Here is a 69,000-nt window from a genome sequence, read left to right on the forward strand (position 1 = left end):
CATAATCGCAAAAAAATGGGCGAGTTGTCGTCCTCGCGATGGGCTTTTTATCTGTGACGACGCCTGTCCTAGCTCCACACTATGCAGATCCGGCCGCGTGTATCGCCAGCTTTTTCTTACCAAACGCTCTATCGTTTTCTACCAGACGATTTATTTTTTATTGCTGCATTCGGTGAAGATGTAGAGACAAAGAGACAGAGGCGTGGGTCAGGTGGACGGTAGATCAATGCCACGTGCGCCCCCATAGGTGCTCACATTCGTAGGTTATCCGAAGAACGGGTGCTGCCTATGTTCTGTAGGAAGAATAAGTTGCCATTGTTTTTTCTTTGTCCGTGTGGCCGTTTATCACTGATTATCGGTGGCAAATGATTAATTTATTTTGTATTATCACGCTTGTGAGTTATGGATCATCGATCAAGCGCAGGTGGGGGTACGAACTGGGTGCTCTACCCCATGTATGGCAAAACAAGTATTTTGCTCGTAGGCTTTCGCAACCAATGTTACGATTCACGATATATATACTTTTTTGTTTGGGTCGGATCGCGCGAGCGAGCAAAATGTGTGTTGTTACACCGTACTCCACCCGACAGCCAATGAATAAAGTTGTCACGTGATGAACAAACAATTCTGGCAGCTGTCCGATGCTGCTGCTTGTAACCACCAGCGAAATGCCTGTAGCAGTTGTGAAATCTTGACTTAAAGCTTTCGTGATGGCAGGAATTCATATTCTATGGGTCTTTCGGTAAAGTCACGTAGAAAGGATCAAAGAAATAGCAAAAAATAACGAAAAAACTATGACGTTTCGATCACAACGGAAGCGGTCGACCGAAAGACCCATAGAATACAGTTGTGAAATGTTGTGCGGATCACTGTCCAACAACAACACACTGGTGATGTTGCTGAAGCAGAACGTTCATCACGTGACAACTTTATGAATTGGCTGCGGGACGGTGGAGGGTGTAACAACACATTTAATCACCCGGCGATCTGACCTTTAAAAAGTAAATTGTGAATCCTAGAAGTATTCCAACTTGTATGTCAACAGGTGCGTCGATGATTTGTCAAAGCAGCAAACCCGAATTGCGTGACATTGCAAGACCTCTTACCCTAGGTGTGCAGCATGTGGCATTGGCCTACCCCTGGCCCCCCTGTTGAAGCTTCGATACGGAGAGCTCTTTGCAGACAGCGCTGTAGCAGAACCGTCAAGCGTTCTCTGTTATGCCGGTGGATGGTTCTTGCAAGACAGAAGTGTAAACTAAACAGTGGACGGGTTTCCAAAATGTACCTTTGAATGTGAAACGTGGTCCCAGAGAGATCTTCTTAAGGCCACGTACGCTCCTCCAGGAGGCCAAGTAGTCTCCGCCAGTAGACTCATGACTCTCCTCCAGGAGGAAGACAGTTATTATTCTCCTTGGAAGCCGAGTACTTCCTTCCAAAGGATGAAATACTCTCTTCCAGGAAGCGGAGTAATCTTCTTAATGGGAGTGAATACTCTCCTCCAGGAGGCCAAGAACTCTCCTACAGGAGACCCAAATACAGAGAGGTATTTAATGATGCCTGTACAAGCAATGATGGAGATCATTTATAATCCCAAAGTCGTAACAACAAAACATAAAGCGATGTATAAATGTGCAATTAAAACATAACACAGAATGTATTCAAGTTTTGGAAACCCACCACATGTGTGTGTCTCCAGAGACCGTTATGTTCAACGTTATCAGACAAATCATAGGGCATGCTAATATGAGTGACTTTGGTTGTACGGTCTTAACTTTTGAGTAAATATACTCAATTCCTAGGGTGAACATCGAAAGTGAAGTGTTTTTTTTCCTTTGCTGATGAAACGTGATTACTTTGGGAATTTTAAAAATACGATCATATATATGACGTTTAGGAGAAGATGTCAAGGAGCTTTGAGAACTTTGAAAAAGCCTGCAAAGGTTGAAGGCCGCATCATATTTCACGATTTCACAACCTTCTTGGTTTTTTCGGTAAAGTCACGTAGAAGGGAAGTAACAAAATAATAAAAATAAAACATAATAAAATAATTCTCACGACGTTTCGGCTACAACGCAAGCAGCCGTCTTCAGGTGAAGAATGAGACACTGCCAAGTTAGGAGCTCATTCTTCACCTGAAGACGGCTGCTTGCGTTGTAGCCGAAACGTCATGAGAATTATTTTATTATGTTTGATTTTTATTATTTTGTTACTTCCCTTCTACGTGACTTTACCGAAAAAACCAAGAAGTTGAATCCCTGCAGTCACGAAAGCTTTAAATCGAGATTTCACAACCGTTTCACATTCAGTCCTTGGCGTTGCCATCGATACACAGTTACCCCCCCTACCCCCTCCAGAGCAAAAAAGTGGAGTGCATTTGTTAGCTCATGGGTTTGTTCACGGTGGTCACGTCTTGGCCAACGCATAGACGCAGCTGAGAGCCTGGGTTCGACTCCTGGGGTTTGGCATCGAGGTTCTTGTCTGCACTCAGTTCGATTCACAATCAGAATGTGTGTTTCTACTGGAAGAATCCGATAAACTATAAAGCTATTTTTTCACAGATGTCCAGTAGTGGCGGATCAGAAACGTTACAACAACAAACAATTTTTAAACGATAAGAGTGCAAAGTATCGGAAAGGTAAGCAAATCACTTTAAAAAGATATACAAATGAAACTAAACTTTTTTTTTGTTTTACCAGGTAAAACCCGTTGTGCTATGAGGTTATTTTTCAGAAGCGATCTGGCCACAAATGATAGCTAAACGAAGTCGCCAATCTTTTGGAAATGTACACATTGCCTCGGCCTGGTCGCTAATAACGTCATATTAATAGGATGTTTTTTTTTAAATTTGGGGCTTGAGTCAGCTGTGAGAGGACTCATTCAGCAGATACGTGGCAAGGCTGTAAGACAGTCGTGGTGGTGGTAAGGGAGGCCCTTAGGATTCTATTAATGACCTGTCCATGGTGCCTTTCCAGTTGCATTCCATAATGAAATGTAATTTCTCATGCCGAAAATAGACTTAGAAAGAAAAAGCTGGATCTTTGCACCCACACACTGACAGCGGGCGGCTGTTGTGACAAATGTGGTGAACAAAAATGCGAACGACGATAATAATTAAACAGACGAAGAGTAATAATGCTGCAGTAGATGATACCCTCCCAGTCTCCACGGTCATCCTCCCATGGACTCATTCAATTAGTTATCGCATCATCGTCATCATCACCGTCTTCATATCTATAACGTTCACCGCGCCCATTCCATCTGGTCCCATGCCCCACAGTGTGTTTTTGTCCCGTCGTTAATTCACTGTACAGCGCTTTGGTTAACGCGCTTATTTTTCATACTTTCATACTGGCAAAACAATTCTTATGATATAGCTGCTCACCCAGATCTATAAATGCTCTGATACGTGCATGGTCTTCATGCTGTTTGCCTTTTGGCATCCTCTGGTCTGGCACTTTTGAGAGTAGGCCATAAAGAAGACTGTCTCTGGTGTAGGCCAATCAGTTTTAAAAAAACAATGCATATATTAGCGGAGCATGTTCACCACAAGTACGTGTGGTTAATGCGGACTTGATTCCTTGAAAAAGGTATCTGCTTGGTGTTTGAACATCTTAACACCACCTGTTGTATTACCAGAAAGGTTAAAACCTCTTCAACACGTCGGCTTTCGCGAATATAAATGTGGCGTTAAAGCAGCCACCACCAGACACAGCCAATTAGTAAGGTTTGCCACGTAAACAAAACATATCAAATTTCGATTTAAAGCTTTCGTGACTGCAGGGATTCATCTTCTTGGTTTTTTCGGTAAAGTCACGTAGAAGGGAAGTAATAAAATAATAAAAATAAAACATAATAAAATAATTCTCACGACGTTTCGGCTACAACGCAAGCAGCCGTCTTCAGGTGAAGACGTTTCGGCTACAACGCAAGCAGCCGTCTTCAGGTGAAGATGTTTCGGCTACAACGCAAGCAGCCGTCTTCAGGTGAAGACGGCTGCTTGCGTTGTAGCCGAAACGTCGTGAGAATTATTTTATTATGTTTTATTTTTATTATTTTATTACTTCCCTTCTACGTGACTTTACTGAAAAAACCAAGAAGAAAAAAACATATCAATTCGTTACTAGTATAGCACACCGGTGTGTTGGAATGTAAACCCACAACATTTACAATTCGATTACGACGTTTTGCCAGTAATTGCAACTAGCATCATCGGGCGACAGACAGATTTGTGGAGAAATCCTCCTGTTTCGTTCTTAAAATGAGGGATACATATGATGTCGTCACTTGTGATCCAATCTATTCTTAAACCTATTCTTATTTTTCATATGACATGGAGCATTTGGCTGCTATACATTTCTAAGTGACAATAGTTAGCCACTTCGTTGAGCTATCATTTGTGATGGTCTGGTCGCGTCTCAAAAATAGCTACATTGCACAGTCGGCCTTACCTGGTAAAAATTTAAAATGAGTTTTGAATATTACTTGGTTAAAATAGTTTTAAATAGCTACATTGCACAGTCGGCCTGACCTGGTAAAAATAAAAAGTAGTTTTGAATATTACTTGGTTAAAATAGTTTTAAATATTACTTTGTAAAATAAAATAAAAATAAACCTCCAAGACGATCTGCACCAGCATGGAAGGGGGGGATGCTCTAAAGAGCTCCCGCTATAGTCGAGGCCCCTATCGCAAGGCAATGTGGTGTGAGCATTTGCAGGGCTGCGTCTTTACCTTTTTGTTGTTGTTGTTGTCCGAGACGTGGTATGCAAAAGCAGTTCACGTCACATCTGCAGCCAATCAGAAGCGCTATCGATTGACGGCAGCGTTCAAAGGGGATTCTGAAAGAATCGAATCACGATCTCGAATCGATCCTTGTCACAATCAATCGATTATCTATCAGCATCACGATTATCCATAATAAAGGTGTTTTGTGGGTTCGATCGGGTAATTGCCAGATGGTGGTGGTTGTTATCGTCACAGTACTCGGGTTGTAAATGTTGTAGTGGGTTTACTCTCCAACACACAACCGGTGAGTGCTGAACTAGTAACTAAATTGCCACGTTTTGTTTACGTGACAAACCGTAAATTAATTGTCACTGTCGGGTGGTGGCGGGTTTTACGACACATATTTACGCAATCTAACCCCCCCTCCTCCACCAAAACAAACAACCATCTTTATTATGGCTATTACGTGTCTGGTGGTGGTACTTGTGTAGTGACTAACTCGGAGACACGAAGAGTAGGAGGCACTCTATTTATTCAACAGCCTTAGCAGTTCACACTTTAGCAACTTCGGTTCCCGCTTAGGACAGCTGGCAGACTGCCTCACTGGCGACGCCGCCGCGACGGTGAAAGCGGCGACAGCGACGAAGACTCCAGCAGCAGCACAACGGAGATCCCACTCCAAACGACAGCCCCGAGGTCCCCTCCCGGGGCCCCTCCTACACTGTGGGTGTGGCCTGCTGGCTCCGCCCCCAAGGCCACGCCCACTTTCTGGAACCCACGAGCGGTTTCTCGATGTGCCCCTTCCGTGACCTTTCCCCTACATCCCTCTCTCTGGTCTATCACGTGACCTGCTGTCAGTCAGGGCTGCTGTAAGCTGCAGATCCCCCTTCCCTACCAGCAACCAGCGCTGTGCTGCCACGTGACCAATTCTATGTCACTACACTTGTATCAATATATCAGAAAATGTATTGATACAGGAGGAATCCAATCAGCTATAAAGCTATTTTTTTCACACATGTCCAGTCGGGGTGGGTTTCCACAGTTCTCAAAGCTCCTGACCGTATTCTCATGCATGTGTGTGTGTGGACGTGTGCATGTGTGCGTGCGCGCGCGTGTGTATATATATTTGAGGGCAGTGGTAATATTAATGCCTAAGGGTTAATCTGTTATATTTGCTTCATATTTTAAAATATGCATTTCGCTGTCGCATTAAAACACCCTTCTCGTCACGCTTTTTTCAAACATCGCTCCGCCGCGAACGGTGGCCCAACGAGTGACTACCTGCAGTGGTTGTACAAAAGACTCGCCCCCCTCCCCCCGTCATATGAACGTGGACAACCATTGGCTCAGAGCGCTGTAAACATCATGATGAGCACTACCACAACACCTTTTAGCCGTACGGCGCGCCGCTCTTTGTTGTGAGCGTCGCTCCTCCACCCTCCGTTTGGTGTTGGAGGGCGACTGTCTCCAACTGCCCAGTAGCAGTGTCCTTCACGAGCCTCCTCCACAGAGGCCGATCTTGACACCGCTGGTACCGGTCATCAGCAAGCCCACTCAGCTCCACATCCTCCTCTACCGCATCAGCTCCATCTCTTCTCTAGCTTGTGTAAAGCCCGATTACCACTCTCTATTCGGCCAAACAGAAGTTGCTTGGGCATGGAGGCTACATGGCCCATATAAAGACACATCACCAGGATAGATATTTTAGGCTGTTGGGGCAAGTTCTGTTAGCGAACACCGATTAAGGCCGGCACAGCACACGGCCAAGACCACGCCTGATATTTACACCGATGACCAGGTATTGTTATGAGGTTTGGTCGACCTAGGGGAGGCCCAGGACTGGCTCATATACTGCCCACTGATGTTGGCCGTGGCTGGAAAGCGAACTCGGGAAATCGGATTCGCCGGGCAGTGCGCTGGTTACTGCGCCACCACTCCCACGAAAGTAATTAATAATTCATATCGTTTGGATCCCACTAGATACATGTATTTTTACATTAACAGTAAATCGCACGGGGAATTAAAATATTCGTAGATTTATCCCTATTCACAATGGTCTCTCACGCAGTTAAATAGTTAAATAAAGGAGTTGAATCCATACTCATACTGGTAGGAACCTCCTGGTTACAACAGCCCACAGGGGATTATTGTGTCCGTCGTGCAGGGAGGGGCTGGGTGGGGAGGGAGGGGCTGGGTGGGGAAGGGAGGTTGGGGAGGGGCTGGGTGGGGAGGGCCTGGGTGGGGAGGGTGGGGAGGGGCTGGGTGGGGAGGGTGGGGCTGGGTGGGAGGGGTGGGGCTGGGTAGGGAGGGGCTGGTCACCCTGTGGTGCCCTTATAAAACAACGTTTAACCTACTCACGCCGGCTTGTGCCCGCCCTCACAGTCGGCCATATTTGCGGAATACACCACGCCGCCGTTGACTCTGGCCATTGACCGAGCAACCCAACGTTCCTACCAGCTCCCTCCGCAGGAGGAATGTGTTTTAAATCTCCCACCAGGGCCTCCTCCCGTCGCTGAAACCTGCGAATCTCAATGTTCACGATTGGCTCCTCACGCAGCACTGGCAAGTCTCGTCTTGGCGGACGTCTGCACCTTCCGCAAGATGACGCGAGTCGCTCTCTTGGAGTGCTCCACTTGTCTTCCAGATCTTCCAGATCCATCGTCGCCATTCTAATCAGCCGTGATCTAGCAACTGCTGGATGAAGGGCCTCCTCCCCAAGCGAGATGTTAACTACCTCGCCTGGTCTACAGGAGGTCGTGGGTTCGATGCCGACCCTGACGCCTGCTGCTGTATATTTGGAGTTTGCGTGTTTCTCCCCGTGGTCGCGTGGATTTTTCGACAGTTCCTCCGGTTTTCCGCTCCACATTTAGAATCGACACTGCGCGTTTAGAGTATTTTTGGTTGCTCAAAATTTCCACTTCGTCGAGCTATCATTTGTGGCCAGGTCGCTTCAGAAAAAGAGCTATATAGCTCAGTGGACCTTACCTGGTAAAACATAGTGAAATAATGGGATCCGTCACGATCTCGCGATGCAACAATCCACCCAGCGCCTGCACTGCCTGCACTCGAGCCGATTCCATGGCTCCATCTCCTGCGGTGGGCCGCCCTTCGCCGTTTCGACTGCCAATCCGTTGTTAGTCTCGACCGTCGACCACCGTCGTTTCTCTTTGCCCACAGGGCCCGCCTACTCTCCTCACAACCCCGCCCACATCCAAAGTAACTCCCCCTACTGCTCAGGTAACCCCGCCCACAGCTCAGGTAACTCCGCCCACAGCTCAGGTAACCCCGCCCACAGCTCAGGTAACCCCACCCACTGCTCGTTTAGACCACACCCATTGCAACGGAGGTCCTCTCCGCCTGGAGTAACGGCGTTGCGGGGGCTGCGCCTGTACCCTTCGTTCACATTGAGACGAGGCCAGCGCCTGAGAAGGCCACGTGGTCACCTCCGGTCGTCAACCAATCAAAGGAGCTCCCTGACGTTCCGCTCAATTGACAACGCAAGACGGTTTGACTTTATTAGACCTTACATTAATGATTTTATTTGCAATGACTTACATTTACCTTGACAGGCCATTTACACATCCGCACATCGCACCCGCGCACACAAAGACAGAGACGCCCCGCACCCCTCCCCCCCCACCCCCCGTATAACCCACACTGACTGTTGGGGCACGTGCTGCAAACGAGTAGCAACTATGAAGGCCGGCACGCCTCAGAAGGGGGTGGGAGGCCAACACCACGCCCGGCCGCCATTATCTCCCCAGTAGCAATGTTGACACATTGCACCACGTGCTCATGTGAGGCCAAGTCGACCGAATCGTCGCTGGCGTCGGTAGCAGCGAGCGGGAATCAAACTCTGGTTGCCGGGTTCGTAGCGCAGCGCACTAACCGCTACACACAACACACGCGATTCCAGGAGCGAGGTAATCTGCTTCCGGTTCAGCCGTTGAATCCGATTGGCTCAGACCCAGACGTCTATTGTGACGTCGCGAGGCTGTTGTGACGAACACGTGGCGATGGCCACTGCCCACTGGGTCGTTGGTTCCGCATTGAGACACGGGGTCACTCCCCTTACCTTGTGGTCAGATGTGATGGCCCAAAACGAAGGCACGCACGAGGCTACCTCACGACGGCGGGTGGTCGTAGCCAGGTGCAATGAGGCCATATTTGGGGGCCACGGTGGCGAGATGTTAACTCCCTCGCCTGGTACGCAGAAGGTCTTGATTTCAATCCCTACTCCGATGCCTGCTGTGTATTTGGAGTTTGCATGTCTCTCTCCCCCCTTGGATTTTTCTCCGGGTCCTCCGATTTTCGCTCCGCATTTAGAAAGACGCGTTTAGAGTATTTGGCTGCTATAAATGTCCACGTGACAAGCCACTTTGTTGAGCTGTTATTTGTGATAGCCAGATCGCTTTTGAAAAAGAACTACATAGCTCAGTGGGTCTTACCTGGTAAAATAACAAACAAAGTTTTAAATATTGTCTTTAGTTAGGCCACGTGGTAGTAATTGTGTTACAATTGAATTGCTTATTTATCCCGAACAATTCGCCACTTCGTGGCGGTGACGTCACCACCGTGTTTGTGCCAGGCTAGGTGCACTTTGAGGCTACGTGCAGTGTTGAAGGCTCCGCTGGCAGGAGGTCACATGACAGACCCCAGCAGGTGCCGTGGGTTGACTTGACCGGGGTGACCGCAGACGCCCCGACTGCGCTTCCCCCTACCGCGCCAACTCGCTGAGTTTTATCCGCTCAGCACTCCGCTCGTTGTTGTGAGCGTCGCTATTCTCCACCCTCCGTTGTTGCTGGAGGGCGACTGCCTCCAAGCTTCCCCAGCAGCAGCAGCAGCGTCCTTCACGAACCTCCTCCTCCTCCGCAGAGGCCGCCGACCTTACCGCCACCGGCCATCGGCAATCCCACTCAGCTCCACACCCTCCTGCACCACACCGCCTCACCCCGCACAACTCCCCCACTCTCACCTGACCACACGGCACACCGCCACTACGAACCCTGCCCCCCTTCCTCCTCCTCACCCCCCCACACCGCGGCCACTCAGAGGCGGTCGCCCTGCAGGTGGTGCGCGCCCTGGAACGCCGCCGCGTAGGCCGAGGCCTGTGGCCCCCCTCCGGCGGCGGGGGACGGCGCCGGCGGGGAGACGCCTCCGCCGGCCGCGATCATCGCGCCCGCCCCCTGGGGCATGTAGCCGTAGCCGGCCACGGCGTAGCCCGGCGACGCCACGTACGGGTAGGGCTCGTAGGCCGCGGCAGCGGCCACGGCGGCGTTGTACTGGGCCGCGTAGGCCGCGGCCGCGGCGGCCGAGGAGTAGTCGAGGTACGGGGAGGAGGAGGCGGCGGCGGCGGCCGCTGCGGCCGCGGCGGCGGCGGACTGCGAGGAGGAGGAGGAGAGCGACGGGGAGCCGGCGGCGGCCGCGGCGGCCGCGGCCGCCGAGAGGCCCGGGGCGTGCGCCATCATGAGGCTGGGCTGCACGAAGGCCTGCGGGTAGACGTACTGGGCCTGCAGTCTGCGGGCGGTGGTGGTGGGCAGGGGTGGTGCGGGGGATGGAGAGGGGTGGGGGGAGAGGGGTGGGGGGAGAGGGGTGGGGGGGAGGTGAGGTGGGGAGGTGGGGGGAGAGGTGGGGGGAGAGGTGGGGGAGAGGGGGAGAGTTGGGGGGAGAGGTGGGAGAGGTGGGGGGAGAGGTGAGGTGGGAGAGGTGGGGGGGAGGAGAGGTGGGGTGGGAGAGTTGGGGGGAGAGGTGAGGTGAGGGGAGAGGAGAGGTGGGAAAAGAGGTGGGAGAGTTGGGGGGAGAGGTTGGGGGAGAGGTGGGGGGAGAGGAGAGGTGAGGTGGGAGAGTTGGGGGGAAAGGTGGGGGGAGAGGGGGGGGGGGGAGAGGAGAGGTGAGGTGAGGTGGGAGAGGTGGAGGGAGAGGGGGGGGAGAGGTGAGGTGAGGTGGGAGAGGTGGAGGGAGAGGTGGGGAGAGAGGTGAGGTGGGAGAGGTGGGGGGAGAGTTGGGGGGAGAGGTGGGGGGAGAGGTGGGGGGAGAGGTGGGGTGGGAGTTGGGGGGAGAGGTGAGGTGGGGTGGGAGTTGGGGGGAGAGGTGGGGGGAGAGGTGGGGGGAGAGGTGAGGTGGGAGCGTTGGGTGGAGAGTGATGGGCGAGGAGGTGGACGGGGGAGATGCGGACGGCACGAGACGAGGGTAGAGAGAGAGAGGGCGAGGTGGGGTGGGGAATGCGAGGAGGGGGGAGGGCAGCGATGGACAGAGAGCGAGGGACCGATATGGACAGAGAGGGGCGGGGAGGGAAGGGCATAGAGGAGAAAGCAGAGCATCAGCTGTCCCACTCACTCCACCTTGTCACGGTGTTATATATACACATCACTCACGACACACACTGTACACTCACCACATGCCACGCTCACCACACCACACGTTACACACCCCACGTACAGCGCACAGCACGTACTACACACCCTCACCACCACTCCCTCACCACCACACCCTCATTAAACCCACACTACCACACCCTCACCACACCCTTACCACCACACCCTGACCACCACATCTCACCACCACACCCTGACACCACACCCTCACCACCACACCCTCATTACCACACCCTCACCACACCACACCCTCACCACACCATCACCACCACACCTTCACTACCACACCATCACCACCACACCTTCACTACACCATACGCAGGTTGTACCGCGTGGAGCTGAAGAAGGACGCAGAGCGAAACGTCGGACATTGTGCGTCAATCACTTCTCACGCAGTGTACACAACAAAGACGAATACAGTACTGCACAAAGAACCCCCGCGTAGCCTGTAACAGACTGTAGGGGCAAGTGCTGTTAGCGAGCACCTATGAAGGCCGGCATGGCACACGAGGGGGTAGGTGGCCAGCACCACGCCCGACCGCCTTTGTCTCCCCAGTGACGATGTTCAATACGCACCGCACCTAGGCACGCATTTCAAGCTGAGTCGACCTAGGGGAGGCCCAGGACCGATTCACACACTTATGGCTGTTATTGGTCTTGAGTGGGAATCGAACTCGGGTCCGCTGGGTATGTAGTGCAGAGCGCTAACCACTACACCACCATTCACCTTCAACAAGGATCACACACACCACGTCTCACGCAGTGTACACAACACAATGGTCACGCACAGTTCACCCGATACACGATTCACACCGAATACTCACCCAACACAAAATGCCTCCACACTGCACAACACCACCACAGCATCCAACACGCAGCGAACAGTAAAAACCCAAGGCACCACAAACCCACGGCACCACGAACCAAAGCACCACAAACTCAATGCACCACAAGATGAAGACACCACAAATCTAGAGCACCGCATACCAAGGCACCACAAACTCAATGCACCAAAAGATGAAGACACCACAAACCCAGGCATCGCATACCAAGGCACTACAAACTCAATGCACCAAAAAATGAAGACACCACAAACCCACAGCACCACTAATCAAAGCACCACAAACTCAATGCACCAAAAGATGAAGACACCACAAACCCAAGGCATGACATACCAAGGTACCAAAAAGTCGAGGCACTAGAAACCCAGGAACTACATACCACGGCATCAAACTGAAGGCACTACAAACACAAGGCACCACAAACTAAAGGCACTGCAAAATGCACCACACTACTCAAGGCAACACAATCCCATGGCAACACAAACTCAAGGCACCACAAATGCAAGGCACTACCAATCGGGACACTACAAGTCCAGGCACCACAAGATCAAGGAAATACAAATGTACAGTCAATACAAAGCCAGGCACTGCAAAACATCGTAAAAGCCTTTGCCTGTGTCTGGCCTCGTGCTTCATTTTCAAAGCTGCTCATCGTGTGGGTCCCACCCTGGTCCACGCGCACACATCTCTGACCTCCACACCGAGGGCGCCTAACGTGACCCCAACACCTAGGAAGCCAACGTGACCTCCACTCCTAGAGGGCCATCGTGACCTTTACACCTAGGGTGTCGAACGTGACCCCAACACCTAGGGAGCCAACGTGACCTCCACTCCTAAGAGGGCCATCGTGACCTTTACACCTAGGGTGCGAACGTGATCCCAACACCTAGGGAGCCAACGTGACCTCCACTCCTAAGAGGGCCATCGTGACCTTTACACCGAGGGTGCGAACATGACCCCAACACCTAGGGAGCCAACGTGACCTCCACTCCTAAGAGGGCCATCGTGACCTTTACACCGAGGGTGCGAACATGACCCCAACACCTAGAGGGCCAACGTGTCCTCCACACCTAGGAATCCAACGTGACCACCCCTGGGGCCAACGGGACCTCCACACGTATGGAGTCAACGTGACCTCCCCTAGGGGGCCAAGGTGACGTGACCTCCATACCTCGGGGGCCAACGTGACCTTCACACCTGGGGCGCCAAAGTGACCACACCATGGGCCGTGACCACAGCCCATCGTGTGGATGTGGTTAGCGACAGACCACGTCGCCACACATTCCCGACGAGGGCCCACTGACTGGATTCGACGGTGGACTCGGGTGGACCACACCGTTGATGAAGTGGCTGTTGCCTGGCTCGGTAAGATGAATAGACAACATTTAAAAGTAGTTGGGTGGGGTAAGAGGCCTGCACAAGTTCGACTGAGGCTGGAGAACTGGGAGCCACATCTGCGGTGGAGCTCCGAGTTCCTATCTAACTTGGTTCGATGGATGAACTCCAACGTAAAGCTGTTAGGCTAAAATGTATGTCCCTGTGCTCACTCTCAATGTGACACCACGGTCAAGACACAACAAACCCAGGCAATACAAACCTGGGCCAAAAGAAAACCCAGGTTTAAATATGGACAAAAAACCAGGCCCAACAAACTGGACCTAATAAACCCAAGGCCAAACAAACCCAGACGTAACACCCCAGACTGAGCCAAAACAAACCGAGGCCAGACAAACCCAGGCCTAACCCAGACAAAACACAGGCCTAGCAAATCCAGAATAAACAAACCCAGGCCGAATCCAGACGAAACAAGCCCAGAATAAACACACCCAGATCAAACAAGCCCAGACAAAACAAAACCAGACAAAATAGACCTCGGCAAAACGCACCCAGATCAAGCAAGCCCAGAATGAACAAAACCAGACAAAATAAACCCACACAAAAACACATCTAGACAAAACAAACCCACACAAAAACGCAGACTTAACAAACCCACGCACAGCAAACCCAAGCCAAAGAAACCCATACACTGCAATCGGTCACCGCAAATGCACGCACTCAAAACCTGGACAGAAAAACCAATCCAGTCACCACAAACCCAGGCACTGCAAACCTAGCCTTCTACAAACCATACAGAGACCCAGCCACTACAAACTTGAGCGGCACGAATGAAGGCACTGCAAATCCAGACACAAAAAAATCCAGATACTGCAGACAGCACAAATCCATCACCACAAAGCCAGGGTATTGCAGTCAGTCACCACAAACCGAGGAAACGCGAATCCCAGACACTGCAAGGCCAGACACCACAAACTTAGCCCCTACGAATTCGTGACACGGCAAAGGAAGACACCACAAACGCAAGCGCCACCAAAAAACTCAAGACATCTGAAACCCCAGCACTGCAAATCGAGGCACCACAAACCCGGACACTGCAATCACCACAAACCCAGGCACTAAAATAAACCCAGACACAACAAACCCGTCACCACAATCCCAAGCATCGCAGTGGGTCACCACAAACCCAAACGCCACCACAAAGTCAGGGGTTTGATCCCAGCTTTTGCCAAGAGCAAAGCTAGAAATACAAGCCGAGTCGCTGACATTGTCGCCGTTTTAGAGACGCCGTCGTCGTCGCGCTAGACAGATGCATCGAGAGGGAGTTGGGGGCGTTGGCGATGCGCTGTCGTGAACGTTGCGCGACCCTGTCGTATTTACTGTGGGTGGAGTCGTGGCGAGTCTGTGCGAATGAACGGGCCACCACCGCGGTGGTTCTTCGACATCGCATTGAGGGCCCCCACGTGTGCACGGTGGCTGGCAGGTGAGAAAGTTGGGCGCGCTGCTACCTCAAGTACAAGTTGTTGGGTTTGTTGGGGCCCTCGGTGCAGAAGCAAGAAAACAACGCATGTTGAACTTCTTTCGCAGCGTACGTAGCCAGCCGCGTGAGTTCTACCGAACTCTGATGATTCGATTGTAAAAAAACCCCCAGTTTTCTCGCGCTGAGGATCACGGTCAAAGGAATGGGACGCAGTGGCCACGGGGTACAACATTTGTGAATTTCGGTGGGTGCAGGTTCAGCGCTGACGATGACCGTAGTCTCCTTGCTCGGGTGGGTGGAATGCCTCTCCGGTTAAACGGGGATGCCACTGCCCCCCCCCCCCCACCGTCATCATCAGCAGCGGTGCGGCTGTTGGTCTACATGAGGGGCCCCGAAGGAGAAATTTACTTTTGTAGGGCACCGCATCTCCACACCCCCTTTCAAGCTATGAACTCCGAGTGAGATGACGGAAGGGGTTTAGAGCAGTGTCGCTCGCTAATTATAATCAGGGGGGGCACTTTCGCCGATAAGACATCATTGTGAGGGCCGCCACACATTGGAAACCCTTGGGTGTTCACATTTGTTGTGTACTGTCGGGGGTTGTGGCACCAGGGGCCCGAGGGGGCCTTGATCCGAAGAACACCGACAATCGTCGATAACACGGCACGAGACGTAATCGACCAGGCTATGCGTTAACTGTGTGATAACCGACTCTCTGGTGTTGCATTGCATTAGACTTCCTAATTTTGCTAAATTTGATTTTCTACCGTGCTTGTTCCGTGCTTGTTTATGGGTCAATTCTCTCCTCCGGCCGCTATGGGCAGGAATTCCTCAAAACTCCCCCTCTGCCCCCCCTCTCTCTCTCTATTTAAGGCCTCGACACAGAGACGTTGTCGTTCTGTGTGCCTGTGTGTGTGTCTCTCTCTGTTTGTCTCTGTGTGAGTCTCTCTCTCTGCTTGTGTGTCTGTCTGTGTGTCTCCGTGTCTATGTTGTGTCTCTCTCTCAAATTTAGTAATCTTTGGAGGAACGTGATCAACCAGGTGGGGTGTTGACTGCTGTATTGGCCGACTCTCTGTGTTGTATTCCATTATATTTCCAAGTTTACTATGTTTGTTTCATCATTCATTTGTACCTGATGATGCTTGCTTGTGTTGCAATCGAAACGTCGTATTCCATTACTATTTAATTCACTTTCTTCCGACGTGACTTTACCGAAAGAACCAAATAGTAATTCCGGCAGTCACGAAAGCTTCGAATCCGGTTAGGTGACATAGAGACGAGACAGACAGCTGAGGAGCCCGATTTGAATGTTCGCCATCTTGTTACGATGTTGATATCCTGCGAACACTCCACCTCGTCATGAATCCGTGGCCCCCTTGGCTTCGTTCGCTCACAGCCGAGCGCCAGCCCAAGGCACTGGCGGCCCCCCTGAGCTTGTCTGCCAAGGCCGTTGACGTTCACTGGCACAAAAAGGGGGTCCCACAGATTTAACTGCTCGCTCGACCCAAGCTATTAATGCTTTTGACATTGCATCGTCCGTGTTGCCGTTCGCCTATTTGGTGAGCCGAGACAGAGCCATGCGGGGGGGCTGTCTCTGCGACAGCCCCCCCCCCCCCATCAGTTGCACGGACAATGCATACGTTATAAAAGCACGTTTGTTTGCGTGTTTCACCACAAGCATGATGCGTGGTTAATGCAGACTCGATGCCTTGCGATGGGTGTCCATTTAACCTTTTAACATCGTAACACCCACTGTATTAAATTTCGATTTAAAGCTTTCGTGACTGCAGGGATTCATCTTCTTGGTTCTTTCGGTAAAGTCACGTAGAAGGGAAGTGTCATTCAGACTCTGTCTTCTCGACAGACATGTTCTTCACCTGAGGACGGCTGCTTGCGTTGTGGCCGAAACGTCGTGAGAATTATTTTATTATGTTTTATTTTTATTATTTTATTACTCCCCTTCTACGTGACTTTACCGAAAGAACCAAGAAGATGAACCCACTGTATTCTTGCCGGAAAGCGTGAAGTCGATTCTACCCCCAACCCCCTCCCTCCCCCCCCATCATATCACACTGCCACCTTGCTGTGTGTGTATCCAGCCACCATGTGCGCCGTCTATAAGACGACCAATTAGTTCACTTGATACGTGGTAGGGATTTCGTAACCAATACGAGTGATCCATCTATTTTACAGGTAGGAACAACAGGTTCCACACTGCCCACCAGGGATTATTTGTCTGTCTGTCGTGCACGAATGCGCTGTCCAACCAAGTTCCTACCTGCCCACTCCGAAGGAATGTGTTTTAGGGGTCAGTTTAATAACCCAACCTGTAATGGATATCAATTTGTAATTGATACACTTGCGTTAATAACCCCCCCCCCCCAACCCTCTGGCCTTCGTGCTTGATTGGCTCACGTGTGATGACGTCACACCTATCCTCTCTATTTAAGGAACGAAACAGGAGGAGGGTTTCTCCACAAATCTGGCTGTCGCCTGATGATGCCGGTTGTAATTACTGGCGAAACGTCGTACTCGAATTGTAAATGTTGTGGGTTTACTCTCAAACACATCGGTGTGCTGCAATAGTAACGAATTGGCACGTTCTGTTTACGTGACAAACCTTCATGATCGGCTGTGTCGAGTGGTGGCAGGTTTAACGACACATTTCTATTTACGCGATCTAACCCCCCCAAAAAACCCACATCTATTCTGGATGTTTTTTTTATTATTTTGGTTTAGGTCAACCCCAAACACATATCTGGATCGCAAACCAAAGCTCTTAATAACGTGGTTGGTCTCGATCTCTGTTGTATTCCCTTCCGTGTCCCCCCCCCTGATGTTGTCTTCCCATCTCTCTCTCTCCCCGTTCTGACCATTTCCCGCCCCGATTACCGTTCGCGTGCATTGCGTTTGCAAGTCGCGCTGAGACGCTGTAGAAATCGCGGGAGATCGATACAGACCCCGCTTATACCGCGTAGAACGCCGCCATTTTAACCCACGAGGAAATTGTGAACGTGCCTCAAAAGTCTAGATTTGAAGCTTTCGTGACTGCAGGGATTCATATTCTTAGGTTTTTTCGGTAAAGTCACGTAGGTGAAAATTTAAAATTAATAAAAGTAAAATAAAAATAAAATAAAAATCACGACGTTTCGGAGGCAACACAAGCTTCCATCTTCAGGTGGAACCGTCACAGCACGATAGCTGTATCAAGTAAGATATCAAGTAAGATACAGCTATCGTGCTGTGACGGTTCCACCTGAAGACGGAAGCTTGTGTTGCCTCCGAAACGTCGTAATTTATTTTATTTTATTTTTATTTTACTTTTATTAATTTAAATTTTTCACCTACGTGACTTTACCGAAAAAACCTAAGAATATGCCTCAAAATTCCCCACGAAGTAAACCCCCCCCCCCAACCACCCCAGGAGTAAATACAACGCCGAGGGGAATTGTTCGTGATCCTCACACAGACGTGAAAGGGATCCACGTGAGTGACAATGGCTTTCCACAGCACGGCACAGCACACCCAATCATGCCACGCCACGTCACGGCACGTCACACCACGTCAAACCGTCTTCTTACCCACGTGTGCGCGGCGTGCTCAGCCACGTGCTCAGCCACGTGCTCGCTCAAGGTCAGGCTAGAGCCTTACAAAGTTGTGTGTGTGTGCTTGTGTGTGCGCGTGCATAAACATGTGTGTGCGGGCTTGTGTGTGTGCGGGTTTTGTGTGTGTGTGCGTGTGTGTAATGCACTGTACGATGTGAGTAGGTGCTTTTTGACTACACTCGCCCCAACAATGATATATGGGGGATCTGAGGCGCCCTTTCCCCCCCTTCCAACCCAGCTTATATATATGCTCCAAGCACGTGTGCTGTTTCATTCAGACGCTGTCGCCTCGACAGACCTGGTTTTCGCCTGAGGACGGCTGCTTGCGTTGTGGCCGAAACGTCGTGAGAATTGTTTTATTATGTTTTATTTTTATTATTGTATTACTTCCCTTCTACGTGACTTTACCGAAAGAACCAAGAAGATCTGTGTCTTGTTGATGTCAGTGTGTGTGAGTCAACGTGTAGGTCGACTCAGTCTCAAATGAGAACATGGCGCGATGTGTAAACACCGCCACTTGGGAGACAAAGGCGGCCAGGCGTGGTGCTGGCCTCCGACCCCCATTAACAGTACTTGCCCCGACAGTATCTTAAAGGGGCCGTCCATAAATGACGTCACGCATTTTGGACGATTTTTTACCCCCCCCTTCGTCACACGACGTCACAAAAAGTCAGACCCCCCCCCTCAAATATGACGTCACAAAGCTCTGCCCCTCCCCCCAAAAATAAATAAAACATGCTTCAAGTCGCTTTAAACTATTGTCATTGTAGTGCGTATTTAATGTGGCGCTGCACTCTGATGTTGTAGGAGAAAACATTTATTAAAAAGTCTATTTAATTAAGTAGAACGTGTTGTCTATATTTATTTAAAGTTGCACATTTTGATGTGACGTCACATTTCTCAACCCCCCCCCCCCTCGTCACACATCGTCACAAATGTCTGACCCCCCCCCCCAGGTGCGTGACGTCATTTATGGACGGCCCCTAAAGACTTTTTTAAATCCTTTATATTAAGTTCACTTGCTTGCTTGCTTACGACCGTGCAAATCTTTTGGTCGTTTTTTAACCCACTTCCCGTGATCCAATCGATCTGACATTTTCCACACAGACTCTTTGTGCGTGACAATTAATGTTCGTGAACATTTTTTTTCCAACATTTTACACTTTTTAGGACAAAAATATTATATTTAATTACCAATTGCTTAATGGTGCCAAGCAATCATCTGACCCATAGGTGGCAGCCATCTCAAGCCAGAGGACGAGAGGACTCTAGCCGCCACGCATATAAAGGATTTATAGTGAAAAACTTTGTTTTTACGGGTTATACTTGTTAGTGTATTCTGGTATATGCATGCATCTATACATATTCCTGTATGTACATACGGGTACATACATAAATACCTCCGTTTATATGTATGACCATACATGTATCACATACATATTACGCGAATGTGCTCGGTGGTATGTTGGACATGTGTGTACTTGCGTGTTCTCACGCCTGCAATGTGTGTGTGTGTACATGTATGTGTGTAACGTGCGCACGTGTGTGTGTGTACGTGTGTAACGTGCGTGTGTGTGTACGTGTGTAACGTGCGTGTGTGTGTGTATGTGTGTAACGTGCGCGCGTGTGTGTATGTGTGCAACGTGTGTGTATGTGTGTACACGTGTGTGTGTGTGTACACGTGTGTGTGTATGTGTGTGTAACGTGCGCGTGTGTGTGTGTACACGTGTGTGTATGTGTGTAACGTGCGCGTGTGTGTGTGTAACGTGTGTGTGTAACGTGTGTGTATGTGTGTACACGTGTGTGTATGTGTGTGTATGTGTGTACACGTGTGTGTATGTGTGTACACGTGTGTGTATGTGTGTACACGTGTGTGTGTATGTGTGTAACGTGTGTGTATGTGTGTGTGTATGTATGTGTGTAACGTGTGTGTATGTGTGTACACGTGTGTGTACCCGGGCTGGGCAACTGCTGTCCACAGCCGGCGTCATCACCTGTTAAGTGAGAGCATCAGCTGTGAGCCCCGTGTGGAGAGGCTCACAAGATCCACACACAAAGACAAAGATCCCCCGTGTAGCCCGAACAGACTGTTGGGGCAAGTGCTGTTAGCGAGCACCTATGAAGGCCGGCGCGGCGCACGAGGGGGTGGGTGGCCAGAACCACGCCCGGCCGCCTTTGTCTCCCCAGCGGCGATGTTTACTACACACCGCACCAAGTACTCATTTGAGGCTGAGTCGACCTAGGGGGAGGCCCAGGACCGGTTTAGATAATCGTCACCGGTGTTGGCCGTGAGCGGGGATCGAACCCGGGGGGCTGGGTTCGTAGCGCAGCGTAGCGCTAACCGCTACACCACCGCTCTCCACAAAGACAAAGATCCCCCGAATAGCCTTCATAGACTCTTGCGGGGCGGCTAGACGGGCGGGGGTGGGTGGGTGGGGGGGTCTTTGTGCGAACTTCTCACTGCGTCAAGTCACTCACCCGTATGGCCGCTGAACAAACGTAGGGAACTGTTGAACACCAAATCCATAACCTGCACACACACACACGTACACACACACACACGTGTACACACACACGTGTACACACACACACGTGTACACACACACACACACGTGTACACACACACACGTGTACACACACACACGTGTACACACACACACACGTGTACACACACGCACGTGTACACACACACACACGCACGTATACACACACACACGCACGTGTACACACACAAGACACAAAACTGGTTATGCACGGTGATGGTGGTGGTGCATTGTGCAATTCTCAAAACCAAATGCGACGCTCATTCATCCATCAGCCGAGCGGCCCTCTGAAGCAACGCGTCTGAGCATCGCCAACGCCGCTGGCACGGGGAGGGGACTGGCGTGGCTCAGGTCGCGGGGTTTGCTGGGCCAGGTGAGAGAGAGAGCACGAGGAGTCTCGTTTTCATAGCTGTCAACCCAGTATCAGTGCCCAAGGGTATTGCGGACCAGTTCAGACATTATTGGTTTACCCCGTGCGCCCTTACACATCTCAACGTTCATCCTACACAGTCCCATCGCAAGAAAGAAACACAAGCAGACGATCACCACTACTACACTCACCACTGGTACACTCACTAGTACACTCACCACTAGTACACACACCACTGGTACACTCACTAGTATACTCACTAGTACACTCACCACTAGTACACTCACCACTGGTACACTCACCACTAGTACACTCACTACTACACTCACCACTAGTACACTCACCACTAGTACACTCACCACTACTACACTCACCACTAGTACACTCACCACTAGTACACTCACCACTGGTACACTCACCACTAGTACACTCACTACTACACTCACCACTAGTACACTCACCACTGGTACACTCACCACTACTACACTCACCACTAGTACACTCACCACTGGTACACTCACTACTACACTCACCACTAGTACACTCACTAGTACACTCACCACCGGTACACTCACCACTACACACCTGTCAACCCCTTATCAGTGCCCTACCTTATTACAGACCTCATCGCTCACCCCGTGCTCCTGATAAATCTCGACGTTCATCCTACAAATATCCACACCTGTTCTTGGTTCATTCGGTAAAGTCACGTAGAAGGAAAATAATAAAATAATACAAATAAAACATAATAAAATAATTCTCACGACGTTTCGGCCACAACGCAAGCAGCCGTCTTCAGGTGGTCTTCAGGTGGAGAACAGGTCTGTCGAGAAGGCAGACTCTGCCTTCTCGACAGACCTGTTCTCCACCTGAAGACGGCTGCTTGCGTTGTGGCCGAAAACGTCGTGAGAATTATTTTATTATGTTAAATTTTTATTATTTTATTATTTTCCTTCTACGTGACTTTACCGAAAGAACCAAGAAGATGAATCCCTGCAGTCACGAAAGCTTTAAATCGAAATTTATCCACACCTGCCATGCCTCCCATACTGCCACGTGACCCCCCCCTCCCCATCACCCACGCACCGATCTTCCCGTAATCTTCCCGGTCAGAATCTGAATATTTATTTACACCGGATGAATCCGATGAGCTATGAAGCTCTCCCCCCCCCCAATACAAACGCCCACACGCTTGCTGCCCTCCCCCACGTGGCCTGCCCTCCCCTGCCCACGTGGCCTGCCCTCCCCTGCCCACGTGGCCTGCCCTCCCCTGCCCACGTGGCCTGCCCTCCCCTGCCCTGTCCGTGCCTGGCTGCATGACGCGCGGCTTGGCGCCGATGTAGGCGAGGTTGACGTTCGCCTTCCTGCCGTCGATGATCGGGTTGGGGTCCTTGCAGGCGCGCTCGGCCGCGCCGCGCTCACACATGGTGACCTGCGGCGGCGCACGCACAGGTGGGCACGCACGTACAGGTGAGTGCACCACACGTGCACACAGGCGAGTACACACACACGCACAGGTGTGTACACGTGCACAGGTGCACAGGTGTGGTGGGTAGACGCACGCACGCGACTACACACACACAGGTCAGTACACAAACAGGTGAGGACACAACCAACGCACGCAGGCGTGTACACGCACAAGGTTATACACACACACAGACGTGTACACGCGCGTACAAGTGTGTACACACAGACGTGTACACGCTCAAGTTAAAACACACACACACGTGTACACGCGCGTACAAGTGTGTACACACAGACGTGTACACGCTCAAGTTAAAACACACACACACGTGTACACGCGCGTACAATTGTGTACACACAGATGTGTACACGCTCAAGTTAATACACACACACACAGACGTGTACACGCGCGTACAGGTGACTATATGCACGCAGATGGGGAGACACAGCTGAATACACGTACAGACGCAGTTGAATACACGAGGTGTGTGTGTGCACGCGTGCGTGATGTGTGCATACATCGGACGAGGCGAGTACACACAGCCACCAACAATAATACGCAGCAGTGGCCAGGAGTCGAACTTAGGCCGTCGGGTTCACACAGCGGAGCGCGCTAACCGCAGCGCCACCGCTCCACGTTGCACCACGTGTACACGGACCCTCTGGTGAGGTCTGGGCGAGACGCCACGCGCCACGTGGGGTCGAGGGTCCAGTGGACGCGACTTCGACCGGCACCAGGCCAGCGATGGCAATTCCACATTCCCACGCCGGGGACCAGTTCTCTCGTCGATGATGGGACTGTGGCCAGATCTTGTCGACGATACGGGACCTCCTGGGCGTTACGCGTGCAGGTGAATAAACGATGACGTCGCTCGACTGATTTGGAGTGAGACCTCTGCTGCACTTAACTAAACTACAAGATTTCGATTTAAAGCTTTCGTGACTGCAGGGATTCATCTTCTTGGTTCGTTCGGTAAAGTCAGACGCTGTCTCCCCGACAGACCTGGTCTTCACCTGAGGACGGCTGCTTGCGTTGTGGCCGAAACGTCGTGAGAATTATTTTATCATGTTTTATTTTATTATCTTATCATTCCCATTCTACGTGACTTTATCTAAAAAACCGAGAAGATAAACTACAAGATGTATTCAATCTTGATTTGAAGTTTTCGTGACTGCTGGGATCCATACTCTTTGGTTATTTCGGTGAAGTCACGTGGGTAGAAATAAAACAAAGGCAGCAGACATCGTGCTGCTCGCAGCAGACATCGCGGCTATCGAGATTCTCACCTGAAGACGAACGCTTGTGTTGCGTTCAAAACGTCGTGATTTATTTCGTTTTATTTCTACCGACGTGACTTTACCGAAAGAACCAAAGAATACAGGATATAGATTTGTTTTTACCTGGCAAAGACCATTGGAGCTATTTTTATCAGAAATGGCCTGGCTATCGCAAATAATCGCCCAACGGAAGTGGCTTATCACGTGGAAATTCATAGCAGCCCAAATACTCTAAACGCGCGATGTTGATTCTAAATGTGGAGGGATAAGCCGGAGGACCCGGAGAAAAATCCACGCGACCACGGTCAGAGAGAGAGAGACATGCAAACTCCAAATATACAACAGCAGGCGTCAGGGTCGGGATCGAACCCACGACCTCCTGTAGACCAGGCGAGGTAGTTAACATCTCCTAGCCACCGTGATGATGAGAGAGAGAGAGAGACACGCAAACTCCAAATATACAACAGCAGGCGTCAGGGTCGGGATCGAACCCACGACCTCATGTAGACCAGGCGAGATAGTTAACATCTCCTAGCCACCGTGATGATGATGAGAGAGAGAGACACCCAGACTCCAAATATACAACAGCGGGCGTCAGGGTCGGGATCGAACGTACGACCTCCTATGGACCAGGCGAGGGAGTTAACATATCCTAGCCACCGTGATGATGAGAGAGAGAGAGAGACGCAAACTCCAAATATACAACAGCAGGCGTCAGGGTCGGGATCGAACCCACGACCTCCTGTAGACCAGGCGAGGTAGTTAACATCTCCTAGCCACCGTGATGATGAGAGAGAGAGAGAGAGAGAGACGCAAACTCCAAATATACAACAGCAGGCGTCAGGGTCGGGATCGAACCCACGACCTCATGTAGACCAGGCGAGATAGTTAACATCTCCTAGCCACCGTGATGATGATGAGAGAGAGAGACACCCAGACTCCAAATATACAACAGCGGGCGTCAGGGTCGGGATCGAACGTACGACCTCCTATGGACCAGGCGAGGGAGTTAACATATCCTAGCCACAGTGTACCCTCTCCACAGCCACGAGTGCTCGGTGACTAAAGCACTGGGCGAAGGTGATTTCGCTTCGGTGGAGGCTGACGGGTAAAACCCCCGACTAGGCAGCAACGATTCAAACAGTGCCTTGGGCCAGATGCTCAGAGAGCCCCGACCAGGGCTGTTCCTCGCACGGATAACATCGTCTCGGGCCGTCTACTTCAGCAGAGGTGTAGGTGGGGGGGGGGGGATTTCAACAGGACCCCAACATACTCTTTGGTTCTTTCGGTAAAGTCACGTAAATGAAAAATAAAAATAATACATATGTAGCTACTTGTGCTACTGGGACAATCCGGCACTGCCTGTGTCCCCTTCGCTGCGTTCTAGCCCACCCTACGCTCCGCAACGCAGAGTGGGTGGGGGGGGCAGGGTGAGTGGGGGGCAGGGGGGCAGTGAGGGTGGGTGGGGGGGCAGGGGAGCAGAGTGAGTGGGGGGGGGAGGGTGAGTGGGGGGGGGCAGGGTGAGTGGGGGGGCAGGGGGGCAGGGTGAGAGGGGGGGGCAGGGGGGCATGGTGGGTGGGGGGGGTCCCAACTCACAAATCCATATCCGCGGGACTTTCCCGTCTGCCGGTCGGTGATCACCACCGCCTCATCGATCTCCCCGAACGCCTCGAAGTACTTCCTGAGCGACGCGTCCGTGGTGTGGTAGGGCAGCCCCCCGACGAAGATCTTGGTGAAGGTGGTGTCCTTCTGCATCTCCGCCCTGCTGCCCCGAGACGCAACAAAGACAAAGATCCCCCATATAGCCTTAACGGACTGTAGGGGCAAGTGCTGTTAGCGAGCACCTACGAAGGCTGCATCGGTACACGCCCGGCCGCCTTTGTCTCCCCAGTGGCGATGTTTAGACACCGCACCAGGTACTCATTTGAGGCTGAGTCGACCTAGGGGAGGCCCATGACTGGTTCAGATAATCGCCAGCGTAAATCGAACTCGGATGGCCAGGTTCGTAGTGCAAGCGTAGCGCTAACCGCTACACCACCGCCCCCCCCCACACACACAGATGGAGGGACTCACACACACACAGAGAGAGAGAGACAGATAGAGGCACAGAGATAGGCAGAGACAGACACAGAGGGACAGAGACAGATAGAGACACAGAGATAGGCAGAGACAGACACAGAGGGACAGAGACAGATAGAGGCACAGAGATAGGCAGAGACAGACACAGAGGGACAGAGACAGATAGAGACAGAGAAAGGCAGAGACAGACACAGAGGGACAGAGACAGATAGAGACACAGAGATAGGCAGAGACAGACACAGAGGGACAGAGACATATAGAGACACGGGCATAGATACAGAGAGCGACAGATAAAGACACGGACAGACAGAGACGTGTAGGTACAGAGTGAGAGAGACAGATACAGAGAGACACAGAAGTGAAACCATTCGCACTACACGCGTAGACCCATACCGTTCACGCGGTCACCTGGTGTCCACAGTGTGTGTGGCCACGGTGTGATAGCTCAACGTATTCCATTACGAAAGTCAACTAGCCCCGTGTATGTGTAACTGAGATACACCCTGCGTCTGAGTCGAACTTTTCACGAGCCCTGCCTTGGTACAAATTGATGCCAATTCCTGAGCGATTCACTGAGCGATTCACTGAGTGACTCAGTGAGTGACTTACTGAGCGACTCACTCAACAGCTGAGCGACTGAGTAACGGACCGATACATATTCACTGGACGGCCTCTAAGTAGCGGACTGATGTATTAGCTGGGCGACTGATCCACTCACTGAGCGACTTACTGAACACGTTTAATGACTGAGTAAGTTGACTGATCTAGTCACTGAGCGACTGAGTAGCAGACTGACCTATTCACTCAGCAAATCACTTGACATTCGAGTGACTGAGTAAGTTGACCGATCTATTCACTGAGCTGACTAAGTAGCAGACTCACCTATTCACTGAGTGAATCACGTGACATTCAAGTGACTGACTAAGTTGACTGATCTATTCACTGAGCTGACTAACAGACTGACCTATTCACTCAGCAAATCACTTGACATTCGAGTGACTGAGTAAGTTGACCGATTTATTCACCGAGTGATTCAGCTCGGAGCGACCACTATACGACGGGAGACCTACAAATATGACACGGGGACATTTCTTGAAGACTTCACTCAAAAGCTGCGTCGCTCGCCCAACAGCGCAACAAGGTGGCCGAGTGGTCGTGTGGTTTGGTGGTGGTGGCGGTGGTGGTGGCGGTGGTGGCGGTGGTTACGGGTGACTTCCCTCGAACGGACTCACCGAGTGAACGATCAAAAAGAAAAGCAGAGCGACTTCTCCTTCGCGGCTGCGACAAAACAACAACAACAACAAAACGCCCCCCAAAAAAATCCCCCAAATCCAGTAGCCACCGGGGCTCGCTTGCGTTGAGCAGACTCGCTACACAATTCAACACAAGCAGCAGCAGCAGTCGCGACAGCAAAAGAGTTACTCGACGAAAGGAGAAGGGGGGGAGACTTGAACCTGGTGGGTCGACTGAGCGACGACAGATCAACGCTACGACTGAGTTGACCGAGTGGCTGAGAGGGTGGCGGGTTGAGAGAGGAGAGGGAGGGGGGAGCGGTGTCAAGTTGCTTGGAGCCACAGATAGACCCGGGCACGTGGAGGAGAGGGATATTTAGAGACACGCGCATTGCCAGCCCCGTGTCCCGTGAGGGTCCCGACATCACCACCTCCTCCAACATCAACACCATCACCACCATCACCACCATCACCACCACCACCACCTCCAACATCACCACCATCACCACCTCCTCCAACATCACCACCACCACCACCTCCAACATCAACACCATCACCACCACCAGCTCAAACATCACCACCATCACCACCACCATCACCACCACCAACATCACCACCACCACCTCCAACATCACCACCATCACCACCAGCACCAACATCACCACCATCACCATCACCTCCAACATCACCACCATCACCACCAGCACCAACATCACCACCATCACCACCAGCACCAACATCACCACCACCACCACCACCTCCAACATCACCACCACCACCACCAGCACCAACATCACCACCACCTCCAACATCACCACCATCACCACCAGCTCCAACATCACCACCATCACCACCAGCACCAACATCACCACCAACACCTCCAACATCACCACCACCACCTCCAAAATCACCACCATCACCACCAGCTCCAACATCACCACCATCACCACCACCTCCAACATCACCACCATCACCACCAGCTCCAACATCACCACCATCACCACCACCACCACCTTCAACATCACCACCATCACCAGCTCCAACATCACCACCATCAACACCACCTCCAACATCGCCACCATCACCACCACCTCCAACATCACCACCACCACCTCTAACATCACCACCATCACCACCAGCTCCAACATCACCACCGTCACCACCCCCATCACCACCAGATCCAACATAACCACCATCAACACCATCACCAACATCATCACCTCCACCAGCCAATACTAACACCCGCCATTCGCCACTAAGTGACGGTGCACTTTGTGGCCACGTGAAGTGTCAAAGGCTTGCTGCTGACAGCACGAGGTCTCGGGACAGACCCAGCAGGTGCGATGGGTTGGCTGACTGAAATGACCGCTGGTAGATACACCACCAGCTGTACCCCCTACTGTGCCAGGCTAGGTGCAGGAGGAGGTCTCGGGACAGACACAGCAGGTGCCATGGGTTGGCTGAGATGACCGGTAGATGCACCAACAGCTGTACCCTCCTACTGTGTCAGACTCGGTGCAGGAGGTCTCGGGACAGACCCAGCAGGTGCCATCGTTTGGCTGAAATGACCGCTGGTAGATGCACCACCAGCTGTACCCCCTATTGTGCCAGGCTAGGTGCAGGAGGTCTCGGGACAGACCCATCAGATGCCATGGGTTGGCTGACTGAGATGACCGGTAGATGCACCACCAGCTGTACCCCCTATTGTGCCAGGCTAGGTGCAGGAGGTCTCGGGACAGACCCAGCAGATGCCATGGGTTGGCTGACTGAGATGACCGGTAGATGCACCACCAGCTGAACCCCCTACTGTGCCAGGCTAGGTGCAGGAGGTCTCGGGACAGACCCAGCAGGTGCCATGGGTTGGCTGACTGAGATGACCGGTAGATGCACCACCAGCTGAACCCCCTACTGTGCGAACTTGCTGTATGTTAGCCACCAGCTCCAACATTAGCACCATCACAACCACCACCATCACCACCAACATCACTACCACCAGCTCCACCATCACCACCAACATCACTACCACCAGCTCCACCACCATCACCACCAACATAACTACCACCAGCTCCACAACCTCCACCACCATCACCACCAACATAATCACCACCAGCTCCACCATCACCACCAACATCACTACCACCAGCTCCACCACCATCACCACCAACATCACTACCACCAGCTCCACAACCTCCACCACCATCACCACCAACATAATCACCACCAGCTCCACCATCACCACCAACATCACTACCACCAGCTCCACCACCATCACCACCAACATAACTACCACCAGCTCCACAACCTCCACCACCATCACCACCAACATAATCACCACCAGCTCCACCATCACCACCAACATCACTACCACCAGCTCCACAACCTCCACCACCATCACCACCAACATAATCACCACCAGCTCCACCATCACCACCAACATCACTACCACCAGCTCCACCACCATCACCACCAACATAACTACCACCAGCTCCACAACCTCCACCACCATCACCACCAACATAATCACCACCAGCTCCACCATCACCACCAACATCACTACCACCAGCTCCACCACCATCACCACCAACATCACTACCACTAGCTCCACAACCTCCACCACCATCACCACCAACATAATCACCACCAGCTCCACCATCACCACCAACATCACTACCACCAGCTCCACCACCATCACCACCAACATAACTACCACCAGCTCCACAACCTCCACCACCATCACCACCAACATAATCACCACCAGCTCCACCATCACCACCAACATCACTACCACCAGCTCCACCACCATCACCACCAACATCACTACCACCAGCTCCACAACCTCCACCACCATCACCACCAACATAATCACCACCAGCTCCACCATCACCACCAACATCACTACCACCAGCTCCACCACCATCACCACCAACATCACTACCACCAGCTCCACAACCTCCACCACCATCACCACCAACATAATCACCACCAGCTCCACCATCACCACCAACATCACTACCACCACCTCCACCACCATCACCACCAACATAACTACCACCAGCTCCACAACCTCCACCACCATCACCACCAACATAATCACCACCAGCTCCACCATCACCACCATCACTACCACCACCATCACCACCAACATCACTACCACCAGCTCCACAACCTCCACCACCATCACCACCAACATAATCACCACCAGCTCCACCATCACCACCAACATCACTACCACCACCATCACCACCAACATCACTACCACCAGCTCCACAACCTCCACCACCATCACCACCAACATAATCACCACCAGCTCCACCATCACCACCAACATCACTACCACCAGCTCCACCACCATCACCACCAACATCACTACCACCAGCTCCACAACCTCCATCACCATCACCACCAACATAATCACCACCAGCTCCACCATCACCACCAACATCACTACCACCAGCTCCACCACCATCACCACCAACATCACTACCACCAGCTCCACAACCTCCACCACCATCACCACCAACATAATCACCACCAGCTCCACCATCACCACCAACATCACTACCACCAGCTCCACCACCATCACCACCAACATCACTACCACCAGCTCCACCACCATCACCACCAACATCACTACCACCAGCTCCACAACCTCCACCACCATCACCCCCAACATAATTACCACCAGCTCCACCATCACCACCAACATCACTACCACCACCATCACCACCAACATCACTACCACCAGCTCTACAACCTCCACCACCATCACCACCAACATAATCACCACCAGCTCCACCATCACCACCAACATCACTACCACCACCATCACCACCAACATCACTACCACCAGCTCCACAACCTCCACCACCATCACCACCAACATAATCACCACCAGCTCCACCATCACCACCAACATCACTACCACCAGCTCCACAACCTCCACCACCATCACCACCAACATAATCACCACCAGCTCCACCATCACCACCAACATCACTACCACCAGCTCCACCACCATCACCACCAACATCACTACCACCAGCTCCACAACCTCCACCACCATCACCACCAACATAATCACCACCAGCTCCACCATCACCACCAACATCACTACCACCAGCTCCACCACCATCACCACCAACATAACTACCACCAGCTCCACAACCTCCACCACCATCACCACCAACATAATCACCACCAGCTCTACCATCACCACCAACATCACTACCACCAGCTCCACCACCATCACCACCAACATCACTACCACCAGCTCCACCACCATCACCACCACCAACATCACTACCACCAGCTCCACCACCATCACCACCAACATCACTACCACCAGCTCCACCACCATCACCACCAACATCACCACCATCAGCTCCATCACCGCCACTACTATCACCACCAACGCCACATCAATATCACCACCAACATCATTATCATCAACATCATCACCACCAGCAACATCACCTCCAACAATCGCCATCAACATTGCCACTAGCATCACCAACAGCATCACCAAAGACAATTCCATCATGAACAACATCACCAACACCATCATCGCCAACATCACTCCCACCAACATCACTAATTCCAACATCAGCATGACCAATCATCAGCATCATCACAAACATAACCATTAACAGCATCATCATCTTCGACACCACCATCAACCATCAATTCACAACTAATAGCTAAATTTCAGTGGTGAGTGATATCTGAAACCGGTCCTCCTCTAGATGGACTCAGCCTTAAATGAGTACGGTGTGTAAAGATCGCCACCGGGAAGACAAAGGCGGCCGGGCGTGGATGCTGGCCATACCAACCCGTCGTGCGACGATCTGGCGTGAACAGGTGCTCGCTATCGGCACTTTGCCCATCACTCTACGACGGCTATACGGGGGATATGTTTCTTTGTTTTTGTATTTCGCCACCACCAGCAGCACCACCACGCGGGGTAGAGTTCCTCTCTACCCCGCGTGGAGTTAAACTGGGAATAGCATGCGGTGACGTCAGCACGGCGCTTGTGCCAGGCTAGGTGCACTGCGAGGGCCACGTGAAGTGTCGAAGTGTCGCTGGCAGGAGGTCACGGGACATGCCCAGGTGCCGTGGGTTGACTGGCCGGTGCGAATTACAACAACAACAAACAAACAAAGATCCCCCGTGTAGCTTTAACAGACTGTAGGGGCAACTGCTGTTAGCGAGCACCTATGAAGGCCGGAACGGCACACGAGGGGGTGGGTGGCCAGCACCACGCCCAGGCGCCTTTGTCTCCCCAGTGGCGATGTTTACACACCGCTCCGGGTACTCATTTCAGGCTGAGTCGACCTAGGGGAGGCCCAGGACCGGTGCAGATAATCGTCACTGGTGTTGGCCGTGAGCGGGAATCGAACTCGGGTTCGCCGGGTTCATAGCGCAGCGCGCTAACCGCTACACCACCGCTCCCCACTACAAAAAGAGACAAAGATCCCCCGTATAGCCTGAACAGACTGTAGGGGCAAGTGCTGTTAGCGAGCACCTATGAAGGCCGGAACGGCACACGAGGGGGTGGGTGGCCAGCACCACGCCCGGCCGCCTTTGTCTCCCCAGGGGCGATGTTTTTACGCATCGCACTGGTTACTCATTTGAGGCTGAGTCGACCTAGGGGAGGCCCAGGACCGGTTCAGATAATCGTCACCGTGGTGTTGGCCGAGTGGAGGGGGGGGGGGGGGGGGGGGGGGATGGTGGGGGTAGGTTGGTTGGTGGGTGAGGTGGGGGGTTAGTGGGGGGACGGTGGGGTGGGTTGGTGGGTGGGTGAAAGGGGGGATTAGTGGGGGGCGGGACGGTGGGGGGTGGGTTGGTGGGGGGGTTGGTGGGTGAGGTGGGGGGTTAGTGGGGGGGGGGCGGTGGGGGGTGGGTTGGTAGGGGGGTTGGTGGGTGAGGTGGGGGATTAGTGGGGGGGGACGGTGGGTGGTGGGTTGGTGGGTGGGGGGTGGGTGAAAGGGGGGTTAGTGGGAGGGGGACGTTGGGGGGTGGGTTGGTAGGGGGGTTGGTGGGTGAGATGGGGGATTAGTGGGGGGGAGGACGGTGGGGGGTTGGTGGTGGGGGGAGGTTTGGTAGAGGGAGGGGCAGTGGGGGGGGGCGAGCACACTCACACGCAAACAAATATCACACACGCACCACGCTGACGCACCACGCACATCACACACACACACCACGCACACCACGCACGCACACCACACACGCACCACGCACACCACACACACACACCACGCACACCACGCACACGCACCACGCACACACACCACGCACACCACACACACCACGCACACACACCACACACACCACGCACACCACACACACACACCACGCACACCACACACACCACGCACACACACCACGCACCACGCACGTGTAAGAACACCGCCTCCTCTTCTTCTTCTCGTCGTGTGGCTGGCTGACGTGGTCGCAGAGGGACAGCTACAATGCCACGTTCAGGTGGCGAAGTCAGCAGAGAATGATCATAGTGATGATGATGCTGTTGATGGTGATTATATTGATAGTGTTGATGGTGGTGATGATGATGCCACTCCTGATGATAACGGTGTGAATGGCTGACGTGGTCGCAGAGGGACAGCTACAATGCCACGTTCAGGCGGCCACACCAGCAGAGAATGATCATAGTGATGATGATGGTGTTGATGGTGATGATGTTGATAGTGTTGATGGTGATGATGATGCCACTCCTGATGATAACGGTGTGAATGGCTGACGTGGTCGCAGAGGGACAGCTACAATGCCACGTCCAGGTGGCGAAGCCAGCAGGGAATGATCATAGTGATGATGATGATGGTGGTGTTGATGGTGATGATGTTGATGATATTGATAGTGTTGATGATGATGCCACTCCTGATGATAACGGTGTGGCTGGCTGACGTGGTCGCAGAGGGACAGCTACAATGCCACGTTCAGGCGGCCACACCAGCAGAGAATGATCATAGTGATGATGATGGTGTTGATGGTGATGATGATATTGATAGTGTTGATGATGATGCCACTCCTGATGATAACGGTGTGAATGGCTGACGTGGTCGCAGAGGGACAGCTACAATGCCACGTTCAGGCGGCCACACCAGCAGACGGACCGCCGTCAGTTAGCGGCATCGTCGTCATCAACATCATCGCGATGTCTTCCTGCGCATTTGTGGATTCGGGTTAACTGCGTCATCGTTGCCACTGCGGTCTCGCGTTTCTGGGTGACCGCACACCACAGCGCTCAGTCAGGCGGAGGGGGGCCGTGGGGTGACGTTGACCTACGGGCGCTTGTGCCAGGCTGGCAAATGCACCGCCCCCCCCCCCCCCACTGTGACAACGCTGCAGCAGCGAGCACGCGAACCAATAAGCACTGGGGGGGGGGGGGGGGGGGTTCGTGCACACGCAACGATGCCCGGTGTAGCCTCTGACGGAACGTGGGGGGTGGTGGTGGGGGGCAGGCACGGCACACGAGGGGGGTGGGAGGTCAACGCCACGCCGGGCCGCCTTTGTCTCCCCTCGTGCCGATATTTACACATCGGTATTTTCGGGTCAATAGCCAATCGATTCATGGATCGAGTCATGGTGTGACAGCCTCCCCGGCCCCCCTTTCTAATAGTTAACTGAACATTTATTTTAAAAAAATGTGTATTGCGATTATGATTTCGTCGCTGTTTACGTTGATGCGAACCCGACCCGAGGAGCTTCTTTGCCCACAGGACCCACTCCCCCCTTTGCCGTGGCTCACAGTTCCTATGATCACTGTTTCATTGGTTTCGTGGCTTTATTTTGGTGATTTCGAAAAGTGTATTGCTTTGGCCATGTTTGTTTGTTGTAGTACAGAGTTAGACTGATGGCCTTAATCTAAGTTGTCTTGTGGTTGTTGTTGGTTGTTTGACTTGCATCCCACTGGGATATTTGCACACAGTGTTGGTGTACGGTGATTTTTCTGCAATATTTTGCTTCCTTTTCTTGGATTTTCTGTTTGCACTCAGTCACATATTCACTTTAAGATGTTTTTTGTTCATGTTTTTGTTTTTTGTTTGTTGCCGTTGCATCCGATTCAAGAGCCGAATGGCTCACAGGTCTACACCTAATACATGAACTTGAACTTGGGGCGCGAATGGCCAGCCGGATGACCTCGTCGACGAATAGCCTCGTGCGAATAGACAACCCCTTTGAAAGAGATGGATAGCCTCATATTTATCGATAGGTCATCTTCACCTTCGGTGAGCACGGGTGGCTACGTACGGTGCGAAAGAAGTTCACCATACGTGCATACAATACACAGATATATGACCAAATATATATGCAGAGGACCTAATGTATCGATTGGTGACATAATGTATAGATTGGTGACCTCATATACCGATAGATTGCCGAATATATATTTGACCTGAAATAGATGCCCTTCAAAGAGATGTATGACATCATATACGGAGATTGCTGATCTTGAGATATAGAAAATGATTTGTATTCATAGGGCAACTTAAAGTGTCCTTACGTCTCAACGCAATCCATTCACAATGCCCTGCTACAGTCGAGCCAAGGGGACCTCTATGGCCAGCTGCCCCTGTGCGGTCTGGAAAAGGGTACAAGGCTCGCCAGCGTGGAGAGAAACTAAACTAAACTAGATATTTATTTTCTTGTTTTTTTCGGTAAAGTCACGAAGGGAAATAATAAAAATAAAACAATAAAATTCTCACGACGTGTCAATTGCAACACAAGCAATCATCATCAGGTGTGAACACCACTTTTTTCAAATTTTAATGCGGTGGGTTTCACACCTGATGATGGTTGCTTGTGTTGCAGTCGAAACGTCGTGATAATTTTATTGGTTTTATTTCTATTATATTATTATTTCCCTTCTACGTGACTTTACAGAAAGAACCAAGAATATGAATCCCTGCAGTCACGAAAGCTTTAAATCGAAATGTATATATTTATTATCAGGTAATGCCCACTGAGCTCCGTAACTTTTTTTCAGGGGCGACCTGGCAATCACAAATGATAGCTCAACGAAGTTGGCTTATCACGTGGACATGTTGAGCAGCAGCAAACTACTCTAAACTCAGGATGTTGATTTTAAATGTGGAGGGGGAAAAATCCGGAGGATCCGGAGAAAATTCCACGCGACCACGGGGAGAGAGAGCGAGACACGCAAACTCCAAATATGCAGGCGTCGGGGTCGAACCCACGACCTCCTGTATACCAGGCGAGGTAGTTAACATCTTACCACCCGTAGCGCCTCGATGCAGTGACGTGACCAGAGCGATATGAACACTGGTCATAAAAAAAAACATGTTTTTCTGGCCTGGACTTTTGCAGCTGCTTTAGACTAATTTCAGGGTGCTGATTCCAAATCTGATCTCAGATTTGCTCAATCACATCATTTTTATGCTATCGGCATACCCCATTTTCATTGATTTTACCCGAAATCAACTCCGTCACTTATGATTGCAAGTTGTTGCGAGTCAGTGACTGCTTTAGTGTTAAAATATGGTGCTGTATTTTTAGGATAGTGTGTTTAGAATATAATTTTAAGTAGATATCCACATTTATTTAATATTTTTCTTCTGCAGTTTTTATTAAAAATGCAATATTTGATACCTCAAAGAATCATTGTATGTAGATATCCAGTTATTTAATATTTTTCTTCTGCAGTTTTTTTTGAAAATGCAATATTTGATACCTCAAAAACCTGATGTGATAGACAAAAACTGATGCCAGATTTGGAATCAGCACCCCAAAATTACCTTACAACCGTTGGAATACCTTATGCCAGAAAAAGTGCGTCGACCAGTGGAATCAGCGGCTGTCCGTGACTTTAAAGTCTGTTCAGGGTGTTGTGTTTGTTTGAAATTCGGCACTCTTCAATCAACGGCCGCAAACACGCGGCCTGGGGTTATATCGACAAGGTTAGGAGCCATGGAGATCTTCAAATCTGGTTTTGGTGATTCGGCCTGATGTCCGACGTTTTGCACCACGTGCTGGGTGATATTTTTCAGAGGGTCCCCAGCACCGTGGAATGAAACGTCGGACACCGTGCTTGGAGAAGCTCCCAGCAAAGAGCCCGTTGACCCGGCCACACCGGACGTCTTTAAAGAGCTTCATAACTTATCGGATTCCTCCGGTCTAAATACAGATTCCAATGATCAGAATTAAAGGCTTCATGGTCAACCGCAGTCTCCGAATCTTTATTCTCCCCTCCATCTCTCGTTTGGCCTATTTATTTCCATGCTCTGAAGAAGGGACCTTACCCGAAATGTCACCACATTGTTACCTTTTAAGGACACACACACAGTTCATCTTCTTGGTTCTTTCGGTAGTCACGTAGAATGGAAATAATAAAATTAAAACATAAATAATTCTCACGACGTTTCGGCCACAACGCAAGCAGCCGTCCTCAGGTGGAGAACAGGTCTGTCGAGAAGACAGAGTCTGAATGACACACCCCAGGCTTGGAGCGTCTTTTTAAGCTGGGATGGAGGGGGGAAGAGCGCCTTGACAAAATAATTTGCATATCAAGAGGAATTTAGCATATTTATGGGAAATGCAGATATGCGATTAGTACTACTTGTGAAATGCGTAGGAGGTTTAAAGTCATATTAAACACACACAGTTGTTGACAGGGAAGGTGTTGAGATGTTGTTGTTTGTACACCCACTTACCACCAACGCAGGAGCAGCAAAAAATCAGAACCATAACTTCTCAAACAAATCGCCTCCACTGGGTACACCAACAAATGACACGGGACATCTTTCTTTCCGTTTATCGTGCCGTATAAAAATAACGGGAGTTTTATTTCAAACAATCATTTGTTCCATCTCTCGTTGAACTCACCCGCCTCACTCTCGTTACTTCCATTGATTCCGAGCGGCCGTGTTCCGGAACGTCCGGCCAAGTAGCATGAACTGTGACGATCAAAACTTCTTTGTTCGGTTTAGTTTCTGATCAGTCCACCACTGGTGCTTGACCATACTTTACCATGCAGGTCAATGAGGGTTGATGAAGGGGCTGGTGGAGAGTGGCAAGCAGGATCCGTTCAGATATCCGTCGCCACTGATGTGAGCCGTTGCCAGAATTGTACCTCAATTGGTCACGCGGCGTGCTAACCACTGCACCACCATCCCCCCCCCCCCCCCCCCCTCTGATCCAGAGGTCGCAAACGGGTTTTGATTCCTTGCCCGTACACGTACCCGGCCGCACCAGTACCCAGCCGGGTACGGGTACCCGTTCCCTACCCGAAATGAGTGACAAACGGTTACTCACCAGTGACTCACGGCCTACCCGTACCCGGCCGCACCAGGGTCGCAAACGGCTACCCGTACCCGGCCGGGTAGCCGGGTATCGGGTACCCGGTTGCGACCTCTGCTCTGATCACGTGCAGCCTCTTTGTCAATCCACTGCTAGATGATGGCCTCCCCACGCCATGCAAGCCTGCGGGGTGCATTCGGCCACACTTCGCCACCCCGGTGCCAGTGTGGGTGGGCGTAGAAGTGAGCGCATTTCTTTTGCGCGGCGTGGGAGCGGTGGGGTTCAGCGGTTGGCGCGGCCGCGCTACCAACGGTGGCGACACGAGTTCGATTCCTGGCCAGGGCCAACGCCAAGTGGAGAGCAAAATCGGAACCAGTCCTGGACCCTGGCCCCCGCTTAAACCTTCGCCAACCCCGCACTGAACCAGTGCGGGTGAAGTATGGTCAAACAACGCGCCCGTAACCACCAAGGGGCTCCATGGTGGCGGGATGTTAACTAGCTGGAGTTTACGGGTTCAATCCCGACCCTGACGCCTGCTGTGTATTTGGAGTTTTCATGTCTCTCTCTCTCATCACCATCACGGTGGCTAGGAGATGTTAACTACCTCGCCTGGTATACAGGAGGTCGTGGGTCCGATCACGACCCTGACGCCTGCTGCTGTGTATTTGGAGTTTCCGTGTCGCTTTCTCTCCCCCGTGGTCGCGTGGGATTTTTTCTCCGGGTCCTCCGGTTTTTTACCCCCCTCCACATTTAGAATCAGGATCACGCGTTCAGAGTATTTGGCTGCTGCTATAAGTTTCCACACGACGACGACGATAGGGCACTTCGTTGAGCTGTTATCGTTTGCGGTGGCCAGGTAGCTTTTGAAAAAATAAAAAGAAAGCTGTATAGCTCAGTGCGCTTACCTGGTAAAATAGAAATGTGTTTTATTTGCTTAAGTGCTTAAACGTGAAGCCCGCGCTCGCCCACCCGCCAGCCAGCCACGAGAGACCGCTACATCCACCGCAATGCTGAGCTTCGGAATCGATCCACAAACCAAAACGGCGAGCCCAGAACAGAAGCAACGGTGCGGCGACGCGCGACGCATTTACACCTTGAGTGGTTGCGTGTCAAGATTCATTTGTCTACCATAACAACAATAGTTAAAATAATATAGCAATGCGATTAAATTATATTAGTATAAAAAACGGGGGTGGGGTGGGGGGGGTGTGCTAAGTGCGTGTTACTAAGTACGCGTAGCAAGATTACAACAAAATCCGTCCAATCCAATACTGAAAGACAACAATCAAACCCAACATTATTCATCACTAACGCAGCCTCCGCCTCCTCCATATAGAAAAAGAGATGACAAATTGTTCTGGTGATGCTGCAGCTTCGGATGAGATGAGGGTTCTGCGTGAGATCAGACGAGGGTTCTGTGTGGGATAAGATGGGGGAGTTCTGTATGGGACGAGACAGGGTTGAAACCACATCAAATATGATTTAATGAGATGGAACATGGGAGAGAGCCCTCTTGTAAACTTACTGGACGATGCCTTCCCCACGCTGTGCGGGCGGAAACTCAATTAATTTGAAACCCAATTTTGAAATGATTACTGTTATAATACTGCGACCGACTTCCAACACGTACAAAACAATCTGGGAAAATTACGAATCCAACGTCCGACCACGACCTGGGAGGCGGAGCCAGGCCCGGGGCTCCTAGTAGGCCCGGCGGGAGCATCCCCAGTAGCGAGATGTTAACTACCTCGCCTGGTGTGCAGGAGGTCGTGGGTTCGAACCCGACCCTGACGCCTGCTGCTGTATATTTGGAGTTTGCGTGTGTCTCTCTCTCATCATCATCATCACGGTGGCTAGGAGATGTTAACTACCTCGCCTGGTGTGCAGGAGGTCGTGGGTTCGAACCCGACCCTGACGCCTGCTGCTGTATATTTGGAGTTTGCGTGTGTCTCTCTCTCATCATCATCATCACGGTGGCTAGGAGATGTTAACTACCTCGCCTGGTCTACAGGAGGTCGTGAGTTCGAACCCGACCCTGACGCCTGCTGCTGTATATTGGAGTTTGCGTGTGTCTCTCTCTCATCATCATCACGGTGGCTAGATGTTAACTACCTCGCCTGGTATACAGGAGGTCGTGGGTTCGAACCCGACCTTGACGCCTGCTGCTGTATATTTGGAGTTTGCGTGTCTCTCTCTCTCATCATCATCATCACGGTGGCTAGATGTTAACTACCTCGCCTGGTATACAGAAGGTCGTGGGTTCGAACCCGACCCTGACGCCTGCTGCTGTATATTTGGAGTTTGCGTGCCTCTTTCTCGCTTTCTCCCCATGGCCGTGTGGATTTTTTTCTCCGGGTCCTCCAGTTTTTCCCTCCGCATTTAGAATCAACATCTTGCGTTTAGAGCATTTGGCTGCTGTAAATGTGCACGTGATGATGAGCCACTTCGTTGAGCTATTGCCGATAGCCAGGTCGCTACAGAAAAAGAGTTACACGCAGCTCAGTGGGACCGTACCTGGTAGAATAAAAATGGTTTAATGGTTTAGTATTCGTCCACACGCTTGCTAGAGACAGAGAGCTCACTCTAGTGGTCGTGTTAGACTGATCTTCGAAGGGCAACACTGCGGTACGACGTCACCACCACTGCCAATATTCACATCGAATGCACGGCGGGGGTCGATGTTATATCCACACGTCATGTCGCTAATCTCACCGTGCAGTACGAAAGACAACTTGTAAGATCATTGAGGATTTTTTGCCACGTGCACAGTTTTTGCGTTCTCTCTCTCTCCGAGAGTGGAGAATGATTCACCGGGTAGAGAATGCTTCCTTTAGAGTCATGAATGATTAATAGATTAGCACAGTTGGCTATGTGCGGTGGAAAAAGAAGTTCAACATACGTACGGCGAAGAACCGAAGAACCGTCGACCCATTCGCGCTGGGGGGGGGGGCGAGCGCCGCTCTGAAATGTAACGGTGCGGCAAAAAGCCTTTTGCTACCGTCGCGTCGAAAAGACGTTGCGTTGCGCGATTTGGTTACGTTTCAGTTCATATACGGGTTGGGACTGCCTACGCGACGGACATCACCCTCGCACGCACAGCGCAGTGGGGATAGCGATCGCGGTCGGTCTCGCACGCTGCGTGGAGCGGGGGTCGCTTGAAGAAGGGGGGGGGGGGGGGAGCGGCTTGTCAGCAGTAGCTCCCAGGTGTCCGCTTTCCGCAGGGGCAGCTCCCCCCAACACGGAGAGGTGGCACCGCCGACGTAACGCCGATAGCGACAAATCGAAATAACATTGGTGGAAAATAACGAAGCAAATGTTCGAAACTAAAATAAAAGTGGAGTTGCGGCGTTGCTTAGCTCTTCCCACAACGCTTAAATCACTATTTCTTTTCAGTTCCCGTTTCAGTGAAAACACGTTAACAAATGTTTAGCTCTTGACACCTCCCACCACCCCACCAATTGCTGCCATGTTCTCGCAGCGAGCTAAATGTACGGCCCTCGCTTTTGATTGGCTCTTTATGGTCACGTGAGTTACGTGTATAATGGAAGGTGTGGGGGGGGGAGGGGTCGTGCTGAACCACCTATTGGTCACATTCCCGTAACGCCCGGGTTTCCCAAACTCAAGTCCTCGCAATCCTCCCCTCCCCCAACCCACGCTCCGTCTTTCCGCTTTAACCAATCGACTCCTCCCATTTCGAATCAACTCGTCGCACGCCGCACGCGCCCGATGATTGTTACACACGTCCCCCACGTGACACGGTAAGCGATGATGTTTGTGTGCATGTTGAATTTCTTTCGCACCGTACGTATCCAACAGCGAGAATCGGCGGAGGTGCGAGGGAAGGACAACAAACTAAGGATTAAGTTAATAGAGGCGATGCGAATTAAGATTTGAGATCTCGGTGCGCGTGCGTGCGTAAACGTGTGTGCGTTCCACGTAACGAAGAGCTGCAGCTGCGTAACCGTGGCAACGTTAGGGCGGTCGTTGCTGGCGGTCATTGCCCCGTTGTCTGTCGTACAAAAATGAAGTTGGCCCAAATCTGGACGAAGCTTTGATCGCTGGGCCCACGTAACGTACGACTGGACATCTGTGGAACAAAGAGCTTAATAAGCTCATTGGATTCCTCCAGTATAAATATTCCGATTTTGTAGAGCTGCCACCGATGGCATCTGGGGTCTGATTCTGGGCTTCAGCTGCCGCAGTGGCGAGATGTCATCTTCCTCGCCTGGTGTACACGGAGGTTGCGGGTTCGATGCCGACCCTTACGCCTGCTGTATATTTGGAGTTTTTGTGTCTTGCTCTCTCTCCCCGTGGCCACGTGGATTTTTCTCCAGGTCCTCTGGTTTCCCCTCCACATTTTTAGAATCAATGTGTGCTTAAGAGCATTTGGCTGCTTTAAATGTCCGCATTATAAGCCACTTCTTTGAGCTATAATTTGTGATTGCCAGGTCGCTTCTAGAAAAAGAGCGACACAACTCAAGAGGGCCTTTCCTGCTAAAATAAAATAAAACCACTGGAAAAATACTGTAGTTTGGTTTAACACTGGTGGTGGTGAGAAGCCAATAACATGTATTGAGATTTTTGGACTCAAAAAAAAAACGGCAGAATGTACATACATAATGTACACACAATATACAAACATTATGTATGCTGATTAACTGTGAATAACCCAACCAATAACAGACATCCATAGTAATTTCTATGCAAACATTCACCCTCCCCCTCTGGTCTTCGCACTCACAAGTGATGACGTCGCATTTATCCCTCTAAGACCGAAACACAGGAGGAGGATTTCTGCACAATTATGGTTGTCGCCTGACGAGGCTGGTTATAATTAAATCGGCGAAACATCACTGTATTAGAATTGTAAATGTTGTAGTGGGTTTACTCTCCAGCACACAACCGGTGTGTGCTGGACTAGTCACTAATTGGCATGCTTTGTTAACATCACAAAGCCTGACTAATTGGCTGTGTGTGTTGGGTGGTGGCGGGTTCAATGACACATTTATATTTACGGGATCTAACCCAAAAAAGCATGTGTCCAATGTGGATTCTGCGCTCAACATGGAAACAAAATTCCAACTGTTGAGAATTCCAAAAAAAATGTAAACGATCATCTTGACCGCCGTGCGTAAAATTTTTTTAAATTTCTCTGTAGCAGGAAAACGTGGCATGAAAGCGTGGGGCCACTTGAAATGATCTCGGGTTTTTGATAAATATTCCCTTCTTGTGGGCTGTGCCCTAACACATGGGGTGGGGGAAGGCGGGGGCGGGGGCTGAGGCGATGCTCTGTGAGAGTTCCACACAAGACTCTCCCCCCATCTGGTACCACAAAGCTGAAAAGAAAATTTGGAATTAAAATATAATTAACAAAAATAATACTGCGTCAACTAAACGCGCCTCACTCTCCAACCCACTAGCGCTAAACGCCAACAAATACAAACTCCCAGCCAAAGCGTGCCCCTCTTTCACAGCCACGACGGAGGGTATTTATCGGCCTATTCGATCATACAGGTCCGACGTCTGAGGAGAGGTGGGAGGACCCCACACTTTACCACACCGCACGTGACCTGCCAATCGACAAACTCCGGTGTAACCCGTTCGCACACTGCTGAGCGAACCGAGGTCGGGGGACTACAGAAGAAAAGGAAAACGCTTGTCCCATCGTTTCAACCGTCGCACCGGGGGGTCAATTTGACCCGGTGACCCCTGGATCACAACTCCCCGCTCGATACTCATCAGCAAATGTTAATCGACGTGTATATATTCATCGATTCGCAGCCACTACTATCACTCGCCCACCTGCTTGCTTGCATCATAACGCCATCACTCGCTGGAATAAACATTTTATTTTAAGTCTAGTTGTTCTAATCTACGGTTAGGAGTATCTAATAACGCCATCACTCGCTGGAATAAATATATATTTTTTAAGTCTAGTTGTTCTAACTTATGGTTAGAAGTATCAGCTACATAAAAGTATAACATATGTTTGTAGGCACATGTGTATCTGTTTTGTGCGCGTGTAGATACGGGAATCTATGCGTTTCAATTGTACCTGTGCATGCACGCGCGTGCGTGTGTGTGCGTATGGGAAAGTGTGGGGAGCAGTGGTGTAAGCGCTGTGCTACGAACCCGGCGACCCGAGTTTGATTCCTACTCATAGCCACCAACAACAGTGACGATTATCTATACCGCTCCTGGGCTCTCCCCTAGGTTGACTCGGCCTCAAATGAGTACCTGGTGCGTAAACATCACGACTGGCCGGGCGTAGTTGATGGCCACACCACCCTCTCGTATTAACGTGCCGGCCTTAATAGGTTCTCGCTAAGAGCACTTGCCCCAAAATCATGTATTGGGGGAATCTTTGTCTTTGTACGCATGTATTAAAGTGGCCTACAATTGCACCGAGCCTTGCACAAGTGCTGTGGGTGATGTCCCCGCCACTGCATGGTGAACGGCAGCTGTTATTGTTGTTCTATCATGGTAGTTGTATTTTTGTTGTTGTACGTATGTATGCACATGGACTTAGTAGCCTCAAACCATTCACTAGAACGGTCTGTGGCTTTAGGCCATTGAGAACTTGCTTAAAGATCAGCACACGCCATTCATTCAGTCACTCACTGACAATACATCGTACTGACTACATAAGCTAACTAGATAATGCACCGATCCACCCATTTCCCGCCATCCCCCCCCCCCCTCCCACACCGCACCACTGCAGTGGCGTGCTCCTGTGTGCGGCAACAGCCGAGCGGAAGCACGGGAGAGTCCAAGTGCGTCGGGGGCCGGTCGGAGTCGGAGCAGGGATTGCTACCCGTCACAGGAACGCCCACACCTCGAGCTGGTTCACGGAGAAGTCCTCCTGCGTGGAGAGGGGAGCGTTGCCGAACGTGTCGCAGTGGTGGCTGCGCCCGTGGTAGAGGTCCGAGTCGAGCCACAGGCCAAACGCTCCCCTGGGACGAGCAGCACAATGGGAAGAGGGACGGGGGGAAGAGGGGATGATGATGAGCGAGCAAGCGGCGGAATTTTAAGGGAGACTCATCACGTTGGCAACGCCCTGGCCGCTGGTCTCGTTGGCCCCGTTTGTTTTGTCCCAAGCTGTACCGCGGTGTGGCTCTCCCTCATTCAAAATTCCGTCACAGTTCCTATGATCACTGTTTCATTGCTTTCATGGCTTTATTTTGGTGATTTCGAAAAGTATATTGGTTTAGCCATGTTTGTTTGTTGTAGTACAGAGTTAGACTGATGGCCTTAATCTAAGTTGTCTTGTGGTTGTTGTTGGTTGTTTGACTTGCATCCCACTGGGATTTTTGCACACAGCGTTGGTGTACAGTGATTTTTTTTCTGCACTGTTTTGCTGTCTTTTTCTTGGATTTCTGTTTGCACTTAGTCACATATTCACTTTAAGATGTTTCTTGTGCCTGTTTTTGTTTTTTGTTTGTTGCGGTTGCACCCGATTCAAGAGCCGAATGGCTCACAGGGCTATACCTAATACATGAACTTGACCTTGTTTCCCTGCCCTGACTCCTCCATGCACCCCCCCCCTTACCTCCCTTCCACCGTGGTGCAGTCGCTTAAGGACCCTGTACTCGTTCTCTGCAATATTGACGGTGTTTTTGTCTTTTTGTTGTTGTTGCTGCTGTGCTCACGCAGCAGCAGCAAGGGTGTCCCCCTCTCCCGAATAAAATAGCTGAGGAAACTGGCTAAACGGGATCACCATCCGTGCAGCAAATCAAATAAGCAAAAACTTATTTATTCCAACCTGTAAAGTGTCCAGAGATGCGAATGCACTTCGATGATATATATATCATATACAATGTACACATTGTACATGATATGAAGGCATGGGCACCGGCAGACTGGGACACAATTGGGTAAAATAAGAGTGAGAAGAATAAAACACCAAGACTCCCTCACCTTCCACTTCCCATCCCCAGTGAATCCAGGTCCCCCTTGATGAAGAACGTGTTATCTCCGGTCCAGCGGAAAACCTAAACGACAAAGGCAAAGGATCACATCCCCTGTATAGCCTTCAGACTGCTGGGAGCAAGTGCTGTTTTGCGAACAGCACCTATGAATCTTCTTGGTTCTTTCGGTAAAGTCACGTAGAATGGAAATAATAAAATAATAAAAATAAAACATAATAAAATAATTCTCACGACGTTTCGGCCACAACGCAAGCAGCCGTTCTCAGGTGAAGAACAGGTCTGACTCTGTCTTCTCGACAGACCTGTTCTTCACCTGAGGACGGCTGCTTGCGTTGTGGCCGAAACGTCGTGAGAATTATTTTATTATGTGTTATTTATTATTATTTTATTATTTCCATTCTACGTGACTTTACCGAAAGAACGAAGAAGGTGAATCCCTGCAGTCACGAAAGCTTTAAATTGAAAGCACCTATGAAGGCCGGCAAGGCACCCGAGGGGGTTGGGGTGGCCAGCACCACGCCCCGGTCGCTTGCGTCTCCCCCACACCCCATTGCGAATGTTTTACACACCGCACCAGGTTTTCATTTAAGTCTGAGTCGACCTAGGGGAAGCCCGGGACCGGTTCAGATATTCCATCACCGATGTTGGCCGTGAGCGGGAATTCAATTCGGGTCTTCGGGTTCGTAAGGCATCCATCCCAACCCTGACGCCTGTATATTTGCAGTTTGCATGTTCTCCCCGTGGTTGCGTGTTTTTTCTCCAGGTCTTCCAGTTTTTCCCTCCACATTTAGAATAAACATCATGCGTTTCAGAGTATTTGGCTGCTAAACATTTCCACGCGATGATCCACTTCGCTGAACTATCATTTGAGGCCAATGTCGCTTCTCAAAAATAGCTACGCAGCTCAATGAACCTCACCTTGAGGTCGGGGTTAAAGGTGAACAGGAAGCACTCTCCGGTCCCGTAGAAATGTTCGCTGACCTTGAACGGCTCCGAGGCCAAGGCCCCAAACACCTGCAACAGCGCAAGATCAGCGATCTCCCATCGTGACCTTGTGTGCGTAAAACATCACCGCGTTGCACGTGGTGCCGCCTTGGTTTGAGACCGCCGTACCCCGGAGAAGCCAATATCGTGGTCGGAGGACAACGACACAACTGCAAGCAGCGAGTCCTCATTGAACGCGGTCACAGACGCGCTCCCGTATAAATGCCGCGCTCGGCGAATAACGCGGAAGGCGAAAACTATTTCCCAATAAATCATGTAACAATGTGGTTACGATTTACTACGCACAGACAGATGGCGATACAAATTACCGAGGGCACGCCGCCACCGCCGCGTTACTGTATCATTCCACGCACTGTATCACTGTACCGCTCAACCACGCAGCTCAAGAAAGTAGTTTGTCCACAGCTCGGAATCCGCGTTATAACCGTGCGCGTTCCACGTTATAACGGTGCGCGTTCCGCACTATAATGGGACGTGTTCCACGTTATGACGGGATGCGTTGAGTGTTATGACGGTGCACGGTCCGCGTTGTAACGGGGTACGTTTCCGCGTTTTGCAAAAAGTGCTCCCATATGGAAGAACCGCGTATTAGCGAAAATGCGTTATAGTGTGAACACCACGTGTTAAAGCGAGGACTTAACTTACACGTTTTCACCCTTGTTAGGATTAACCAGTGCGGTAGCGCCATCTCACACACACACACTTGCTTGCGTGTGTCCCGTCTCTCACTGGCTCTCGCACACACACACACACACCTGTGTGTGTCCCGTCTCTCACTTGCTCTCTCACACACACACACCTGTGTGTGTCCCGTCTCTCACTTGCTCTCTCACACACACACACCTGTGTGTGTCCCGTCTCTCACTTGCTCTCACACACACACACACCTGTGTGTGTCCCGTCTCTCACTGGCTCACACACACACACCCACCTGTGTCCCGTCTCTCACTGGCTCTCTCACACACACACACCTGTGTGTGTCCCGTCTCTCACTGGCTCTCTCACACACACACACCTGCTTGTGCGTGTCCTGCACGGCGAGCAGGACGGGCGAGCTGAGCGGCGCCAGCGTGCGGTACAGCGTGCGCAGGCTTGTGCCGTGCGTTGCCGTCCCGTACTTGAGTTGCCACGGGTAACCCACAGTGCGCGGGGGCAGGTGGCGTGAGAGCTGCTCCACACAAAGGCAAAGATCACCCGTACAGCCTTAAGCGACTGCTGGGGCAAGTGCTGCCAAGCGAGCAACTATGGAGGCCGGCACGGCCACACAAGGGGGTCGGTGGTCAGCACCACGCCCGATCGCCTTCGTCTGCTTAGCGGCGAAGTGTTTACACATCGCACAAGGTACTTATTTTAGGCGGAGTCGACCTAGGGGAGGCCCAGTACCGGTTCAGAAAATCGTCAATGGTGTTGGCCGTGAGCGGGAATCGAACTCGGTGTTCGTAGCACTGCACACTACTGCTCCCAAACACTCCCATACGCACACTAATAGCCCTGGTGTAGGGTATTCAGACTGTCGGGGTAAAATGCTGTTAGCGAGCACTTGTTAAAACCTATTAACAATCAATTCCCGATCACCAAAATATTCTATGGGAACCTCATTTGCCAGTAAAAATATGATAATTGGTTCTTTACCCTTCTATCTGGCAACAAAACTGACACCTTTTTACAAGGAGTCATGTTTGCATAGACCGCAATACCTGCAGTCATAATACAAACAAAAGAACATAACTCTGATAATGTGCACTGTCCTTGAAGTTGATTGGTCCACACCCGAGACAGCTTTCCTTAGAGCCTAGTCTCATATGGGTTGGACCAGATGACGCCAAAAGGCGCCATCTGGTCCAAGCTGTCTCGGGTGTGGACCAATCAACTTCAAGGACAGTGCACATTATCAGAGTTATGTTCTTTTGTTTGTATTATGACTGCAGGTATTGTGGTCTATGCAAACATGACTCCTTGTAAAAAGGTGTCAGTTTTGTTGCCAGATAGAAGGGTAAAGAACCAATTATCACCAAAATATTGTCGAGAGCTCCCTCCAGCAGAGGCCCTTCCGCCAGCAGTGGCGTGAGCCAGGCAACTGCAGGACTGCGCGCCTTTGCCGGCCCAATCACCAGCATCGCCGTTAGGATCGTGGCCCTGATTGTGACCTCTCAACTCGGACTCTTTGGACCCACCTGCTCCACGTGGAACTGCTGCAGGACGTTGCTTTGGCCAATCAGGAGGGGCCTCAGGACCTCACCCTCCGGATCCGGGGCTGCCCCGTGAGATTGCCGGTTGGGATTGGTCTTCACATTCACCACCTGGATAGGGAATTGCACCCATGAAGAGAAAGACAAAGATCCCCCCTATAGCCTAACAAGACTGTTGGGGCAAGGGCTGTTAGCGAGCATCTACGAAGGCAGGCTCGGTACACGAGGGGGTGGGCAGCCAGGACCACGCCCGACCGACTTTGTCTCTCCAGTGGCGAAGTTTACACACTGCACCAGGTACTCATTTCAGGCCAAGTCGACCTAGGGTAGGCCCAGGACTGGTTCAGATAATCGTCACTGGTGTTTGCCGTGAGAATTGAACCCGGGTCGCTCCCCACGACACACATAAACAGACATATATACACACACAGACCCCCGTGTATCCCTATATACACCAGGGCTGTGGAACCTCTGGTCCACGACTTGGAATTAATTCCGTAGCGCTTCTCAACCAGTGGATCGCGACCCCTGAAAGTCTTTGCCTTTTCAGCGGGTGCGCGGCATGGATACTGTGCAGGGGAGATTTTAGAATGTGCACGGGGGGTGGGTGTCAGCGCCACATTGCAGTGATGAAAACACACTAACATGCAATGTGATACAAATGCCTTGCTGAACTAGTAACCAATTGGCATGTTTTGTTTACGTGACAAACCTTACTAATTGTCTGTGTCGGGTGGTGGCGGGTTTAACGACACATTTATATGTATGCGATCTAACCCAAAACACCTCTATTATGGATAATACTGATCGCGAAAGCCTACGTGTTAAACTGCCTTGCTAACATCGCGTTGACTAGCGACGTTGACATGTGATTTCTCTGTGCATTCCGACCTTAGTAACATGAGGCAGGGGGGGGGTGTGGGAGATACAGGGTGGGCAAGTGGGGGGGGGGCATAGGGATTAGTGGTTTATATTTTTGAAAAACTATAAACTACATTTTATATTTTACCAGGTAAGGTCCACTGAGCTATACAGCTCTTTTTCAGAAACGACCTGGCCACAAATGATAGCTCAACAAAGTGGCTTATCACGTGGAAATTTATAGCAGCCAAATACTCTAAATGCATGTGGAAGGAAAAACAGCCGGACCCGGAGAAAAATCCACGTGACCACGGGGAGAACACGCAAACTCCAAATATACAGACGTGAGGGTTGGGATCAAACCCACAACCTCATTCATACCAGGCGAGGTAGTTACACATCTCGCCACGCTACCCGGAATCGTGAAAAAATTAACCCGTAAAAACAAAGTTTTTCACTATAAATCCTTTATATGCGTGGCGGCTAGAGTCCTCTCGTCCTCTGGCTTGAGATGGCTGCCACCTATGGGTCAGATGATTGCCTGCCACCATTAAGCAATTGGTAATTAAATATAATTAATTTTTTCCTAAAAAGTGTAACATTTTGGAAAAAAAATTTTCACGAAAATAAATTGTCACGCACAACGAGTCTGTGTGCAAAATGTCAGCTCGATTGGATCACGGGAAGTGGGTTAAAAAACCACCGAAAAATGTGCACGGTCGTAAGCGCACAAGCAAGCAAGCAAGTGAACTTAATATAAAGGATTTAAAAAATGTGTCGGCTCACATGGGAGGTGAACGATCAAGTCCCTACCTGCCAGCCTCCGTCTTCCTTGCTGTAGTAATCCTCTATCATGTCCATCACGACCTCGGCCTTCACCAACACGCACACTCTCCTTCCTGTATGGACGCACGCACGCACGTGTCGCGAGCGAGTGAGCGGGAGGGAAGGGTGTGTACAGAGGTTGGCTGGGAGGCCCAGGAGGCTCACAATGGGGCCGTGTCGGAGACGCTCAGCCGGCGCCGCCGACATCCTGGGTTCGAACCCGGGTGCCAGCCGCCTGTGATTAAACCGGGTTCCCCCAGATGCAGTGAGTTGATGAAGGTCTCAACCTGGTCACCGACGACTACAATAAAAAAAATATCACGTTAAATGTGGCTTTTGTAGCGATGAAAATTGACAGGTGGTGAATGCTTTCTGCTGGGCCTGCAAAGGGTGTCCTGATGTGGATAAAGAAGATGCAGAACATAGGTGTGTGTGTGGGTGTGCAGAACCAGTTAGATAAAGATCCCTCATATAGCCTTAACAGACTATAGGGGCAAGTGCTGTGAGTGAGCTCCTATGAAGGCCGGAACGGTATACGAGGGGGTGGGTGGCCAGCACCACGCCCGACCGCCTTTGTCTCCCTAGCGGTGATGCTTACACATCGCACCAGGTACTCATTTGAGGCTGAGTCGACCTAGGGGAGGCCCAGGATCGGTTCAGATAATCGTCACTGGTGTTTTCCGTGAGCGGGAATCGAACCCGGGTCGCCGCTCCTCAGTTAGACACACACAGAGACGTACATTTTGTGATTAAACAATGATACAGTCAACAAAGATTCTCCCCCCCCTCCGTGTAGCCTTTCGCAGGTTTTGTTGGGCAAGTGCTATTCGCGAGCACCTATGAAGGCCGGCACGGCACACGAGGGGGCAGTGTGGTCAAGACCAGGCTCAACCATCTGTCTCCCCAGTGCTGCATACACACCGCACCAGGTACTCGCTTAAGGCCGAGTCAATGTAGGGGAGGTTCAGAACAGGTTCAGATATCACTCGTCACTGATATTAGCCATCGTCGGCAATCGAGCTCAGGTAGCTGGATACTAAGCGCAGCATGCAAACCGCTATGCCAACACTCTACCGCATAAATACACATACATAGGCATTGCATCACTCTCGCACAAACACACACACATGCGCAACAAACCAAAACAAACACACACGTACAGTACGCAATCATGCTTTTAGCTAATTTCATGAACACCGGCAAAAAGGTCTGCAAAGTGGCAAACAACTAAGAACACCCACAGCAGATAAGAACACATTTCTTGAATTGAGCAAGTTTATAGGACCTCAGGGAAAGAGACGGCGAGAGGCTAGAAAGTCAAGGGCCACGCAGGTACTAGGCAACCTTTGTCTCTCCCACAATCACGTGGCAGCAAGTACTGATTGTAGACAGAGTTGATCCAGCAAAGGCCAGTTTCAGAAATCAACAAGCCACGTGGCCAGGAATCGAACTCACGTTGCCGATTGTAGCACAGGGTGCTCAAGCCACAGCACCATCGCTCCAAAGATAAAGATCTCCCATGTAGCTACTACAAGCCGTATAAGCAAGTGCTGTTAGCGAGCACCTATTAAGGCCGGAATAGCAGGGGGGGGGGGTGGTGGTGTGGCCAGCACCATGCCCAGCAACATTTATCTCCCCAGTGCTGATGTTTACACACCCCACCAAGTGGTCATTTCAGGCCGAATCAACACAGGGGAGGCCCAGGACAAATTCCGATATCACTCACCGCTGATGTTGGCCGTGGCTGACAAACCGAGCCAAGGTCGCTGGGGGTACGTAACGCAATGCGCTAAACACTGTACAGCCGCTGGCACCCGTCAATGTAATCACCAGCCATGCTCTACCCACTGCTGGACAAAGGCCAACAATCGATCTAGCTGCTGCCCACAAGGTGAACGGATTACTTCTGCTCTGCGGTAAACGCACGCTCGGTTCAGGCGTTTTTCTCTCTCGTTTGTCTGTCACACCCGTAGCGAGTCTCGATGTCGAGTCCGTGTCCCAAGCCCACTTACTTTTCTTAACAGCATATAACAGTCACTGTTTTCTCCCCCCCCCCCCCTACAGCCACACAGAGGTTGTTTTAAGGTGATCGAGCACAAAACGACCATACACACACACGTACAAATGTTTACATGTCAACACAAGATTCCAAATCTGTTATTGCCACAAAGTCATGGGTGACTTCACATTCCACTCAAGCTGGAATTGTATAACTGTTGTTGGGAAATTGTGGGGGGGGGGGGGGGGGTCCAAATAAAAAACATGTTTTTTGGATCGGTCTACTTAAACACAACTAGGGGTCGGCACGGTTTGGCTCAAACCACCAAACCGCGGTTTGAACCGAACCAAATCGGTTTGGTTTGGCTCTGTTTGAACTGGTTCGGTTTGGTTTGGGGCTACGAAAACCGACTCGGTTTGGCTCGGACAGGGTGGAACCGGCTCAAACTAGTTTGGTTGGTTGTAAAGGCCGAGTACAGCAATATCAAGGACATGATGACGGACATTCTCAACCAGCGCTACCCAGCGTTGACGACGGACGCGGCGCCAAAGGCGGCGCCGCGTGGCGGCATTAACATCCTCTTTGACATGGTCTACGCGCCCAACGCTCACGACGGCGCCGCCTCCGAGGTCGACCGCTTCCTGCTTGAGCCGACTCAGGACCTGAGCATGGACGTCGTCGAGTGGTGGAAGCTGTACGGCGGCAAGTACCCGCGCCTGCGACGCGTGGCCCTCGACTATTTGCCTATCCCGGCGTCGTCCGTGCCCTCCGAGAGAGCAAACTCGGCCGCCAAGCGCTCCTTTCTCGACCGACCAAACCTGCACAAGTGCACGTTCAAGGCCGAGATGTGTGTGCGCTCGTGGGCGCGGATGTTGCCTAGTGTTGGGGTTTCACTGCCATTGAACTACCACACTGCGTTCAAGGACATTGGGCGTGCCAAGCTTGAGGAGATGGCTGTGGACGACATCGTCGTCCAGTACTTGCTAGTGAATCTCAATATGAAGAAAGCCTGCGTAGAAATTAGCGAGTAATACACTTGATATTTGTATTGAATGCGAATATTGTTTGCCGCGCATCTTTTCGGTTCAAGCCAACTCAAGAGGTTTGGTTTAGCTTAGTTTGGTTTGGTTTGGTTCAGTCGTCGCTGGTTTGGTTTGGTTTGCTCAATTTGAAACCAGTTTGAGTCGGTTCAAACCGTGCCGACCCCTAAACACAACTATATTTGTGCCGACTTTTAGATTTCCAACCGTCACAGACCATCTTCTTTGTTCTTTCGGTAAAGTCACGTAGAAGTCACATAGAAGGGAAATAATAAAATAATAAAAATAGAACATAATAAAATACAATTCTCACGACGTTTCGGCCACAACGCAAGCAGGGAAATAATAAAATAATAAAAATATAACATCATAAAATACAATTCTCACGACGTTTCGGCCACAACGCAAGCAGGGAAATAATAAAATAATAAAAATAGAACATAATAAAATACAATTATCACGACGTTTCGGCCACAACGCAAGCAGGGAAATAATAAAATAATAAAAATATAACATCATAAAATACAATTCTCACGACGTTTCGGCCACAACGCAAGCAGGGAAATAATAAAATAATAAAAATAGAACATAATAAAATACAATTATCACGACGTTTCGGCCACACAACGCAAGCAGCCGTCCTCAGGTCCTCAGGTGAAGAGCAGGTCTGTGGCCGAAACGTCGTGAGAATTGTATTTGATTATGTTCTATTTTTATTATTTTATTATTTCCTTTCTACGCGACTTTACCGAAAGAACCAAGAAGATGAATCCCTGCAGTCACGAAAGCTTTAAATCGAAATTCGTCACAGAACACTTCTGGAATCTGCATCATTAGTTACAAACTGGATGAGATTTAAGAGACTATGTGGATACAAATTTGGGATCAGCAACACGTACAAGTATGGCTATTCTGGCCCCTGCCGTTGGAATGTGGAATTACCACCAATGGATCTAGGAAGGGAGATATGACTTTTGATTTCACAGGGTTAGAGTCAGGGTTAGGTGACACAGGTAAAGTTAGGGTCACTATCAGGTTTCGGGCTACGGTCAGGATTATGGCCAGTGAGAGGCACTGCTGGACAGAGGTCGCAAACGGGTTTTGTTTCCTTACCCGTACCCGGCCGCACCAGGGTCGCAAATGGGTACCTGTACCCGGGTACCAGTACCCGGCCGGGTACGGGTACCCGTTCCCTACCCGTACCCTACCCAAAATGAGTGACAAACGGTTACTCACCAGTGACTCACGGCCTACCCGTACCCGGCCACACCAGGGTCGCAAACGGGTACCCATACCCGGCTGGGTACGGGTAGCCGGGTATCGGGTAGGGTACGGGTGTCGGGTACCCGGTTGCGACCTCTGCTGCTGGATGAGGGCATCGCCCACGCCGTGGCAGTCACGGGCGCTTGTTTTTACACGCTTTTAATTTATTTAACTCAATCCGTCTGTTGTCGTCGTATCCTTAAAAAATCTTGTAACTCAATTTTACCCACTTCCCAATGTGCTATCGACTGCAAACTTGGTATACTTATGTCATACTGATGACAAGACTATGTTCTATCATAAAAAAATAAAAATAAATTTTTAAACATTTTACACGCTTTTGTTTAACTCACTGTCTGTTGTCGTATCCTCAAATCTTGTAACTCAATTTCAACCGTCTTCCCAATGTCGTATCTACTGCAAACTTGGTAGAGGTATGTCATACAGATGACAATACTATATTCTATCATTAAAAATAAAAAAATATATTTTTTTAACAATCTTTTTTACGGGTCTAATTGTCCACGCTCAACTCACGTTGGCTGTAAATCACCACGGTCCCTTACGTCACGGCAAGCCTCGGGGCCACTTCCTGAAGTCGTCGAGTTCTGCCATTATGAGTACGGTACATTTCATTATAGCGTATTTTTTTATAAAGTATTTTTAAATATTGTATTAACAAACTTAACCACGCTGATCAGTGGGGCTTGCTGAAAGTGAACGGACATACGAGAGCATAAGAGAGTGCAGTACAATGGATTTTGCCACACTTCCCACTGACGCCAACAACGTAGCCACGCGGCAGCCTATAACAACACACCGCTGTGCACGGCGATCGCCCAAGAATTTTATCGAAAGCTCAACCGTATTTAGCTTCCGAGATGTGTGGAGATTAGGCACATTCCCTGGTGACTTAGTCATATGTTATTTGGTGGAAAATTCCGCACAAGTAATTTAAGGCAGTCGAGGGGAAACCATTTAATTAATTCGGCCACGCTCAAGTTCAGCCCCTTCATCTCGCTTAGGGCCCCAATAACATGATTAAGAGTGCTCCAACTGGCCCCCGTCACGCGAATGTGGAACTTCCACCGATGGTTCTAGAAAAAGGAATATTTGACATTTTGGTTATGGGGTTAGGCTTGGTGTTAAGCTCAGGGTTCGGTTCAGAGTTAAGTCAGGTCAAGGGCTATATGGTGAGGATAACGGTCAGTGAGAGGGTCAGGGTTACAGTCAGGGGCACAGAATGATCTATAGCCCATTTTGACAATCCACTGATAGACAGAGGTCGCAACTGGGTATCCGATACCCGTACCCTACCCGATACCCCGCTACCCGTACCCGGCCGGGTACGGGTAGGCCGTGAGTCACTGGTGAGTCACTGTTTGTCACTCATTTCCCAACGTCTTGTCTCACAATTCAAGTCCCTAGAATCAACCCACCCGCGCCTGCAACATGGCTTCATCCCAGAGGTCGCAATCAGGTACCCGTTCCCTACCCGTACCCTACCCGAAATGAGTGACAAACGGTTACTCACCAGTGACTCACGGCCTACCCGATACCCGGCCGGGTACGGGTAGCCGGGTATCGGGTAGGGTACGGGTACCCGTTTTCGATCCTGGTGCGGCCGGGTACGGGTAAGGAATCAAAACCCGTTTGCGACCTCTGCTGCTAGATGAAGGCCACCCCACGCCCTGTAGCTAACGGGAGTAGCTTAAACATAGAGTACTTCAAAGCGTTGCTAAATGGGGGCCCTTGTCATGCCGTGCTGGCTCGTGGCTGCGAGGGGTAATGCATAGCTGTCAAACCCTTATCAGTGCCAATCTTATTACAGACCAATTCATACTTTATTGGTCACCCCGTGCCACTTGTAAATTTCAACGCTCAGCCTACAAAGTCCCATCACAAGGGAGAAACACAAAAGTTATGTTACTAAAGAAAAACTGTTTAATGTATTAATTTTCATTTTGATAATTGGTGTCAATGATGCTACTTATCATGCTACTGTCTGTGATCTTGGATGCTGATGCTGCTTGCTTGATATGTGGATGCACACACATTACTGTCAACCCCTTATCACTGCCCCTACCTTATTACAGACCAATTCAGACCTTATTGGTCACCCCGTGCCCCTTATACATCTCAACGTTCATACTACAAAGTCCCATCACAAGGGAGAAACACAAACAAATAGACAAAAAATAATGTTTCCCGTATCGAAACGGCTGTGCGTCGTATGGACCTTAAAACTCAATTTCCCTGTACAAGAATACGGGGTAAACCCTATGGGTTTGACAGCCATGGTAAACATGACCACACGTCACTACGCCGGTCCAGCAAGTGGGTTAAACATGTCAATTGCATCCGTTACAAAAACAACAAAATATACCACGGCCACAGACGGATTATAACATCTAAAAAACAACCCCACGTGCATTTTAAAGCTCCGCCATTTCAAAAACAATGGCAAGTTATGCAATAAGAGCATTAGTTAGCGCTGCAATTATATACAGTACGGGTTAATTTCTCACCATCGTAGCGTGTGTGTGGTTGGGTGGTGGATGTGTGGGTGGGTGTGTGGGTGGGTGGGTGGTGGATGTGTGGGTGGGTGGTGGATGTGTGGGTAGGTGAGTGGTGGATGTGTGGCTGTGTGGTTGGGTGGGTGGTGGATGTGTGGTGGATGTGTGGGTGGGTGGTGGATGTGTGGGTGGTGGATGTGTGGTGGATGTGTGGTTGGGTGGGTGGTGGATGTGTGGGTAGGTGGGTGGTGGATGTGTGGTTGGGTGGGTGGTGGATGTGTGGTGGATGTGTGGGTGGTGGATGTGTGGTGGATGTGGGGGTGGTGGATGTGTGGTGGATGTGTGGTGGTGGATGTGTGGTGATGTGGTGGGTGGTGGATGTGTGGGTAGGTGAGTGGTGGATGTGTGGTGGATGTATGGATGGGTGGTGGATGTGTGGGTGGGTGGTGGATGTGTGGGTGGATGTGTGGGGTGGGTGGTGGATGTGTGGGTAGGTGAGTGGTGGATGTGTGGGTGGGTGGTGGATGTGTGGGTGGTGGTGGATGTGTGGGTGGGTGGTGGATGTGTGGGTGGGTGGTGGATGTGTGGGTGGGTGGTGGATGTGTGGGTGGGTGGTGGATGTGTGGGTGGGTGGTGGATGTGTGGGTGGGTGGTGGATGTGTGGGTGGGTGGTGGATGTGTGGGTGGGTGGTGGATGTGTGGGTGGATGTGTGGGTGGGTGGTGGATGTGTGGGTGGGTGGTGGATGTGTGGGTGGGTGGGGGATGTGTGGGTAGGTGAGTGGTGGATGTGTGGGTGGGTGGTGGATGTGTGTGGGTGGGTGGTGAATGTGTGGGTAGATGTGTGGGTGCGTGGATGTGTGGGTGGGTGGTGGATGTGTGGGTGGTGGATGTGTGGGTGGGTGGGTGGATGTGTGGGTGGGTGGTGGATGTGTGGGTGGGTGGGTGGATGTGTGTGTGGGTGGATGTGTGTGTGGGTGGATGGTGGATGTGTGGGTGAGGGATGTGTGGGTGGGTGGTGGATGTGTGGGTGGTGGATGTGTGGGTGGGTGGTGGATGTGTGGGTGGATGTGTGGGTGGGTGGTGGATGTGTGGGTGGGTGGTGGATGTGTGGGTGGGTGGTGGATGTGTGGGTGGGTGGTGGATGTGTGGGTGGGCGGGGGATGTGTGGGTAGGTGAGTGGTGGATGTGTGGGTGGGTGGTGGATGTGTGTGGGTGGGTGGTGGATGTGTGGGTGGGTGGTGGATGTGTGGGTGGGTGGTGGATGTGTGAGTGGGTGGTGGATGTGTGAGTGGGTGGTGGATGTGTGGGTGGTGGATGTGTGAGTGGGTGGTGGATGTGTGGGTGGTGGATGTGTGTGTGGGTGGGTGGTGGATGTGTGTGTGGGTGGGTGGTGGATGTGTGGGTGGTGGATGTGTGGGTGGTGGATGTGTGGGTGCGTGGATGTGTGAGTGGGTGGTGGATGTGTGGGTGGGTGGTGGATGTGTGGGTGGGTGATGTGTGGGTGGGTGGATGGATGTATGGCTGGGTGGATGTGTGGGTGGGTGGTGGATGTGTGGGTGGGTGATGTGTGGGTGGGTGGATGTATGGCTGGGTGGATGTATGGCTGGGTGGATGTGTGTGTGGGTGGTGGATGTGTGGGTGGATGTGTAGGTGGGTGCTTCACTGGGGAGCGGTGGGTGTAGCGGTTAGCGCTACACTGCGCTACAGAACCTGACGATCCGGGTTCGATTCCCGCTCACGACCAACACCGGTGACGATTGCCTGAACCGGTCGTGGGCCTCCCCTAGGTCGACTCAGCCTCAAAACGAGTACCCGGTGCGATGTGTAAACATCGCCACTAGGGAAGACAAAGACGACCCGGCCGTGATGTTGGCCCACCCACCCCCCTCGTGTACCGTAGCCCGACAGTCTGTCACGGGCTACACGGGCGATATTTTTGTTCGCACTGTAACAACAACAACAACACGACGTCCACAGTGATCCGCTACGAAGGGGGGGGTGAGGTGGTGGGGATTGACTGTGGAAGTTTAAAAACGACGGCGCTCACCTGAAACTTCCACATCGCCGCCTCAGCGTTCGCGGGGCGCGAAAGTCCAAGAACTCCGCTCCCTTTGCATTTCCCAGCGCGCTTAAGCGGGCGGCCCGCGACCCAGTTGGCCCCGTCAGCCAATGGGGGAAGCCGACGCGTCGCAGGGGGGGGGTGCGGGGGGGGGCGTGGGGGGTGGGTGGGGTTTATCCGCGTTGGGTTTTACAATCCACGTCAACGGACACTCCTATTGGCTGGTTAAGTTGGGGGTTAAGGCCCCCCACCCCCACTCCTCGGCCCTCTTATATTGCCATGGAAATAGATGCCCTCCCCCACTCCCACTTAATTGATAATGTCTTCTGTAGTAAACGTGTGGGGCAGACAACGGTTTGTGTTTTCATACTTGTTGAGAAATAATTGCACAAATGGATAGCAGGATATGACAGTTAATGTATAACGGGCGCGTGCTGTATTTAAATTGAAATAATTTCACTGAAGTAGTGAGAGGAAAATAAACAGGCCGAGAATCGATTAAACAAAAAACTAAACATTGTAAGATGAAACGCATTCGTTTCGTGTGGTTAGGAATTAGATCGCAAGATCGGGTAATCGACTTTGAGGTTCGGAAAAACACGTGGTTCGTGTTTTAGACACGCGTGCAGGATGGGTGACTCCGGCTTGACTCATTGATTCCTCCACGCATGTTGAGGACTCGCTCTCCTCCGCAACTGGCTGTTTCGTCTCATCCACCACACTCACCCACGCACTCATTCAACCACCCACCCACTCACTCAACCACGCACCAACTCACTCAACCACGCACCGACTAATTCAGCCACTCACTGAACTACCCAGTCACTCACCCACCAACTCAATCACTCACTCAACCACCCACTCACTCAACCACCCACTCACTCACTCACCCACTCACTCAACCACCCACCAACTCACTCAACCATGCACCCACTCATTCAACCACTCACTGAACTACCCACTCACTCACCCACCCACTCAGCCACTAACCCACTCAACCACCCACCCACTCACTCAACCACCCACCGACTCATTCACCCACTCATTCACCCACCCACTCACTCAACCACCCACCATTCACCCACCCACTCACTCAACCACCCACTCATTCACCCACCCACTCACTCAACCACCCACTCACTCACCCACCCACTCACTCAACCACCCACTCACTCACCCACCCACTCACTCAACCACTCACCCACCCACCCACTCAACCACTAACCCACTCAACCACCCACCCACTCACTCAACCACCCACCGACTCATTAACCCACCCACTCATTCACCCACCCACTCACTCAACCACCCACCGACTCATCACCCACCCACTCACTCAACCACCCACTCATTCACCCACCCCCTCATTCACCCACCCACTCACTCAACCACCCAACGACTCACCCACCCACTCACTCAACCACCCACCCACCCACTAATTGAACCACCCATTGACCCACACACTCACCACAATGCTAGACTATGGAACTCCCTTCAACAAACACTCCCTCAGATCGTCTCCCCACCCCTCCCTGGCCCTTACAACCCCTGCTTAATTTAAAAATAAAAAACATGATCTGGTGCACAAATAGAAATAGCAAAAGAACACCGCGTGACATTAACAGGATCATTATATGAGACGACGTTTCGGCCAACGACTCTACTCAACAGTGACATAAACCAATTCAAGAAACACGTTAGCTGATCTATGAGAATCACGTCCGTACCTCGTTATCTATTACAACTTTGTGCTGTTTGTTGCTGGACGTTTGACGTTCTAGGCCACAAGGCGCTGCGCTCGGCAACTGCGTAAAAAAAAGAACAAGTATAACCCGTAAAAACAAAGTTTTTCACTATAAATCTGTAATGCGGTTGTAAACGGCCCTTCTGAGGTGCCGTCAGGGGGGGAGGAGTTAGGTCACGTGGGGGTCAGAGGGGTTGATATAGAAGGAGGGGAACCGGAAGAGCAAGAGGAGTGACGGGGAACCAGGAACAGAGGAAGGCCACGAAGGGCGAAGCGGGGTGTGGCGAGATCGCCACGAACACGGGGGGAGCGAGGATCGGCACCGTTGGCCAGCGGTGACCGACCCGAAGCAGCGAGGAGGCTGCAGTCAGCAGCGGGGCTGCACAGAGAGGGTGGGCAGCGGGTCTGCATACAGTGACAGCCAGAGGGTCTGCACATAGGGGTAGCAGCGAGTCTGCAGGGAGGAGGTTACAGTAGATGAAGCAGAGAGTCAGAGGGGAGAGGAAGCTATAATAGCAGTGAATAGCCGGGGGCTACAAATACAGGAGTTATAACAGAGTGCCGTGTGGGTAAAGACGTGAACCTGAATAAAGACACGAAGACAGAGAGAAGTGTTCGAGTCCTTTTATTACACTGGAGTCAGAAGTGAAACGGCATGGCGAAACAACTGAGGAAGAAGAATATCCCATCTCCGGCGTCGGCTTCATCATCGGACGACGACGATCTTCCTCCTGAGGTCGGCTTCACTTCGGCGGAGGGAGAGATCCGTGAGGGCCCGGGTGTGGAGGAGGTTGCCGCTGCGTCTGACCCATCTGCGTTGAAGGACGAAGATTTAAGATGGACCCGGATGGCGGAGCAACTGGCGACCCTAAAAACCGTCATCACGGAGTTGTGTGACCTTGTCACGCCAAGGGCGGCGTTGGAAGGTGATGGTGGTGATCGGCAGGAGCCCGGGTCGTCTTCGATGGCGCCGCCATCGGCCACGCGGCGTGAAGACGCCATCTTGGGCGTGGCGCACCACGGAAGGCGGGAAGCCGCCATTTTGGGGCCGCCACGAGGATCGTCCGCCATCTTGGCGACACCGCGTTGCGACGCCTTGCTGAACTTGCCGCCGGAAGAGTCGGTGACGGACGGAAGCAGGCCAAGGAGCCGCAGTCGTCACCTTACAACTGTTAAGGAGTTCTCCATCGGGGGCGATTGGAGTGCGTTCGCTTGTCGATTTTTGGCGGCGGTACGAACGGCAAGGTGGACGGACGCCGAGGCGCTGGAGGTGCTTCCGACTCTCCTTGACGATGAGTCTGTTCGTTTTTTTCGCTCTATAAAAGCTGCGAAGAAGAAAACATTGCGTGGAGTGTTCGACGAAATGGCGGACGCGTACGAGCCACCGGATGACGCCCATCGCCGCTTCGTGCAGCGGCAACGCGCACCGGAGGAGTCGCCTGTAGCGTACAGGGGCGCCGTGCTGGAACTCGCGATGGCCGCTTACCCGGACACGGAGCCTGACCTGCTGGAACCTCTCATCTTGGGGAAGATGTTGGAGTTATCCCGGGATCTGGGCATTCCTATGCCGGCGTGCGGTCACGAGAAACTCACGTCCCGGACCGTGGCCAAGTGTTTGGACGCCCAGTTCAATCTCCGCCGCTGGAAACAAGTCACGGCGTGGACGGGCGGTCCTGTCGTCGATGGGGGGGCCGTAGGGTGGGACCCTACAAAGGCCGTGTACGTGCCGGATGCGACCGGCCCAAAGGAGCTGTCGGCCGCCTCCACTCCGTGGCCGGCTCGAAGCGGGCCGGGGCCGCGGGCTCCGCCGCCGGCGCGGCCACGTCGGGACGGGGGGCCTGCTGCGCGCCGACCCGACGTCGACTGTTTCCGCTGCGGCCGTCGGGGCCACTATGCCAGGGACTGCTGGGCCCGGGTTCCGGGGCCACCCCAGCAGGAGGCCTCGATTGCGGACGCCCCAAAGAAAGACCCTCCGGCACAGGCAAGTCGGTGCGCACCAGACACCCGGCAAGGCCTGACACCTCACTCATCGCCGTTGTTGTGCGACGCGGATGTTCTAGAATATGGGAGGCCAGTATCTGCGCCTTGTCGCTCGATAACGCAGTGGCGTAAGTTGGCTCGGCGGGTTGTCGCGGCCGCTACAGGTTCGTCCACTGTACCGGGGTCGATCCAAGGGGTGGACGTGCGTATTTTGGTGGATTCCGGGGCGTCCGCGACCATTATTTCGGATGTCATATTCCATCTTTTGAACATCCCACCGGGGGCCGTGAGGCCAGCTTACGCTTCCTGCATCGCTGCGAACGGGGGTAGTATGGGCATCGTGGGACAGGTGGACGCTAATATTTCTATCGGGGGGGTCTCGGCCTCGGGCGTTGTGTTAATTTCGAGGTCCCTGGCGGTTCCTTGCTTGTTGGGCACGGATTTTTTGGCTAAGATGCCCATTCTAATTAGAATCAATGAAAATTGCATTGAACTACCAGGGGGCCGCAAATTGGCGTTTTTACAGTCCACCTGGGGGCGACCGGCTCCGGTTGCCCAGGTGCAGGCGTTATCGGAAGTTTCAGTTGATATTCCACCTGGCTCGCAGATGCTCATTCCCCTACGATACCGGAAGCCGGTTCCGGGTCGGCAGGGTGCTTGTGGAATTTTGCTGTCGCCGTCCGCCGCTGTTACGGGCGGATTGGCACTGGTGGGGGCGCAAACCATTGTCCGTCCGGATCAACGCCCGTTTTTGCAGGTGTTAAATGCGAGTTCTGAAAGCGTGTGTGTGCCGGCTGGTACCGTTGTGGCACACGCCACTACGGCGTTTACGGCTCAGAGTGACATTCCGGACGGGGGGCTGGTGGGTGGTGTTTCACACGACGGAGGGGTGGACGATCGTTGGATCGCCGAACTATGTGCGGAAAATTCGGCCCTTTCCGCTGAGCAGCGTTGTGCGATTCATAAATTATTAGCGAGCTATTCCGATGTGTTTAGCTCGGACGATTTGGACTTGGGACGCACCTCGCTGCTCTCTCATCACATCGAAACGGGGGACGCGGCCCCTATCCGCTTGAACTCGCGTCGGATGAGTCCGGCTGAGCGTGAGCACGTTCGAGGGGCAGTGGAAGACATGTTGAAAGCGGATATTATATCTCCGTCTAATAGCCCGTGGGGCGCGCCTGTCGTGTTGGTTAAAAAGAAAGATGGTAAATTACGATTTTGTGTGGATTTTCGGAAGTTAAATAAAGTGTCGGTGGCAAATGCGTATCCCCTGCCGCGTATGGACGATTCTCTCGACGCCTTGTCAGGGGCTAAGTTTTTTTCAACGCTAGATCTCTCTTCGGGCTTCTGGCAGCTTCCCCTTGACGAGCCCTCGCGGGAAAAGACAGCGTTCCGTACGCCGCAGGGGTTGTTCCAATTTAACTGTCTGCCGATGGGGTTGAATGCAGCCCCTGCCACCTTTCAGAGATTGATGGAGTTGGTATTGACGGGGTTGCAGTGGGAGACATGTCTCATTTATTTAGATGATATTATTGTCTTCAGCCGCACATTTGATGAGCATTTATTGCGGTTGGAGGCCGTTTTTGCCAGAATGCGTTCTGCTAATTTGAAATTCAAGCCTAAGAAATGTCATCTACTGCAACGTTCCGTTCGATACTTGGGACATATTGTTAGTGCGGACGGGGTGGCCACGGATCCAGAGAAAACTGCGTGTGTCCGGGATTGGGCAACCCCCGCCACGGTGGGTGATGTGCGTCGGTTTTTGGGGTTCGCCTCATATTACCGGAGGTTTGTTCCGAATTTCGCTACTATCGCCAGGCCTTTGCATCTCCTTACTGGGAAGGGGCACAAATTTGTGTGGGGACCGCCGGAGGAGGCGGCGTTTCGGAGCCTGCGCGATCTACTGGCTACTGCGCCGACGTTGGATTATCCGGATTTTGAACATCCCTTCATTCTGGATACTGATGCGAGTGACACCGGGATTGGGGCGGTGTTGTCCCAGTCAAAAGGTGGTGTTGAGCGTGTGGTGGCGTACGGGAGTCGGGTTTTGTCTCCCGCGGAAACTCGTTACTGCGTCACTCGCAGGGAACTTTTGGCTATTGTGTATTTTCTCCGCCAATTTCGACCGTATCTGTACGGTCGGTCGTTTATTGTCCGAACGGACCATGCGGCCTTGCAGTACGCTCTTAAGATGGACCAGCCATCCGGACAATTGGCGAGATGGCTGGACACGTTGCAAGAATTCTCCTTCCAAATTCACCATCGGAAGGGTGTGCGTCACGCTAACGCGGACGCACTGTCCAGGTTGCCGCAACAATCCCCTTGTGCGTGTGCGTCGGGGACGCATAGGTGTGGACCGGCTCAGCCCCCCCCTCAGCCTGTCGCGCGGGCAGTGGATGTTCTCGAACCTCCGCTTACACCGGGACCGGTTGAAGGGGGACCGGCTGACGGGATTTTGCGTCTTCCAAGGTCTGTGTGGATTCGGGAGCAAATGTTGGACGATTCTTTGGTGTCGTTACGGAAACGAACGGAGAGGGCGGGTAAGGAAGTCGGTGCGGGTGGTAATTCGGAAACTGCTCTCCGAGATGGGTTACTGATGTGGAGGGAAGGGATACAGGAACACTGGCGTCTCGTTGTGCCCGCGTCATTGCGCTATGAGCTGATTAGATCTTTGCACTGTGACACGCTTTTACACCTGGGGGTGCAGAAAACCCTATTGACGCTGCAACGAGACTATTATTGGCACGGCATGACGACGGATGTCGTCGGTCACGTTCGCGCGTGTCCCGATTGTGCCCGCCGTAAGCCGCCTAAACATCCATATGTTCCGCCGATACAATCGATTAAAGTATCTCGGGTTAATGAGCTGGTGGCGTTAGATATTTTGGGACCCTTTCCGCCATCAGCTAAAGGGAATAAGTATTTACTGGTGGGGGTGGAGTACCTCTCTCGCTGGCCGATGGCCTGGCCCTTGCCTGACCAGTCAGCGGCGTCTATCACTGACGCCTTTCTATTTGGGTATGTAATGGACAAAGGGGCTCCGGAGAGGCTCCTTACGGATCAGGGACGTAACTTTTCGTCTAAATTGTTGGGGGAGGTGTGTGCGGCTCTTGGAACTAAAAAGATACGGACGTCCCCCTACCACCCGCAAACGGATGGTATGGTGGAACGGTTGAATCGGACTCTGTCCGCCATGCTGTGCCATACAGTCGGGGAAAACCAATCTGATTGGGATTTGCATATCCCTGGGGTGCTTTCGGCGTATCGCATGACGCCGCACGCGGCTACTGGATACTCGCCGTTTTTCCTTATGTACGGCCGTGAGAACGTGCCGCCGATTCATGACCAGTTGGGAACCGGTGCGAGGGGGCCTGTTAAGCCTCTTCCTGAGTATATTAAGGACAACGTTCGGCGTGTCGCTGAGGCGAGGGAAAATGCCCGCATGGCTACTGCCAAGGCTCAGGCCAGGAATGAGCGGTGTGCCCGACGTTCAAAGAGGGAGTGTCCCTGGAAAAAGGGGGACCTGGCCTGGCTTCATTGCCCACAGGTCCGGCCAGGTACATCTCCTAAATTACATCGACCTTGGCAGGGTCCGGTCCGCCTCATTGAGGTTCCCAACCCACAGTCGGCGCGTGTTCAGGTTGGTGCACGGCGTTGGTTCGTGCACACGTCCCGGTTGAAGCCATACATTGCCCCACGGCCGGATGCGTCATCTCCCGAAGTTGCCTTGCCGGGGTCTGTTGCTGCCGACTCGCCCTTGCCTGTGTCTGCTGACCTTGCGAGAGCGCCTGTCGTACCCTTCACAGACAAGCCGGCCGTGACACCGCAGGGAGGAGGACCTTCCGCTTGTGGGACGCCGACCGGAGCCGCAGAACCCACGGGACCTGCAGCTCTTCCTATCCCTCCGCGGACGCGAGTACGGGATGTTTCTGGACGCGAGCGGGACAGTGGCGGGCCTCCAATGGCGACGGAAGAACTTGCGCCCGTCGCCCCTAAAACCCTTCCACGTTCCCGCTCGGCGGGTGGGCCGCCGACCGTCCGGGACGGCCCGGCTACCCGTACTCGCTCGAAATCCCTCACGTTTCGTTAGATTGTGTTGTGTTGTGTTATTGTTATAATGTCTTCAATGCTTCGTGTCTTTTTGCGTGTTGGCCCTTTACACCCGCATTGCTTTTCAGGTTGCAATTCAGCCGAGGTCGGCTGGATTTTCTTTAGGGGGGAGGGTGATGTAATGCGGTTGTAAACGGCCCTTCTGAGGTGCCGTCAGGGGGGGAGGAGTTAGGTCACGTGGGGGTCAGAGGGGTTGATATAGAAGGAGGGGAACCGGAAGAGCAAGAGGAGTGACGGGGAACCAGGAACAGAGGAAGGCCACGAAGGGCGAAGCGGGGTGTGGCGAGATCGCCACGAACACGGGGGGAGCGAGGATCGGCACCGTTGGCCAGCGGTGACCGACCCGAAGCAGCGAGGAGGCTGCAGTCAGCAGCGGGGCTGCACAGAGAGGGTGGGCAGCGGGTCTGCATACAGTGACAGCCAGAGGGTCTGCACATAGGGGTAGCAGCGAGTCTGCAGGGAGGAGGTTACAGTAGATGAAGCAGAGAGTCAGAGGGGAGAGGAAGCTATAATAGCAGTGAATAGCCGGGGGCTACAAATACAGGAGTTATAACAGAGTGCCGTGTGGGTAAAGACGTGAACCTGAATAAAGACACGAAGACAGAGAGAAGTGTTCGAGTCCTTTTATTACAAATCCTTTATATGCGTGGCGGCTAGAGTCCTCTCGTCCTCTGGCTTGAGATTGCTGCCACCTATGGGTCAGATGATTGTCTGCCAGTATTAAGCAATTGGTAATTAAATATTTAATTTGTTTTCCCTAAACAGTGTAAAATTTTGGAAAAAAATTTTCACGAACATTAATTGTCTCGCACAACGAGTCTGTGTGCAAAATGGCAGCTCGATTGGATCACGGGAAGTGGGTTAAAAAAAGACCGAAAGAT

The 69,000-nt window shown here is 51.7% G+C and overlaps 2 protein-coding genes across 3 annotated transcripts; both read right to left on the minus strand.

Annotated features, from left to right (window-relative positions):
* Positions 1 to 8,347: 8,347 nt before the first annotated feature.
* LOC133340515 (RNA-binding protein 24-like) lies at positions 8,348 to 27,586 on the minus strand. 2 transcript variants are annotated; one of them, XM_061548815.1, is made up of 5 exons: positions 27,326 to 27,586; positions 25,611 to 25,776; positions 22,581 to 22,704; positions 20,838 to 20,889; positions 8,348 to 10,240 (listed from the first exon to the last, which is right to left on the minus strand). In XM_061548815.1, the coding sequence occupies exons 2-5, from the start codon at positions 25,767 to 25,769 to the stop codon at positions 9,772 to 9,774; spliced, it is 804 nt and encodes a 267-aa protein (XP_061404799.1). In that variant the 5' UTR covers positions 25,770 to 25,776; positions 27,326 to 27,586; the 3' UTR covers positions 8,348 to 9,771. The 2 variants fall into 2 exon arrangements, with proteins under 2 accessions (XP_061404799.1, XP_061404798.1); XM_061548814.1 differs by having other exon boundaries at positions 25,611 to 25,779.
* Positions 27,587 to 38,087: 10,501 nt separating this feature from the next.
* LOC133340522 (oxidation resistance protein 1-like) lies at positions 38,088 to 53,152 on the minus strand. The gene is made up of 7 exons (XM_061548821.1): positions 53,131 to 53,152; positions 51,393 to 51,478; positions 49,704 to 49,829; positions 48,545 to 48,697; positions 47,443 to 47,538; positions 46,514 to 46,587; positions 38,088 to 45,549 (listed from the first exon to the last, which is right to left on the minus strand). The coding sequence occupies exons 2-7, from the start codon at positions 51,438 to 51,440 to the stop codon at positions 45,414 to 45,416; spliced, it is 633 nt and encodes a 210-aa protein (XP_061404805.1). The 5' UTR covers positions 51,441 to 51,478; positions 53,131 to 53,152; the 3' UTR covers positions 38,088 to 45,413.
* Positions 53,153 to 69,000: the final 15,848 nt, after the last annotated feature.

Source organism: Lethenteron reissneri, chromosome 10 (genome assembly GCF_015708825.2).
Source record: "Lethenteron reissneri isolate LAM-NWPU_2019-01 chromosome 10, ASM1570882v1, whole genome shotgun sequence".
Lineage (NCBI taxonomy): Eukaryota > Metazoa > Chordata > Hyperoartia > Petromyzontiformes > Petromyzontidae > Lethenteron > Lethenteron reissneri.

Bases quoted from the DNA above. Each gene is read 5' to 3' on its own strand.
- LOC133340515 (XM_061548815.1), bottom strand. From the start codon at position 25,769: ATGCAGAAGGACACCACCTTCACCAAGATCTTCGTCGGGGGGCTGCCC. The intron at 22,705-25,610 runs GTGAGTTGGGAC...GCGCCGCCGCAG, and splicing joins AGTCCCGCGGATATGGATTT to GTCACCATGTGTGAGCGCGG. The intron at 10,241-20,837 runs GTGAGTGACTTG...CACCGCCCGCAG, and splicing joins TTTGTTCAGCGGCCATACGG to ACTGCAGGCCCAGTACGTCT.
- LOC133340522 (XM_061548821.1), bottom strand. From the start codon at position 51,440: ATGGACATGATAGAGGATTACTACAGCAAGGAAGACGGAGGCTGGCAG. The intron at 46,588-47,442 runs GTGAGGTTCATT...TTTGTCGTTTAG, and splicing joins CCTTTAACCCCGACCTCAAG to GTTTTCCGCTGGACCGGAGA. The intron at 45,550-46,513 runs GTGAGGGAGTCT...TGCTCGTCCCAG, and splicing joins CTGGGGATGGGAAGTGGAAG to GGGAGCGTTTGGCCTGTGGC.